We start from the raw sequence: 57,416 nt of genomic DNA on the forward strand, positions 1-57,416 counted from the left end.
TCTGTGGGTTCGGTACCGTGTTCTGTGGGCTCGGTGCTGTGTTCTGTGGGCTCGGTGCTGTGTTCTGTGGGTTCGGTACCGTGTTCTGTGGGCTCGGTGCTGTGTTCTGTGGGTTCGCTGACGGGTCCTTCCTGTGTTCAGGAGATGAGATGCAGCTTGCGGTTTAAGCTGCAGATATGGTGATATAATGTGGAGGAAATGTCCGGGTCGGGTCTGTTACTCTTCTCTTCAGGATCACGGGGAAGCTGTAATGTTGGGGCTACAAATGCTGCACAAGCTGCAGATGGATGTATGAGACAGTTCCCTATACACCTGCAGCAGTACGTTGCACTATATGACTCTACTATGTAGGTGATTATGGTGGTTTTATATTAGCTCTGTATGACACTACTATGGTGGTGTTTAGCCGTGTTATTTACACACCATGTGATGGTGATACACTCCATTCCATTGCACCCCATCCACCCCACATATTTTTCACGTAAGGCCACTTCCCTATGGACAGCAGTAGTGGCAGTGGCCCGGTAACTTGTACATTTTGTAAATTTCATCTCCAGCAATCAGACGTCTGCGAGAAATCACAATGATAGCTTAGAGAAGGATCTTCTCCTTCACCTGCACTACCACTGTCCACCACTTCTAATGACAATATTTTCCATAGACTGTAACACAACAGCGCCCCTTTCTATTGCTTGGCTTTTTCTATTTAAAATTTTGGACAGTTTTCACATTTGCCATTGTTTGACCTCACTAGCTATCCTCCATTCCAGATATTGGAGGTCACTGGGAAGGGGCATTATATACATGTACAACCAGAGCTTTGGACCCGCAAATGATAATTTATCATTTAATTATCCACCCGGTTCCCAAATAAGCGGCTTGCGGGCAGAGAGCGAGGTTAGCGGCAGCGCCATATGCCAGGGGCTGCAATCCTGCTTCTCTCTGTAACTGTAAGCTGCTTACTAGTCCTGTCCATGATCAAGAAGGGGTTAAATCTGCGACCGCTGAAATCAATTCTACCCATCCAGGGTCATGTCAGAATCACTGGAAAAGGAAAACCTGCAGCGTTCCCATTTATCTTGTATATCATTTATTAGCCATTTTAAATACATCTGCTTGCGGTCAGTGAATAGGAACAATCTTGTTTAAACCTTTTACTGACGGCTCGGGGATTGTTACACTGTGTCGCCGTGGAGCCCAGGAGCGTCCTATGATGTCACAGTGCGGCATTATGATGTCACAATACAGATTTATGTGAGGATGGAATTTCTATCTCAGGACACGAAGGCGGGACGTCATCTGAACATTGGTTATTCCATATCATCCCGAACCTCCCACCAAGAACATAATCACCCTGGGGAAATATCACAGGTAAATGACTCTGTGCTCAGTACAAGAGATATTAGAATGTGAAAGCGTACAGGATGGCCGACAGCAGTACTGACAGGTAGATACACTATATGGAGAAAAGTATGTGCCCCCACCACCTCCACGAGCTTTTCTAACCTCCCATTATACATCCATAAACATTAGTGTGTCTCATCCGCCAGATAGAGAAGTGTGATCCATCACTGCACAGAACACGTCTCCTCCAGAGTCCAGTGGTGGCGGCTTTACACCACTCCATCCGATGCTCAGCATTGTGCTTGGTGATGTACGGCTGCATGCAGCTGCTCGGGGCGCAGTGTTTGTTCTGATGTTATACCAGAGGAAGTCTGGACTCCGAAGTTATGGGGTCAGAGGCCATTCTGTCACGTTAGTAACGGCAGACGGCAAGGCAGGGGGTTATACACCGGGGGCGGATGTTATACTCGGGGGAAGGGCAATAGGGCCAAATGTTATACACCAAAGGCAATGGGATACAAGGCTAAAATGGAATTCAATGAATAAGACGTGCAGCCCGATACTTTTCTTCATATAGTGTGTATAAGATAAATAGATATGACATATTGGATAGTTTTTCCTTCTGTTTTATTCCCTCCCATCAGGTGACGTATTGTAGTTTTGGATGATGGGGGTTGCCTTACAATAACTATGTAGAATGTCACAGACTATCCTGTTTCAGTGCGGGGTGCGTGCCTAGTGCATGGGGCAGGTCTCAGTGCACCATACATTGTATTCCTACATGTCCCACAAACATCTGGGGCCGTGTGTTGTGATTACATTGGGTCAAAAATCACCAGAACTGGATATCCGGAGATGAATTAAGACAGCCAAGATATTTAATCGTTTCTATTCCAAGACAGAAATAATAACGTCAGGCCAAGTCCTTGTAGACTTATTTGTCACAAAGTCCAATGTCTCTATGTTCACCATAACGAGGACAACATCTGACAAGTACTCGACGAGAGCCAAAGTATCTCCACAAAGTTAAACTGCAGGAGGCCTATGACAAATCCGCCCAGGACATCACTGATATGGTGCCGGCCAATCATAATACGAGAAAGTCCAACGCTAAAGGCCCAGAGGACCAGGAGAATCCGCAAAGGGATGGCAAGAACTAGATGGTTAAGAAAGAACTTGGAGACCATAGTGGCTCGACTAGCGTGTCCAGCTGGGAAGGCGTAGACATCGAGAACAAGGTAATCCAAGATACCAGGCGTCACCTCATATGGACCCCGACGTTTCATTAACTTCTGTAGTCCAGCTACTGTGAGGATGTCAAGAAGAAGCGCTGCAAGAAAAAAAAGAGAATACAATTAATCTTGACCTCTATAGATCCGTATACAGTGTATATACATATATATATTTTATATATATATATATATAATAGTAATTTTATTTCTATAGCGTCAACATATTCCGCAGAACTTTACAATTAAGCAGGGACATGTACAAACAATAAAAATATCACAAAGTAACCCATAGTTCACCAGTTGCGGGCAGAGCCTAAAACATAAATTCACATGCACCTGCAGTAGGGCAAAACATAGTGCACAGTCGTGAGCCTCGATTTCTGTGCACAGGCGCAAGATTTCGCCCGGCAATGGGGATGACACGAGGCGTCATCCACGTCAACTACAGAAGGAGGACAGCGAGCAGCAGCCGGAGGGAGGGATGGACAGGCCTGAGACCACGCCCATCGGACCCGACCAACCCGTTTTCCATACAGCGCGGGAGAATTTAAAAAGGTTTTTGAAGGGTAAACAGGGGGAGTCATGGGGTTATATAAGCATTTATGGAATGAAACACAGGCGCTGCATAAGGTCATAGTTTTAGTTGTTATATGACAAAACTGGTGACAGGTTCCTTTTAAAGTTTGAGCTTTTACTAGGCCACTCCAAAACATTTACACGTTTCCCCTTAAACCACTCAAGTATTGCTATAGCAGTATGCTTTGAGTCATTGTCTTATTGGAAGGTGAACCTCCATGCCAGTTTCAGATCACTGACATAGTAGAAGAATATAGTCGGCACTCCGTTATTCCGAGGTGGTGCACGTGGAGGGATAGTATCCAAAGGAAGCAAAGAGATCCTGGCACTCACGTGCTGAAGATCAATTAATTTATTACACATATCAATGAACAACAAAGCATTTCAGCCCTTACAAAGCTTTTATCAATTGATAAAAGCCTTGGAGAGGCTGAAACATTTTGTTCATTGACATGTGAAATAAATTAATCGATCTTCAACACGTGAGTGCCAGGATCTCTTTGCTTCCTTCAAATCACTGACAGACTGAAACAGGTTTTGCTCAAGAATATCCTTGTATTTCCCACCATCCATCTTCCCCTCGACTCGGACCATTTTCCCTGTCCCTGGTGCTGAAAAACATCCCCACAGCATGATGCTGCCACCACCATGTTTCACTGTGGGGATGGTGTTTTTGGGGTGATGAGCTGTGTCGGTTTGGCACCAGATGTAGCGTTTCGCTTGGTGGCCAAAAAGTTAAATTTTGGTCTCATCTGACCACAGCACCTTCCTGCATACATTTGGGGAGTCTCCTACTTGTCATCTGGCAAACCTAAAAGCAAGCCTTACAATTTTTGTGTGTAAGTAAACCTATGGAGTGTATGGCTTATTGTGGTTGTATGTACAGATACTCCAGTCTCTGCTTGGGAACTGTGCAGCTCCTTCAGGGTTACCTTTGTTCTCTGTGCTGCCTCTCTGATTAATGCCCTCCTTGCCAAGGCTGAGAGTTTTGGTGGACAACCCTCTCTTGGCAGGTTTATTATGGTACCATGTTCTTTCCATTTGATGATAATGGATTTGATGGATGGATCTGGGGGGTCAGCAGAAATTGGAATATTTTTTTATAACCCAACCCTGACTTGTTCTTCTCAACAACTTTGTCCCTGACTTGTTTGGAGATCTCCTTGGTCTTCATGGTGCTGTTTGGTTAGTGGTGCCTCTTGCTTAATGATGTTGCAGCCTCTGTGACCTTTCAGAAAAGGTAAAGTGTATATACTGACAGACATGTGACATTAGATTGCACACAGGTGGACGTCCTGTCACTAAACATGTGACTTATGAACAGGGGTGGATTAAGAGTAGCAAGGGCCCCGGGCAGTTTAGACGGCGCGCCCCCCCCCCCCCCCCCACACACACACACCTGATGTATCACGTGACATGTCACATGATCCCCTGTGATAGATCATGTGATAGTTCACGTGAAATTAATTTGGCACAATATTAATTCTAATAATTTTTTTTAGGCTGTGTGCCCACTATGCGTTTTTTAAGCATTTCAGCAGCGGCAATTCCGCTGCAGAAACGCTTAAAAATGCTCGGTAGAAGGTCTGCCATGTTCCCCAATGATAATCCGCATGTGCTGTGCACATGCTGCGGAAATTTCCACTGCGGATTATCATTGCGGAAAAATACGCAGCACTACCAATTATTTTGAGGAATCACAGCGATTTCGCCGCCATAGACTTGCATTGGAACGCATGGAATCCGCATCACTGCATCTGTACATGCAGAATCCATGCGTTTCAATGTGCGGATGGTACCCGGGTGTGGAGGACAGGAGACTCTCCTCCGGACCCGGGTACCATAGAACCTGTAAAAAAAGAATAAAATAAAAAATAAATATTATACTTACCTTCTGATGGCCCCCGGTGTCTTTATCCGATGCGTTCTGGCTTGCCGGCAGCTCACGATGGTCTGAAAAGGACCTGCCTTGACGTCATTTAGTCATGTGACGGGTCACGCGACCGCTGACGTCGGCAGGCCATCAGAAAGTAATTATATATTTATTTTTTACCATTCTTTTACGGTCACACTATATAAATCCATGCCGGTTGCATGGATTTATATAGTGTGACCAAGTTGACAAGCACTTTCCAAGTGATGCTAAAATTGCTTGGAAAGAGCTTGTCAACCCGCATGCGGGAATGCAAGTGAAGAACGCTTCACTTCCGCATGTCCCTGGCAGGAAAAACGCATGTACAATCCGCATGCGTTTTTTCTGCCAGGGAGATGCAGAAACGCTCAAAAAAAATCCGGAGCATTTCTGCATCATGGGCACATAGCCTTACATTAATTGTATGACTCAATATTGAGCACACGTAGCCATCTATACACGGCGGGAGGCCGCACGTAGCCATCTATACACAGCGGGAGGCCGCACGTAGCCATCTATACACAGCAGGAGGCCGCATGTAGCCATCTCTACACAGCAGGAGGCCGCACGGCGCCACCTATACACAGCGGGAGGCCGCACGGCGCCATCTATACACAGCAGGAGGCCGCACGGCGCCATCTATACACAGCGGGAGGCCGCACGGCGCCACCTATACACAGCAGGAGGCCGCACGGCGCCATCTATACACAGAGGGAGGCTGCACGGCGCCATCTATACACAGCAGGGGGCCGCTCGGTGCCATCTATACACATCGGGAGGCCGCACGATGCCATATATGCACAGCAGGGGGCCGCACGATGCCATCTATACACAGCGGGAGGCCGCACGGCGCCATCTATACACAGCAGGAGGCCGCACGGTGCCATCTATACACAGCGGGAGGCTGCACGGTGCCATCTATACACAGCGGGAGGCCGCACGGCGTCCCCCCCCCCAGAGACAGCAGGAGGCTGCACAGCGCCATCTATACTCAGCAGGAGGCCACACGGAGTCACGCACACACACAAACATATACAGACATATACATACGCGCATAAACACATTTGAAACACAAAAATACATATAAACAGACATCACACAATGATATCTGCCTGCACACACACACACATACATACATACATACATACACACACACACACACTCACCATCCCCCGGCTCGGCTCCAGTGGTCCTGCTCCTTTCCGGTGCAACACTGCAGGCCGGGTGCACACTGCGTGACGTCACAGCTAGGAGACACGGCCTCGCACAGGGCCGTGTCTCCTAGCAGTGACGCGGCCGGGCCAGCACAGGGAAGTTAACTGCTGCAGTGCTGGCCCGGCCGAAGAAGAAGCAGCAGCCGTGCGCCGCTGCTGGGGGAGCGGCTGGGGGCCTCCCCCCGCCACTGTCTGCCGGACAATAATGAGGACAATCTGGCCATAGACACCCCAGAGCCCTGGGCCCCCTGGAGGTTCGGGGCCCCGGGCGGTAGCCCAGATCGTCCTCATTATAATCCGCCTATGCTTATGAAGGGAATTGCTTGAACCAGAAATTTTTAGGGGTTCATAGCAAAAGGGGTGAATATACAGTTATATGAAAAACTTTGGGCACCCCTATTAATCTTAAGCTTATTGTTTTATAACAATTGGTGTTTTTGCAACAGCTATTTCAGTTTGATATATGTAATAACTGTTGGACACAGTAATGTTTCTGCCTTGAAATGAGGTTTATTGTACTAACAGAAAATGTGCAATCTGCATTCAAACAAAATTTGACAGGTGCATAAGTATGGGCACCTCACCAGAAAAGTGACATTAATATTTAGTAGATCCTCCTTTTGCAAAAATAACAGCCTCTAGTCGCTTCCTGTAGCTTTTAATGAGTTCCTGGATCCTGGATGAAGGTATTTTTGACCATTCCTCTTTACAAAACAATTCCAGTTCAGTTAAGTTTGATGGTCGCCGAGCATGGACAGCCCTCTTCAAATGATCCCACAGATGTTCAATGATATTCAGGTCTGGGGACTGGGATGGCCATTCCAGAACATTGCAATTGGTCGTCTGCATGAATGCCTGAGTAGATTTGGAGCGGTGTTTTGGATCATTGTCTTGCTGAAAGATACATCCGCTGCGTAACTTCAACTTTATCACTGATTCTTGAACATTATTGTCAAGAATCTGCTGATACTGAGTGGAATCCATGCGTCCCTCAACTTTAACAAGATTCCCGGTGCCGGCATTGGCCACACAGCCCCAAAGCATGATGGAACCTCCACCAAATTTTACTGTGGGTAGCAAGTGTTTTTCTTGGAATGCTGTGTTTTTTTGCCGCCATGCATAACGCCTTTTTGTATAACCAAACAACTCAATCTTGGTTTCATCAGTCCACAGGACCTTCTTCCAAAAAGAAATTGGCTTCTCCAAATGTGCTTTTGCATACCTCAGCCGACTCTGTGGCGTGCTTGCAGAAACGGCTTCTTTCGCATCACTCTCCCATACAGCTTCTCCTTGTGCAAAGTGCGTTGGGTAGTTGATCGATGCACAGTGACACCATCTGCAGCAAGTTGATGCTGCAGCTCTCTGGAGGTGGTCTGAGGATTGTCCTTGACTGATCTCACCATTCTTCTTCTCTGCCTTTCTGATGTTTTTCTTGGCCTGCCATTTCTGGCCTTAACAAGAACTGTCCCTGTGTTCTTCCATTTCCTTAGTATGTTCCTCACAGTGGAAACTGACAGGTTAAATCTCTGAGACAGCTTTTTGTATCCTTCCCCTGAACAACTATGTTGAATAATCTTTGTTTTCAGATCATTTGACAGTTGTTTTGAGGAGCCCATGATGCCACTCTTCAGAGGAGATTCAAACAGGAGAACAACTTGCAAGTGGCCACTTTAAGTAGCTTTTCTCATGATTGCATACACCTGGCTATGAAGTTCAAAGCTCAATGAGGTTACAAAACCAAAAAAAGTGCTTTAGTAAGTCAGTAAAAAGTAGGTAGGAGTATTTAAAACAAGAAAATGATAAGGGTGCCCATACTTATGCACCTTTCAAATTTTGTTTGAATGCAGATTGCACATTTTCTGTTAGTACAATAAACCTCATTTCAAGGCAGAAACATTACTGTGTCCAACAGTTATTACATATATCAAACTGAAATAGCTGTTGCAAAAACATCAATTTTTATAAAACAATAAGCTTAAGATTAATAGGGGTGACCAAACTTTTTCATATAACTGTATATGCACATGCCAATTTTTAGTAATTGGATCCCATAAATTTAATTTATGTCTATATTTTTCTCACTTCACTTCACCAGCTTAGACTATTTAGTGCTGATGCATCACACAAATCGGATTACAAAAATATTTAAACACAGGTTGTAATGTAACAAAATGGGTAAAAAAACAAGGAGGGTGAGAATACTTTTGCAAGCCACTGTATGGGGATAATCTGCAGGTTAATAGCGTTACCAACCTGCCTAGCATCTGCATGTAGCCAAACGCTGTGGGCAGAAAATTAACTTTATTCTCCCTGGCAGTGTTTGGGTTTCAGTCACGGGGGCGACGCCAGAGCGGGTTCAGTCACCACTTTGAGTATAGAGAGCGGCAGCTGTAACTGCGCCCCCCGCTCTGACAGACACTCGCTCTGCATTGGGGTCCGCTGTCTGTAGTGGCCGGGAGTGTGGTTACAGCTAACTCAGAGCAGTGACTGAACCAGTGCTGGCGCCTCCCGGTGACTGAAACCGGAGGCTTATAAACAGAAAAAACTGACCAGCACATCTAAAGCAAGAAATAGGTGTGTACAGGTGCTTACTAGGAGCAGCTACCTCCATATATAACTAACAAATAAAGTAGCACTCTGCAATGCTAAGTATGCGAACATGAAATATATGAAATTGAATACCCAGTATAACGTGAAATTCCTCATTGTGGCTACCAGGTACACATGAATTGGTCAATTTATGCGCTAAGATTTCTCAGTTATTTCTATATTCTATAGCAGTAATGCTATTCAAATGTCATATATTTCATGTTCGCATACTTAGCGTTGCAGAGTGCTACTTTATTTGTCAGTTGAAACCTAATGCTGCCAGGGAGAATACAGATTATTTTCTCCCCGCAGAATTCGGCTACCTGCAGGTTAGTAAAGCTATTAACCTGCAGATTAACCCCATATTTGGAGGTTAATATTTTTTCTGGTGACAGGTTCCCTTTAGCATTTAGAAGGAGGGAACAAGGTAGAGTTAGGTTTGTGAGTTGAGGTGATAGGCCGGTCTAAAGAGATGTGTTTTCAAAGCATACGTAAAAACATGGGGGCTAAATATTAGTCGGATAGTTTGGAGTAGAGCATTCCAAAAAACTGGCACAGCTTGAGAGAAGTCTTGGAGACCAAGGTGTGAGGTTCGGATTATGGAGGATGTTAGTCTTAGATCAGTTGCAGAACGGAGAGCATGGTGATTGACAGAAATGAGGGATAAGATATAGGGCGGTGCAGAACTGTGAAAAGATTTTTGGGTGAGAGAGATAAATTTGTATTGTATTCTTTAGCAGATGGGGCAACTAGTGTAATGACTGGCACAGGGTGGAAGCATCGGTGAAGCGGCTGGACAGAAATATGACACTGGCTGCCGCATTCAAGATGGATTGGAAAGGAGAGTTTGGTTAGCGTGAAACCGATTAGTAAAGAGTTGCAGTAGTCCAGACGAGAGAGAATAAGAGCGACAGTTACTGTTTTTGAAGTTTCAAAAGTGAGAAAACGTTAATTCTGAAGATTTTTTTAAGATGCAAGTAACATTAGTGAGTAAAGTAACATTAGTGAGTGAGTGATTGGATATAGGGAATAAAGGAAACTTCTGTGTCAAATATGACCCCAACACAGCGAGCGTTCTGCTGGGGAGCTATGGTTGCACCACCCAAGGTAACTGCAATATTGGATATAGGTAGGTTAGTAGAGGGAGGAAACACGAGAAGTTCAGTTTTGGAGATATTCAGTTTCAAATAGAGGGAGGTCATGGTGTTAGGGACATCGGACAGACAATCCCTGGTATTCTGTATTAAGGTGGGGGTGATGTAAGGAGAAGAGGTGTATAATTGTGTGTCATCAGCATAGAGATGGTACTGGAAACCAAATCTGCTGCTGGTTTGTCCAATAGGAGCAGTGTATAGAGAGAAGAGGAGGGGGCCTAGGACTGAACCCTAAGGAACCCCGAGTAACCCAGTACAGGGAAGAGGCAGGGCTGTAATGACCGCGATCGCAGGGGACTTGGCCTGTGGGGATGACAGGCCTGCTGATGCCCGCACAAACTTCACCTGGATGTGCGTTCTTGGACGCACATTCAGCTGAAGTATATTGTGGAGCACAGACCCATCAGGTCTGTGAGCTGCAATACACGCTGCCGGCCAATCAGAGGCCAGCAGCTGACGTCGGCTTGCACGTGACTGGGGGCCCATGTTGGTGACTTCATGCGCTTACGTCTCTTGCACACTGAAGTCAAATGACGGCTTCAGGACAGGACGCCGGGAGCGGAGGGAAGGTAAGTGTAATGGTTTATTTTTTTCTATGCATCAAAGAACAGAGGCAGAACGGGGGACATACACCAGATTGGGGCCCAGGATAAGGGACATATATACCAGGATGGGGGATATATATACCAGGATGGGACCCAGGATAAGGGACATATATACCAGGATGGGGGATATATATACCAGGATGGGACCCAGGATAAGGGACAAATATACCAGGATGGGACCCAGGATAAGGGACATATATCCCACCTCATCCCTAACCTTACCACTATCCTCATCCCAACCCTAACCCACCTTTTCAACCTGTCACTAACAACTGGTGTCTTCCCCTCATGCTTCAAACATGCCTCGATCACACCCATCCCCAAAAAAGCCCTCCCTGGACCCATCCTCTCTGTCTAGCTATCGCCCCATATCACTTCTCCCCTACTGGAAAAACACGTCCATTCTAATGTGTCCTCCCACCTCTCCTTCTGCTCTATCTTTGACTGCCTATAATCTGGCTTCCGACTGCATCACTCAACTGAAACTGCCCTAACTAAAGTCACCAACGACCTACTAACCGCCAAATCCAGGCCACACTACTCTGTCCTCCTCCTCCTGGACCTGTCATCTGCCTTTGACACAGTCGACCATTCCCTCTTACTACAGACTCTCTCATCGGACTTGGCCCTATCTTGGTTCTTTTCATACCTAACAGACCGGACATTCAGTGTCTCCCACTCACACACCACCTCCTCATCTCACCACCTATTTGTCGGTGTCCCCCAAGGTTCAGTCCTAGGACCCCTGCTCTTCTCCATCTACACCTTTGGTCTGGGACAGCTCATAGAGTCTCATGGCTTTCATTATCACCTCTATGCTGATGACACACAGATCTACCTCTCTGGACCCGATATCTCCTCCCTACTAACCAAAATCCCACTATGTCTGTCCGCTATTTCATCCTTCTTCCCTGACAGATTTCTAAAACTTAACATGGACAAAATTGAATTCATCATCTTTCCACCGTCTCACTCAGCCCCCCCAACTGACCTATCCATCAAAGTCAATGGCTGCCCACTCTCCCCAGTCCCGCATGCCCGCTGCCTCAGGGTAACTCTGGACTCTGAACTCTCCTTTAAACCACATATCCAAGCCCTTTCCACTTCCTGCCGACTCAAACTCAAAAATATCTCCTGGATCCGCACATTCCTCAACCACGAATCTGCAAAAACACTAGTGCATGCCCTCATCATCTCCCGCCTCAACTACTGCAACCTCTTGCTCTGTATCCTCCCCTCTAACACTCTCGCACCCCTCCAATCTATCCTAAACTCTGCTGTCCAATTAATCCACCTGTCCCCCCGCTATTCCCCGGCCTCTCCTCACTGTCAATCCCTTCACTGGCTCCCCATTGCCCAGAGACTCAAGTTCAAAACCCTAACCATGGCATACAAAGCCATCCACAAACTGTCTCCCCCATACATCTGTGACCTAGTCTCCCGGTACATACCCGCACGCAACCTCCGATCCTCACAAGATCTCCTGCTTTACTCCCCTCTTATCTCCTCTTCCAACAATCGTATACAAGATTTCTCCCGTGCATCCCCCCTACTCTGGAACTCTCTACCCCAACACATCAGAGTCTCGCCTACCGTAGAAACCTTCATAAGGAACCTGAAGACCCACCTCTTCCGACAAGCCTACAATCTGCAGTAACCACCGCTCCACCATACCGCTGCACTGCTCTACCCCCACCTACTGTATCCTCACCCATCCCCTGTAGATTGTGAGCCCTCGCGGGCAGGATCCTCTCTCCTCCTGTACAAGTCGCCCATTTGTATTGTTCAAAATTTATTGTAATTGTTTGTGCTATGTATATCCCATTCACATATAAAGCGCCATGGAATGAATGACGCTATAATAATAAATAATAATAATAATAATATATACCAGGATGGGACCCAGGATAAGGGACATATATACCAGGATGGGATATATATATACCAGGATAGTATATATCCACTTATCCTGATAAGGGACATATATACCAGGATGGGGCCCGGATGAGAGACATATAACCAGGATGGTTTCTGTATTTTCATGATTTTGAAAATTGTACGTTCACACTGAAGGCATCAAAACTATGAATTAACACATGTGGAATTATATACTTAACAAAAAAGTGTGAAACAACTGAAAATATGTCTTATATTCTAGGTTCTTCAAAGTAGCCACCTTTTGCTTTGATGACTGCTTTGCACACTCTTGGCATTCTCTATGTACAAGAATATAACTACTATAATACTGCCCCCTATGTACAAGAATATAACTACTATAATACTGCCCCCTATGTGCAAGAATATGACTGCTATAATACTGCTCCTATGTACAACAATATAACTACTATAATACTGCCCCTATGTACTAGAATTTAACTATTATACTGCCCCTATGCACAAGAATATAACAACTGTAATACTGCTCCTATGTATAAGAATATAACTACTATATTACTGCCCCTATGTACTAGAATTTAACTACTATTATACTGCCTCCTATGTACAAGAATATAACTACTATAATACTGCCCCCTATGTGCATGAATATAACTGCTATAATACTGCCCCCTATGTACAAGAATACAACTACTATAATACTGCCCACTATGTACAAGAATATAACTACTATAATACTGCCCCCTATGTGCAAGAATATAACTGCTATAATACTGCTCCTATGTACAAGAATATAACTACTATAATACTGCCCCTATGTACTAGAATATAACTACTATAATACTGCCTCCTATGTACAAGAATATAACTACTATAATACTGCTCCTATGTACAAGAATATAACTACTATAATACTGCCTTCTATGTACAAGAATATAACTACTATAATACTGCCCCCTATGTGCAAGAATATAACTGCTATAATACTGCTCCTATGTACAAGAATAGAACTACTATAATACTGCCCCCTATGTACAAGAATATAACTACTATAATACTGCCCACTATGTACAAGAATATAACTACTATAATACTGCCCCCTATGTACAGGAATATAACTACTATAATACTGCCCCCCTAGGAGCAAGAATATAACTGCTATAATACTGCTCCTATGTACAAGAATATAACTACTATAATACTGCCCCCTATGTGCAAGAATATAACTGCTATAATACTGCCCCCTATGTACAAGAATACAACTACTATAATACTGCCCCCTATGTGCAAGAATATAACTGCTATAATACTGCTCCTATGTACAAGAATATAACTACTATAATACTGCCCCTATGTACTAGAATATAACTACTATACTACTGCCTCCTATGTACAAGAATATAACTACTATAATACTGCTCCTATGTACAAGAATATAACTACTATAATACTGCCTTCTATGTACAAGAATATAACTACTATAATACTGCCCCCTATGTGCAAGAATATAACTGCTATAATACTGCTCCTATGTACAAGAATAGAACTACTATAATACTGCCCCCTATGTACAAGAATATAACTACTATAATACTGCCCACTATGTACAAGAATATAGCTACTATAATACTGCCCCCTATGTACAAGAATATAACTACTATAATACTGCCCCCCTAGGAGCAAGAATATAACTGCTATAATACTGCTCCTATGTACAAGAATATAACTACTATAATACTGCCCCTATGTACTAGAATATAACTACTATAATACTGCTCCTGTGTACAAGAATATAACTACTATAATACTGTTCCCAAGTGCAAGAATATAACTGCTATAATACTGCTCCTATGTACAAGAATATAACTGCTATAATACTGCTCCTATGTACAAGAATATAACTACTATAATACTGTTCCTATGTACAAGAATATAACTACTATAATACTGCTCCTGTGTACAAGAATATAACTGCTATAACGCTGCTCCTATGTACAGGAATATAACTTCTATAATACTGCTCCTCTGTACAAGAATATAACCACTATAATACTGCCTCCTATGTACAAGAATATAACTATAATACTGCCCCTTATGTGCAAGAATATAACTGCTATAATATTGCTCCTATGTACAACAATATAACTACTATAATACTGCCCCTATGTACTAGAATTTAACTACTATTATACTGCCTCCTATGTACAAGAATATAACTACTATAATACTGCCCCTATGTACAAGAATATAACTGCTATAATACTGCTCCTATGTACAAGAATATAACAACTATAATACTGTTCCTGTGTACAAGAATATAACTACTATAATACTGGTCCTGTGTACAAGAATATAACTACTATAACACTGCTCCTATGTACAGGAATATAACTTCTAGAATACTGCTCCTCTGTACAAGAATATAACTACTATAATACTGTCCCCTATGTACAAGAATATAACTACTATAATACTGCCGCCTATGTACAAGAATATAACTATAATACTGCCCCCTATCTGCAAGAATATAACTACTATAATATTGCTCCCCATGTACAAGACTATAACTACTATAATACTGCTCCTATGTACAAGAATATAACTACAGTACTATAATACTGCTCAGATGTGTACAAGAATATAACTATAATACTGCTCCTATGTACAAGAATATAACTACTATAATACTGCCCCCTATGTACAAGAATATAACTACTATAATACTGCACCCTATGTACAGGAATATAACTACTATAATACTGCCCCCTGTACAAGAATAAACTTATCCTCAGAAGCAAAGGTGACTCTTGGTCTTCCTTTCCTGACGAGGTCCTCATGTGAGCCAGTTTCTTTGTAGCGCTTGATGGTTTTTGCAACTGCACTTGGGGACACTTTCAAAGTTTGCCCAATTTTTCGGACTGACTGACCTTCATTTCTTAAAGTAATGATGGCCACTCGTTTTTCTTTACTTAGCTGCTTTTTTCTTGCCATAATACAAATTCTAACAGTCTATTCAGTAGGACTATCAGCTGTGTATCCACCAGACTTCTGCACAACACAACTGATGGTCCCAACCCCATTTATAAGGCAAGAAATCCCACTTATTAAACCTGACAGGGCACACCTGTGAAGTGAAAACCATTTCCGGTGACTACCTCTTGAAGCTCATCAAGAGAATGCCAAGAGTGTGCAAAGCAGTCATCAAAGCAAAAGGTGGCTACTTTGAAGAACCTAGAATATAAGACATATTTTCAGTTGTTTCACACTTTTTTGTTAAGTATATAATTCCACATGTGTTAATTCATAGTTTTGATGTGTTCAGTGTGAATGTACAATTTTCATAGTCATGAAAATACAAAAAAAACTTTAAATGAGAAGGTGTGTCCAAACTTTTGGTCTGTACTGTATACTGTCCATATAACAGTGCCATATACTGTCCATATGACAGTGCCATATACTGTCCATATGACAGTGCCATAAATTGTCCATATAACAGTGCCATATACTGTCCATATGACAGTGCCATATATTGTCCACCTAACAGTGCCATATATTGTCCACCTAACAGTGCCATATATTGTCCACCTAATAGTGCCATATATTGTCCATATAACAGTGCCATATATAGTCCATATGCTAGTGCCATATATTGTCCACCTAACAGTGCCATATACTATCCACCTAACAGTACAATGTACTGTCCACCTAACAGTGCCAAATACTGTCCACCTAACGATGCCAAATAGTTTACACATAACAGTGCCATATATTGTCCATATAACAGTGCCATATACTGTCCATATGACAGTGCCATATACTGTCCATATAACAGTGCCATATACTGTCCATATGACAGTGCCATATATTGTCCATATAACAGTGCCATATACTGTCCATATAACAGTGCCATATACTATCCATATGACAGTGCCATATATTGTCCATATAACAGTGCCATATACTGTCCATATAACAGTGCCATATACTGTCCATATAACAGTGCCATATACTGTCCATATGACAGTGCCATATATTGTCCACCTAACAGTGCCACATACTGTCCACCTAACAGTGCCACATACTGTCCACCTAACAGTGCCATATATTGCCCACCTAACAGTGCCATATATTGTCCACCTAACAGTGCCATATAGTTTCCACATAACAGTGCCATATATTGTCCATATAACAGTGCCATATATTGTCCATATAACAGTGCCATGTACTGTCCACCTAACAGTGCCATATATTGTCCATATACCAGTGCCATATATTGTCAGTATAACACCGCCATATACTGTCCACCTAACAGTGCCATACACTGTCCACCTAACAGTGCCATATATTGTCCATATAACAGTGCCATATATTGTCCACCTAACAGTGCCATATATTGTTCACATACCAGTGCCATATTCTCCATATAACAGTGCCATATATTGTCCACCTAACAGTGCCATATATTGTCCATATAACAGTTCCATATATTAAGCTTCCTAACAGTGCCATATATTGTCCACCTAACAATGCCATATATTGTCCACCTAACAGTGCCAAATACTGTCCACCTAACAATGCCAAATAGTTTACACATAACAGTGCCATATATTGTCCATATAACAGTGCCATATACTGTCCATATGACAGTGCCATATACTGTCCATATAACAGTGCCATATACTGTCCATATGACAGTGCCGTATATTGTCCATATAACAGTGCCATATACTGTCCATATAACAGTGCCATATACTATCCATATGACAGTGCCATATATTGTCCATATAACAGTGCCATATACTGTCCATATAACAGTGCCATATACTGTCCATATGACAGTGCCATATATTGTCCACCTAACAGTGCCACATACTGTCCACCTAACAGTGCCATATATTGCCCACCTAAGAGTGCCATATATTGTCCACCTAACAGTGCCATATAGTTTCCACATAACAGTGCCATATACTGTCCACCTAACAGTGCCATATATTGTCCATATACCAGTGCCATATATTGTCAGTATAACACCGCCATATACTGTCCACCTAACAGTGCCATACACTGTCCACCTAACAGTGCCATATATTGTCCATATAACAGTGCCATATATTGTCCACCTAACAGTGCCATATATTGTTCACATACCAGTGCCATATTCTCCATATAACAGTGCCATATATTGTCCACCTAACAGTGCCATATATTGTCCATATAACAGTTCCATATATTAAGCTTCCTAACAGTGCCATATATTGTTCACCTAACAATGCCATATATTGTCCACCTAACAGTGCCATATATTGTCCACCTAACAGTGCCATATATTGTCCACCTAATAGTGCCATATATTGTCCATATAACAATGCCATATATTGTCCACCTAATAGTGCTATATATTGTCCATATAACAGTGCCATATATTGTCCGTATGATAGTGCCATATATTGTCCATCTAACAGTGCCATATACTATCCACCTAACAGTGCCATGTACTGTCCACCTAACAGTGCCAAATACTGTCCACCTAACAGTGCCAAATAGTTTACATATAACAGTGCCATATATTGTCCATATAACAGTGCCATATACTGTCCATATGACAGTGCCATATAGTGTCCATATAACAGTGCCATATACTGTCCATATGACAGTGCCATATATTGTCCATATAACAGTGCCATATATTGTCCATATAACAGTGCCATATACTGTCCACCTAACAGTGCCATATATTGTCCATATACCAGTGCCATATATTGTCAATATAACACCGCCATATACTGTCCACCTAACAGTGCCATATACTGTCCACCTAACAGTGCCATATATTGTCCACCTAACAATGCCATATATTGTCCATTTAACAGTGCCATATATTGTCCACCTAACAGTGCCATATATTGTCCACATACCAGTGCCATATTTTCCATATAACAGTACCAAATATTGTCCACCTAACAGTGTCATATATTGTCCATATAACAGTTCCATATATTGAGCTTCTTAACAGTGCCATATATTGTCTACCTAACAATGCCATATATTGTCCACCTAACAGTGCCATATATTGTCCATCTAATAGTGACATATTTTGTTCATATAATAGTGCCATATATTGTCCACCTAACAGTGCCACATACTATCCACCTAACAGTGCCAAATACTGTCCACCTAACAGTGCCAAATAGTTTACACATAACAGTGCCATATATTGTCCATATAACAGTGCCATTTATTGTCCACATAACAGTGCCATATATTGTCCACATAACAGTGCCATATACTGTCCCCCTAACAGTGCCATATATTGTCCACATAACAGTGCCATATATCGCCCACATAAAAGTGCCATATATTGTCCACATAACAGTGCCATATATTGTCCACATAACAGTGCCATATATTGTCCATATACCAGTGCCATATATTGTCCATATAACACCGCTATATACTGTCCACCTAACAGTGCCATATATTGTCCATATGACAGTACAATGCAATACCCACTAGACAAGCCTGTATAGTGTCTACAAAGCAGTGCATATTGCACACATACTGATGCCATGTAGTGGCCACATAACAGCGGCTTACAGTCTCTATATGCTTGTAACTCTATATAATAGCACCACATGATAACAGCCCAGCAAATCTCATGGGTGATTTTTAAAACCTTTCCATTTCTATGAAGTGGAGCAGCAGTAGAGACTGTGAGATTAGTAGGCTTCTCGGCAGTGACAACCATTGTTCCGCCATATTTCACAGTGGAGTATTACCTGGTACTGTGATGAGGTGGTTTGTGGCGTTACACCAGACTGCAGGTAACACCTATTGCATTATCTGTACTCACAACACACAGCAACCATCCCAGCCCTGCTACCTTCATGGTATTATACTCTACTGGGTCTGATATGGTTTAGTGAATCCTGCATTGAGCAGGGGGTTGGACACGGTGACCCTGGAGGTCCCTTCCAACTCTAACATTCTGTTATATAGAAGAGATGATGACAGGAGGTCGGTATATTGGGGTAAGGGCGATATGTAGAAGAGATGATGAAAGGAGGTTGGTGTATTGGGGTGAGAGCGGTATATAGGGGAGATGATGACAGGAGGTTGGTGTATTGGGGTGAGAGCGGTATATAGGGGAGATGATGACAGGAGGTCGGTGTATTGGGGTGAGAGCGGTATATAGAGGAGATGATGACAGTAGGTCGGTATATTTCGGGTGAGGACGGTATTATAGCGGAGATGATGACAGGAGGTCGGTGTATTGGGGTGACGGCAATATATAAAGGAGATGATGACAGGAGGTTGGTGTATTGGGGTGAGGGCGGTATATAGAGGAGATGATGACAGGAGGTCGGTATATTGGGGTGAGGGCGGTATATACAGGAGATGATGACAGAAGGTTGGTGTATTGGGGTGAGGGCGGTATATAGAGGAGATGATGACAGGAGGTCGGTATATTAGGGTGAGGGCAGTATATAGAGGAGATGATGACAGGAGGTCGGTATATTGGGGTGAGGGCGGTATATAGAGGAGATGATGACAGGAGGTCGGTATATTGGGGTGAGGGCGGTATATACAGGAGATGATGACAGAAGGTTGGTGTATTGGGGTGAGAGCGGTATATAGAGGAGATGATGACAGGAGGTCGGTATATTAGGGTGAGGGCAGTATATAGAGGAGATGATGACAGGAGGTCGGTATATTGGGGTGAGGGCGGTATATAGAGGAGATGATGACAGGAGGTCGGTATATTGGGGTGAGGGTGGTATATAGGGGAGATGATGACAGGAAGTCTGTGTATTGGGGTGAGGGCTATATATAGGGGAGATGATAGGAAGTCAGTGTATTGGGGTGAGGGCGGTATATAGAGGAGATGATGACAGGAGGTTGGTATATTGGGGTGAGAGCGGTATATGCAGGAGATAATGACAGAAGGTTGGTGTATTGGGGTGAGGGCAGTATATAGAGGAGATGATGACAGGAGGTCGGTATATTAGGGTGAGGGCAGTATATAGAGGAGATGATGAGAGGAGGTCGCTATATTGGGGTGAGGGCGGTATATAGAGGAGATGATGACAGGAGGTCGGTATATTGGGGTGAGGGTGGTATATAGGGGAGATGATGACAGGAAGTCTGTGTATTGGGGTGAGGGCTATATATAGGGGAGATGATAGGAAGTCAGTGTATTGGGGTGAGGGTGGTATATAGAGGAGATGATGACAGGAGGTCGGTATATTGGGGTGAGAGCGGTATATGCAGGAGATAATGACAGAAGGTTGGTGTATTGGGGTGAGGGCAGTATATAGAGGAGATGATGACAGGAGGTCGGTATATTAGGGTGAGGGCAGTATATAGAGGAGATGATGAGAGGAGGTCGCTATATTGGGGTGAGGGCGGTATATAGAGGAGATGATGACAGGAGGTCGGTATATTGGGGTGAGGGTGGTATATAGGGGAGATGATGACAGGAAGTCTGTGTATTGGGGTGAGGGCTATATATAGGGGAGATGATAGGAAGTCAGTGTATTGGGGTGAGGGTGGTATATAGAGGAGATGATGACAGGAGGTCGGTATATTGGGGTGAGAGCGGTATATGCAGGAGATAATGACAGAAGGTTGGTGTATTGGGGTGAGGGCGGTATATAGAGGAGATGATGACAGGAGGTCGGTATATTGGGGTGAGAGCAGTATATAGAGGAGATAATGACAGAAGGTTGGTGTATTGGGGTGAGGGCGGTATATAGAGGAGATGATGACAGGAGGTCGGTATATTGGGGTGAGGGCAGTATATAGAGGAGATGATGACAGGAGGTCGGTATATTGGGGTGAGGGCGGTATATAGAGGAGATGATGACAGGAGGTCGGTATATAGGGGTGAGGGCGGTATATAGGGGAGATGATGACAGGAAGTCGGTGTATTGGGGTGAGGGCTATATATAGGGGAGATGATAGGAAGTCAGTGTATTGGGGTGAGGGCGGTATATAGATGTCACGCAAGGTTTGGGAAAGAATAAGTGCAACATGAAAGGAAGAGGGGGAAAAAGCCCAAACACTAGGGAAAGGGGGAGTGGAGACCCCTAGGCAGATCTAATATCACACTACCTGTCCTAACGTTCCTATATAGGTTCCACACCTATTGCCGAGCAGGACCCTAAGCCCTGGATGTCCCTAGAGCTTGGCCCTAGATAGGGAGGGTGAGGGGTGAGCACTGGTCAGACCCCACTACAAACTAAAGACAACAAAGACAACAAGGTAGACAAAGGGGATAAACTTAGCTTGAGCAGACACCAAAGGAGTAACGCCAACTGTCCTCCAAGGGCACTAGAGAAGAAGCTAGCCGACTGCTATTGCTCCAAGCCTGCACAAAGGTAAATAGAAGTATCACGGGCGATTCCCTGGAGCAAACTGAGTGTTTTACTCTCAGGCAAGGGTGTGTCAATCAGCAGCAGGAGGGAGGTCCCTGCTGGGTCCTAAAGGAATAAGGATTAAGAAGGCGTCTGTAATGCCAAGCACAGTGACCTTCTACAGCCAGATCCACAGCGACTGTCTATTACACCTGACACACCCATGACAATAGAGGAGATGATGACAGAAGGTCAGTGTATTGGGGTGAGGGCAATATATAGAGGAGATGATGACAGGAGGTCGGTGTATTGGGGTGAGGACAGTATGAGATACAACACACAGCCCTGCTACCTTCATGGAATTATACACTACTGAGTCTGAGATGGTTTGGTGAATCCTGCATTGAGCAGGGGGTTGGACATGATGACCCTGGAGGTCCCTTCCAACTCTAACATTATAGGATTCTATGCATTTAGGAAAGGGCTTAGGGTGCGATGCTTGTCCTCTGCAGGGTCGTTCGATTGTAAGTAAAGCTTGATGCCTTTATAATGCAACTTTCTCCAACTTTCTAATATACTTTGGTCTAAATTATTCACTGAGATCATTCACGATCTCAGCTTGTGTCAATTAGTTAAGGCTTATCTGCAGTCAGAACACACTTCTTAACTATGTGATACATTGTAACAAGTCCCATACCTACATCAGCTAGATAAAACTATAAGCCACGTTCACACATTCATTATTTGGTCAGTATTTTACATCAGTATTTGTAAGCCAAAACCACGAATAGAACAATTAGATGAAAAGTATAATAGAAACACGTCACCACTTCCGCATTTATCACCCACTCCTGGTTTTGGCTTACAAATACTGAGGTAAAATACTGACCAAATACTGATAGTGTGAACGTGGCCTAAGTTTTCGTTTAAGCCTCTGGGTGTAAACAAGAATGTCTCCTTTCACTGACAACAAGCAGAAGTTTTGATAATGGAAAAGAATTTAAAACAAAAGTTTGTAAGCCTGAAGGATCCTTTACTGTTCTAGTGACAGGTGCCCCGTGGGTGGAGGGTCCCTGCGCAGCTGGGTCCTATGCACATACTTTTCGTTCCTTTCCCCTCGGCATCCCCCTTTTCAACAGCTCTTGTTTTCATGAACATTCCGTCCTGAGGCTGCGACATACCCCCTTGTGACAGTGAGCAGACTCATCGTCATGTCAGGGCGCCTCTGTTTATACCATCACATCCAGCAGTTCACGTTCACTGCACAAGTTCAGGCTGCGATGACGGCGAATCCCCCAACAACCTCCCCTGATCCTGGTTATTTGGGTCACAGCAGATCAGGAGTGGGATTAGGAGATCTGTGAGTGACTGCACCACTTGCATCTATTTCTGGGGGGTTGACCGCCTAAAGTGCTGACACCCTCAAAATTATCCGCTGCTGAATCACAGGACAAAGTGTCCACTAAGAGCGCACAGATTATGTCCTGTATGTGAGGCGGAGTGCACAGAAGAGGGGAAATCACCAGATACATACTACCTGCACTCATGATACATTGTAACCAGAACCCAGAGGTATACATAGAGATCATGGGGCCCCATAGCAGAAGTTCGAATGAGCCCCCCCCCCCAAAAAAAATAAAAAAATATTCAGCAGGGTCACAGAAGAGCATATCTCACAACTTTGCAGCCTTTATAAAGTAATTTTCCTCCCATTAAATCCCCCAGATTCCCCCATATAGTATGATGCCAAAAAATGCCCCGCAAACACAGTATGATACCCACACAGTGAATTCCTCCACATGCACGGTATGATGACCCTACTGTACCCCTCCCTAAACCCCTGCAAAGTATGGTGACCCCAACACAGTATGATCCCCCAACCATGACTCCTACACAGCCCTGCATACAGTATAATGGGCCTCCATACAGTATAATGGCCCCCCCATACCTCACCAAAGTATGATAGCCCCAACACAACCCTCCACACTGTATAATAGAGCCCACACAGCCCTCCAAACAGCATAGTGGCCCCACACAAACCTTCACACTGTATAATTTCTCGTATACAGTATAATGGCCCCCACATAGCCCTCCAAACAGTATAATGGCCCCCACATAGCCCTGAAAACAGTATAATGCCCCCCCCACATAGCCCTGCAAATAGTATAATAACCCTCCACATAGCCATGCAAACAGTATAGTGGTCTCCACATAGCCCTTAAAACAATATTATGGCCCCCCATATAGCCCTGCAAACAGTATAATGCCCCCCACATAGCCCTGCAAACAGTATAATGGCCCCCAAATAGCCCTCCATATAGTATAATGGGCCCCACATTGCCTTCCATACAGTATAATGAGTCCCACATAGTCCTCCATACAGTATAATGGGCCCCACATAGTCCTTTGTAACGGGTCTGGGAGGCGGAACCTCTGGGCTACTATACAAGGGAGCGGTCCTTGTAAGGGAGTGGGTGGCGACCAGGCAGGCAGTCACAGCAGGTGACCGGGACAGTCTCTGGGTGTACGGACAGGAGGTCACGGCAAGTGATCAGGGCAGTCTCTGGAAGAACGGGCTGGAGGTCACGGCAAGTGACCGGGGCAGTCTCTGGAAGAACGGGCTGGAGGTCACGGCAAGTGACCGGGGCAGTCTCTAGGTAAAGGGTAGGTACGACCTGTGATGGCTGAACCTCCAGGTAGGCTAGCAAGGCAGATGGAGGATGTGTGCTCCCAGGTGAGCAAGCGAGAGTCTCTGGAATAGCAGGTGGTCACAGCACGTGACAGCGGAACCCCCGGGCAGGCAAGCAGGCAGGTAGCGGAGAAGCGCTCCCAGGTGAGCGGACAAGAGTCTGGAATAGCTGGTGGTCACAGCACGTGACAGCGGAGCCTCCGGGCAGGCAAGCAGGCAGGTAGCGGAGAAGCGCTCCCAGGTGAGCGGGCAAGAGTCTGGAATAGCTGGTGGTCACAGCACGTGACAGCGGAGCCTCCAGGCAGGCAAGCAGGCAGGTAGCGGAGAAGCGCTCCCAGGTGAGCGGGCAAGCTGGTCCATAGACAGACTGACCAGAGTTGTAAGGCAGACCGTCGGACCTCAGGCAAGCAGGCAGGTAGCTGATGTGCGCTCCCAGGTGAGCGGGCAAGTTGGTCCTTAGACAGACTGACCGGAGTTGTAAGGCAGACCGTCGGACCTCAGGCATGCAGGCAGGTAACAGGAAATCAGGCAGGATTAGGACAGCAAGCTGGCAGGAATCTGGCAGGTAACTGGCAGGTAACTGGCAACGGGACCTGAGGGCTGAAGCAGAGTAGAACGGTGCAACAACATTGCTCGGGCACCTCCATTTTGGAGGAGGTGCTTATATATGGTAAAGTCCTCCGGCCATTGGCCGGGGACTCCTTAGGACGGCGCGCGCGGCCCCTTTAAGAGGGAGGGAGGGCGCGCGCGCGCGCCCTAAGCACAGTGGCCGGGATGGAGCGCGCGCTGCCAGCAGAGCGGGAGAGGGACGCCGGGCACGGAGCAGAGCGGTGAGGGGAACAGCGTCCCTGCCTAGCAGAGGGCAGGGACGCCGGCACTACAGTACCCCCCCCTTTAGGCCCCCCCTTTTTTAGGCCAGATAGAAATTTAGCTAGGATGAGAGGGGCATGGATGTTCTCCCGGGGCTCCCACGTTCTCTCCTCAGGACCAAACCCCTTCCAATCTACCAGAAAAAAGGTCTTTCCTCTTACCCTTTTGGTGGCAAGAATGTTCTCTACCTCAAACTCGTCCTCAGCAGAAACCGGAGCAGGAGGCGTACCTGTAGACTTGGAAAAAGAGTTAAGCACCACGGGTTTGAGGAGAGATACATGGAAGGAGTTAGGGATCCGTAAGTTGGCCGGGAGTTTCAATTTATAGGCCACCGGGTTGATCTGACTGATGACCTCCAGAGGACCGATGAACCGAGGCCCTAACTTGTAAGAAGGTATCTTGAGTCGAACATATTTAGATGAGAGCCAGACTTTATCTCCTGGACGAAATTGTGGAGGATCCAGACGTTTTTTGTCAGCGTGTCTTTTCATACGCTCGGATGACAGAAGGAGTGCGGACCGGGTATTCTCCCATATGGAGGAAAATTTGCTAACGAGAGATTCCGCAGCCGGGTTGTCCACAGAGGTGGAGACAGGAAAAGGAATCCGAGGATGCTGACCAAAGACTACAAAAAACGGGGATTTGGAGGAGGATTCGCTCTCGTGATTATTATAAGAGAACTCGGCCCATGGTAGGAGATCCACCCAGTCAGAATGGTGGGCATTAACGAAGTGCCGGAGGTAACTGGTCAGGTTCTGATTGATCCGCTCCACTTGACCATTGGACTGTGGGTGGTAAGCGGAAGAGAAGTCCAGGGTGACGTCTAGTAGTTTACAAGTGGCTCTCCAGAAACGTGAGGTGAACTGTACCCCACGATCCGACACGATGTGGAGGGGCAGGCCATGAAGACGGAAGATGTGGCGGATAAAGTCTTTAGCCAGCTCGGGTGCAGACGGAAGGCCTGGCAGGGGAATAAAGTGAGCCATCTTGGAAAAGCGGTCAGCGACCACCCAAATGACCGTACAACCGGCAGAGACGGGGAGATCAGTTATAAAGTCCATTGCTATATGCTGCCAGGGGGCAGCAGGTACAGGAAGCGGAAGGAGGCGTCCGGCTGGCAGATGTCTCGGGACTTTGTTGCGGGCGCAGGACACACAGGCAGAAACAAAGTCTATTATGTCCTTGTGCAGGGTAGGCCACCAATAGTGCCGGGCAATAAGCTGGAGGGTCTTTTTCTGACCGGCGTGGCCAGCTAGTTTAGACGAATGGCCCCAGTGTAGGATCTTCTCCCGATCAGGTACTGAAACAAACGTCTTACCGGGAGGGAGACGATTTAGACTCACGGGAGCCACCTGCATTACTCTGGCGGGATCGATGATATGTTTAGGTTCTTCCTCGAGATCGGACACCAGAAAGGATCGGGACAAGGCGTCTGCTTTGACGTTTTTGTCAGCCGGGCGAAAATGAAGAACAAAATCAAAGCGAGCAAAAAACAAGGACCACCGGGCTTGGCGCGGGTTAAGTCTCTGGGCATGCTGGAGGTAAGCCAAGTTCTTGTGGTCAGTGTAAATTATTACCGGATGAAGAGCCCCCTCGAGTAGGTAACGCCACTCCTCCAACGCCAGCTTGATGGCCAATAACTCTCGGTCTCCTATGGAATAGTTGCGCTCAGAAGAGGAGAAGAGTTTGGAGAAGAAGCCACAAGTTACCATTCTCCCGGAAGATGATTTTTGAGTAAGTACCGCTCCGGCTCAAGAGGAGGAGGCGTCAACTTCCAGGAAGAACTGCTTGTTGCCGTCCGGGCGATGCAGCACCGGGGCGGAAGAGAAGGCCTGTTTTAGGGAAAGAAAGGCCTCCTCTGCTTCGGGCGGCCACTCTTTGGGATTAGTATCCTTACGGGTGAGCGCGGAAATTGGGGCAGTCCGGGAAGAGAAGTGCGGGATGAAGAGGCGGTAATAGTTGGCGAAGCCCAGGAACCGTTGAATAGCCTTCAACCCCTCTGGTCGGGGCCATTTCTCGATGGCAGACAGTTTCTCAGGATCCATTTGTAGGCCGGTCTGAGAGATAATGTAGCCCAGAAACGGAAGCGAGGTCTGCTCAAAGAGGCACTTCTCATATTTAGCGTAGAGATGGTTCTGCCTGAGCCTGAGCAGGACCTGACGAACATCCCTCCGGTGAGTCTGGAGATCCGGAGAGAAGACCAAGATGTCGTCCAGGTACACCACTACGCAGGAGTAGAGAAGGTCCCGGAAGATGTCATTGACCAACTCTTGAAAGACGGCAGGAGCGTTACAGAGGCCAAAGGGCATTACCAGATATTCATAGTGGCCGTCCCGGGTGTTGAATGCCGTCTTCCATTCATCCCCCTGACGGATACGAACCAGGTTGTACGCCCCACGGAGGTCCAGTTTGGTGAAGATTCTAGCCCCCCTCAGACGATCAAATAACTCCGGAATGAGCGGAAGGGGGTACTTATTCTTCACCGTGATCTGGTTAAGGCCTCTATAGTCTATACAGGGACGGAGAGAGCCGTCCTTCTTTTTGACGAAAAAGAAGCCTGCACCCGCCGGGGAGGTAGATTTCCGGATGAATCCCCTGGCCAGATTCTCCTCAATATATTCGGACATCGACCGGGTCTCAGCAGCGGATAATGGATAAATACGCCCACGGGGAGGAGAAGTACCAGGTAACAGGTCGATAGGGCAGTCGTATGGTCTATGACGGGGTAGTGTCTCTGCCTCCTTTTTATTAAAGACATCAGCATAAGACCAATAAGGAATCGGAAGTCCAGGTAGATTAGCTGGGGTAGGAGAAGGACGGACGGGATGAACGGGAACCAGACAGGTCTTATGGCAGCCCTGTCCCCAGCGAAGGACTTCTCCGGTCTGCCAGTCAAGAACGGGTGCATGTTTCTGGAGCCAAGGTAGGCCTGTAGGCCTAGCAAGAGGGCGTGAGAGAGTCCAGGCAGAACATGGAAAGAGATACTTTCAGAATGCAGCATTCCCACCTGCAGAGTAATGGATTCGGTGATGAGTTGGATGGGGCGTGGTAAGAGCCCCCCATCCACGGCAGCAACAGACAAGGGTACAGCCAGAGGTTTGGTGGGGATGCGGTATTTCTCTACCAGGGACTGTGAAATAAGATTCCCGGCTGCTCCAGAGTCCAGTTGGGCTAGTTCGAAATAACGGTTCTCCCCGTAGACGATTTAAACTGACAACAGCAGGGATGGAGAGGATTTATTCTTGTCTAGGTGGACCTCTCTGAGCGAACCTAGACACAGGCGTTTCCCGACCTCTCCGGGCAGGCACGGATCCGGTGCTCCTTACTGCCACAGTAGAAGCAGGTCCCCTCGGCACGGCGTAAGTCCTGACGGGTCTTGACCATCTTGGTCTGGTCGACCTGCATAGGCTCAGGAGGGTGTACCTGGTTAGAGACAGAAGGAGTGACGGGTTTCTGAAAAGTAGGAGCTAGACGTGGTAACCTCCTCTCACGGGTGACCTCTCTGGCACGCTCCTGGAACCGTAGGTCAATCCGGGTGGCAAGAGTTATTAAGTCATCGAGAGTGGTAGGAATGTCCCGACCGGCAAGTTCATCTTTAATACGGCCGGACAGACCCTCCCAGAAGACGGAAACCAGAGCGTCGTTATCCCAGGCCAGCTCCGAGGCAAGGGTACGGAACCGTATGGCATATTGGCCCACGGTGAGACTTCCCTGACGGAGGCGTAGCAACGATGATGCGGATGAGGTCTTCCGTCCGGGTTCGTCGAAGACTTTCCGGAAAGCCGTGAGAAAAGCAGGCAAGTTGGACACCAGGGGGTCTCCTCTCTCCCATAGAGGATTTAGCCAGGCCAGGGCCTCCCCGGTGAGATGGGACATGATGAATGCAATTTTGGCTCGGTCGGAGTTAAACTGGTGGGACAATAGTTCAAAGTGCAGGGTGCACTGATTTATGAAACCCCGAGCCTGGGCTGAGTCGCCTCCGAAGCGAGGAGGTGCAGAAAGCCGAGTTCCGGGGTAGGATATCATGGTGTTAGTGGACAGCGGAGCTGCCGGATTGCGAGACATGGCACTGGCGGAGGTTGTTGGTGGAACAGTCAGAGTGTCCAGGCGAGTATTGACATTCCGCAGGTGACCCAGGATGGACTCCTGTTGGGACCTTTGACGGGACAGTTCATGACACAGGTCCGAGAGCGAGGGAGCTTGGGTGCCACCGGGTTCCATGGCCCGAGCAAACTGTAACGGGTCTGGGAGGCGGAACCTCTGGGCTACTATACAAGGGAGCGGTCCTTGTAAGGGAGCGGGTGGCGACCAGGCAGGCAGTCACAGCAGGTGACTGGGACAGTCTCTGGGTGTACGGGCAGGAGGTCACGGCAAGTGATCAGGGCAGTCTCTGGAAGAACGGGCTGGAGGTCACGGCAAGTGACCGGGGCAGTCTCTGGAAGAACGGGCTGGAGGTCACGGCAAGTGACCGGGGCAGTCTCTAGGTAAAGGGTAGGTACGACCTGTGATGGCTGAACCTCCAGGTAGGCTAGCAAGGCAGATGGAGGATGTGTGCTCCCAGGTGAGCAAGCGAGAGTCTCTGGAATAGCAGGTGGTCCCAGCACGTGACAGCGGAACCCCCGGGCAGGCAAGCAGGCAGGTAGCGGAGAAGCGCTCCCAGGTGAGCGGGCAAGAGTCTGGAATAGCTGGTGGTCACAGCACGTGACAGCGGAGCCTCCGGGCAGGCAAGCAGGCAGGTAGCGGAGAAGCGCTCCCAGGTGAGCGGGCAAGAGTCTGGAATAGCTGGTGGTCACAGCACGTGACAGCGGAGCCTCCGGGCAGGCAAGCAGGCAGGTAGCGGAGAAGCGCTCCCAGGTGAGTGGGCAAGCTGGTCCATAGACAGACTGACCAGAGTTGTAAGGCAGACCGTCGGACCTCAGGCAAGCAGGCAGGTAGCTGATGTGCGCTCCCAGGTGAGCGGGCAAGTTGGTCCTTAGACAGACTGACCGGAGTTGTAAGGCAGACCGTCGGACCTCAGGCAGGCAGGCAGGTAACAGGAAATCAGGCAGGATTAGGACAGCAAGCTGGCAGGAATCTGGCAGGTAACTGGCAACGGGACCTGAGGGCTGAAGCAGAGTAGAACGGTGCAACAACATTGCTCGGGCACCTCCATTTTGGAGGAGGTGCCTTATATATGGTAAAGTCCTCCGGCCATTGGCCGGGGACTCCTTAGGACGGCGCGCGCGGCCCCTTTAAGAGGGAGGGAGGGCGCGCGCGCGCGCCCTAAGCACAGTGGCCGGGAAGGAGCGCGCGCTGCCAGCAGAGCGGGAGAGGGACGCCGGGCACGGAGCAGAGCGGTGAGGGGAACAGCGTCCCTGCCTAGCAGAGGGCAGGGACGCCGGCACTACATCCTCCATACAGTATAATGGCCCCACATTGCCTTTCATACAGTATAATGGGTCCCACATAGTCCTCCATACAGTATAATGGCCTCACATAGTCCTACATACAGTATAATGGCCTCACATAGCCCTCCATACAGTATAATGGGCCCCACATTGCCTTCCATACAGTATAATGAGTCCCACATAGTCCTCCATACAGTATAATGGGCCCCACATAGTCCTCCATACAGTATAATGGCCCCACATTGTCCTCCATACAGTATAATGGCCCCACATTGCCTTTCATACAGTATAATGGCCCCACATAGTGCTCCATACAGTATAATGGGCCCCACATAGTGCTCCATACTGTATAATGGGCTCCACATGGCCTTCCATACAATATGACGGGCCCCACAATGTTCTAATTTATTAATAAATAAATTAATGCTCACCTCTCCTCATTCCCCCGCTGCTCCGGTCTCTGTAGCGTGTGTTCTGAAGCTCTTCACTGCTCGGTACAGTGGGCACGAAGTAATCACACCATTGTGCCCACTGCGCTGAGATGTCAGAACTCAGATGCAGAGGGAGAATGATGGAGGAGGGAGCGGATGGCTCGCTCTTCCATCATAGTTTTCAATTGTATCGACATCCAGGATGCTGATACAATTGAAAGTGTGATGCTGAGCAAGGGGGTTCCGGTGCCGGCGCTGTCATCTGGTCCCCCAGACTTACTGGCCCCATATCGGACGCGAGGTCTGTTGTCATTGACATAAGGAAAGAGGAACAAAATCACTGAGATGATATCATACAGGGCACCAAGGAACAAGGAACTTCTTTCAATGCCCCACCTGGTTACATGTACACTATGTACAGTAGAGTATGTGCTTGCCCCCACAGCCTCCTCCAGGGGCTTCTCAGACTTTTCATCCCACATCCATACACATAATATGGAGTCGCTACTCTGCAGATATAACGGCTCCGCTCTTTTGGGAAAGATTTCTACAAGATTTTAGAGGCGTCTATGGGGATTTTTGCCCCTTCATGCAGGAGAACATTTGTGAAGTCAGACCCTGATGTTGGGGGGAGGCCGGGCTCACAATCCCTGTTCTTGGATGGGCTGAGGTCCGGGCTCTGTGTGGCCGCTCATTTTCTTCCTCCTCCATGTCTGTATGGAGCTTGTGCACTTGTGTGCAGTCATGGGGAACAGAAAATGGCCTTCCCCAAACTGTTCCCAGACAGCTAAAACTATAATTGTCCTCAATGTTTTGTGCTGAAGATTAAGATTCCCCATAATTGGAATTTAGAGGCCGAGACCTGATAACAGCCCATAGCATTATCCCCCACCATCTGCACAGCTGGCACAATGCAGTCAGGGGGTAACGTCCTCCTGGCATTCACCAAACGCAGACTATTCCATCAGACGCCAGATAGAGAAGTGTGATCCGTCACTGCCCAGAACATGTCTCCTCCAGAGTAGTGATATTCTTATACATAGGAGCAGTATTATAGTAGTTATATTCTTGTACATAGGGGGCAGTATTATAGTAGTTATATTCTTGTACATAGGGAGCAGTATTATAGTAGTTATATTCTTGTACATAGGGGGCAGTATTATAGTAGTTATATTCTTGTGCATAGGGAGCAGTATTATAGTAGTTATATTCTTGCACATAGGGGGCAGTATTATAGTAGTTATATTCTTGTACATAGGGGGCAGTATTATAGTAGTTATATTCTTGTACATAGGGAGCAGTATTATAGTAGTTGTATTCTTGTACATAGGAGCAGTATTATAGTAGTTATATTCTTGTACATAGGGGCAGTATTATAGTACTTATATTCTTGTACATAGGAGCAGTATTATAGTAGTTATATTCTTGTACATAGGGGGCAGTATTATAGTAGTTATATTCTTGTACATAGGGAGCAGTATTATAGTAGTTATATTCTTGTACATAGGGGGCAGTATTATAGTAGTTATATTCTTGTACATAGGAGCAGTATTATAGTAGTTATATTCTTGTACATAGGGAGCAGTATTATAGTAGTTATATTCTTGTACATAGGGGGCAGTATTATAGTAGTTGTATTCTTGTACATAGGAGCAGTATTATAGTAGTTATATTCTTGTACATAGGGGGGCAGTATTATAGTAGTTATATTCTTGTACATAGGAGGCAGTATTATAGTAGCTATATTCTTGTACATAGGGGGCAGTATTATAGTAGTTATATTCTTGTACACAGGAGCAGTATTATAGTAGTTATATTCTTGTACATAGGGGCAGTATTATAGTAGTTCTATTCTTGTACATAGGGGGCAGTATTATAGTAGTTATATTCTTGTACATAGGGGGCAGTATTATAATAGTTATATTCTAGTACATAGGGGCAGTATTATAGTAGTTATATTCTTGTACATAGGGGGCAGTATTATAGTAGTTATATTCTTGTACATAGGGGGCAGTATTATAGTAGTTATATTCTTGTACACAGGAGCAGTATTATAGTAGTTCTATTCTTGTACATAGGGGGCAGTATTATAGTAGTTATATTCTAGTACATAGGAGCAGTATTATAGGAGTTATATTCTTGTACACAGGAGCAGTATTATAGTAGTTCTATTCTTGTACATAGGAGCAGTATTATAGGAGTTATATTCTTGTACACAGGAGCAGTATTATAGTAGTTATATTCTTGTACATAGGGGGCAGTATTATAGTAGTTATATTCCTGTACATAGGGTGCAGTATTATAGTAGTTATATTCTTGTACACAGGAGCAGTATTATAGGAGTTATATTCTTGTACACAGGAGCAGTATTATAGGAGTTATATTCTTGTACACAGGAGCAGTATTATAGTAGTTCTATTCTTGTACATAGGAGCAGTATTATAGGAGTTCTATTCTTGGACACAGGAGCAGTATTATAGTAGTTATATTCTTGTACATAGGGGGCAGTATTATAGTAGATATATTCTTGTACATAGGAGCAATATTATAGTAGTTATAATCTTGTACATAGGAGCAGTATTATAGGAGTTATATTCTTGTACACAGGAGCAGTATTATAGTAATTCTATTCTTGTACATAGGGGGGCAGTATTATAGTAGTTCTATTCTTGTACATTGGAGCAGTATTATAGTAGTTATATTCTTGTACATAGGAGCAGTATTATAGTAGTTATATTCTAGTACATAGGGGCAGTATTATAGTAGTTATATTCCTGTACATAGGGTGCAGTATTATAGTAGTTATATTCTTGTACATAGGAGCAGTATTATAGTACTGTAGTTATATTCTTGTACATAGGAGCAGCATTATAGTAGTTATAGTCTTGTACATAGGGAGCAATATTATAGTATTTATATTCTTGCACATAGGGGGCAGTATTATAGTTATATTCTTGTACATAGGAGGCAGTATTATAGTAGTTATATTCTTGTACAGAGGAGCAGTATTATAGAAGTTATATTCCTGTACATAGGAGCAGTGTTATAGTAGTTATATTCTTGTACACAGGAGCAGTATTATAGTAGTTATATTCTTGTACATAGGAGCAGTTATATTCTTGTACACAGGAGCAGTATTATAGTAGTTATATTCTTGTACATAGGAGCAGAATTATAGTAGTTATATTCTTATACATAGGAGCAGTATTATAGCAGTTATATTCTTGCACATAGAAGTATTATATTAGTTATATTCTTGTACACAGGAGCAGTATTATAGTAGTTATAATCTAGTACATAGGGGCAGTATTATATTAGTTATATTCTTGTACATAGGAGCAGTATTATAGCAGTTATATTCTTGCACATAAGGGGCAGTATTATAGTAGTTATATTCTTGTACATAGGGGGTAGTATTATAGTAGTTATATTCTTGTACATAGTGGGCAGTATTATAGTAGTTATATTCTTGTACATAGGGGCAGTATTATAGTAGTTCTATTCTTGTACATAGGAGCAGTATTATAGCAGTTATATTCTTGCACATAGGGGGCAGTATTATAGTAGTTATATTCTAGCACATAGGAGGCTGTATTATAGTAGTTATATTCTTGTACATAGGAGCAGTATTATAGTAGTTATATTCTTGTACATAGGAGGCAGTATAATAGTAGTTAAATTCTAGTACATAGGGGCAGTATTATAGTAGTTATATTCTTGTACATAGGAGCAGTATTATAGCAGTTATATTCTTGCACATAGGGGGCAGTATTATAGTAGTTATATTCTTGTACATAGGGGGCAGTATTATAGTAGTTATATTCTTGTACATAGGGGGCAGTATTATAGTAGTTATATTCTTGTACATAGGAGCAGTATTATAGAAGTTATATTCTTGCACATAGGGGGCTGTATTATAGTAGCTATATTCTTGTACATAGGAGGCAGTATAATAGTAGTTAAATTCTAGCACATAGGGGCAGTATTAAAGTAGTTATATTCTTGTACATAGGAGTAGTATTATAGTAGTTATATTCTTGTACATAGGGGGCAGTATTATAGTAGTTATATTCTTGTACATAGGGGCAGTATTATAGTTGTTATATTCTTGTACATAGGGGGCAGTATAATAGTAGTTAAATTCTAGTACATAGGGGCAGTATTATAGTAGTTATATTCTTGTACATAGGAGCAGTATTATAGTTGTTATATTCTTGTACATAGGGGGCAGTATAATAGTAGTTAAATTCTAGTACATAGGGGCAGTATTATAGTAGTTATATTGTTGTACATAGGAGCAGTATTATAGCAGTCATATTCTTGCACATAGGGGGCAGTATTATAGTTATATTCTTGTACAGTACAGACCAAAAGCAGTCATCAAAGCAAAAGGTGGCTACTTTGAAGAACCTAGAATATAAGACATATTTTCAGTTGTTTCACACTTTTTTGTTAAGTATATAATTCCACATGTGTTAATTCATAGTTTTGATGCCTTCAGTGTGAATGTACAATTTTCATAGACATGAAAATACAGAAAAATCTTTAAATGAGAAGGTGTGTCCAAACTTTTGGTCTGTACTGTATGTCATTGCTAGGTGGACAGTATATGGCACTGTTAGGTGGACAATATATGGCACTGTCATATGGACAATATATCGCACTGTTATATGGACAATATACAGTTAGGTCCATATATATTTGGACAGAGACAAAATTTTTATAATTTTGGTTCTAGACATTACCACAATGAATTTTAAACAAAACAATTCAGATGCAGTTGAAGTTCAGACTTTCAGCTTTCATTTGAGGGTATCCACATTAAAATTGGATGAAGGGTTTAGGAGTTTCAGCTCCTTAACATGTGCCACCCTGCTTTTCAAGGGACCTTCAGGGGATTGAGGAGGCCACACATACCAGGAATGAGGGATTGAGGAGGCCACACATACCAGGATTGGGGGATTGAGGAGACCACACATACCAAGATTTGGGGATTGAGGAGGCCACACATACCAGGATTGAGGGGTTGAGGAGACCACACATACCAGGATTGGGGGATTGAGGAGGCCACACATACCAGGAATGGGGGATTGAGGAGGCCACACATACCAGGAATGGGGGATTGAGGAGGCCACACATACCAGGATTGGGGGGTTGAGGAGGCCACACATATCAGGATTTGGGGATTGAGGAGGCCACACATACCAGGATTTGGGGATTGAAAAGGCCACACATATCAGGATTGGGGGGTTGAGGAGGCCACACATACCAGGATTGGGGGATTGAGGAGGCGACACATACCAGGATTGGGGGTTGAGGAGGCCACACATACCAGGATTGAGGGGTTGAGGAGGCCACAAATACCAGGATTGGGGGATTGAGGAGGCCACACATACCAGGATTGAGGGGTTGAGGAGGCCACACATACCAGGATTGGGGGATTGAGGAGGCCACACATACCAGGATTGGGGGATTGAGGAGGCCACACATACCAGGATTGGGGGATTGAGGAGGCCACACATACAAGGATTTGGGGATTGAGGAGGCCACACATACCAGGATTGAGGGGTTGAGGAGGCCACACATACCAGGATTGAGGGGTTGAGGAGGCCACACATACCAGGATTGGGGGATTGAGGAGGCCACACATACCAGGATTGGGGGATTGAGGAGGCCACACATACCAGGATTTGGGGATTGAGGAGGCCACACATACCAGGAATGGGGGATTGAGGAGGCCACACATACCAGGAATGGGGGATTGAGGAGGCCACACATACCAGGATTGGGGGGTTGAGGAGGCCACACATACCAGGATTTGGGGATTGAAAAGGCCACACATACCAGGATTGGGGGGTTGAGGAGTCCACACATACCAGGATTGGGGGATTGAGGAGGCCACACATACCAGGATTAGGGGATTGAGGAGGCCACACATACCAGGATTGAGGGGTTGAGGAGGCCACACATACCAGGATTGAGGGGTTGAGGAGGCCACACATACCAGGATTGAGGGGTTGAGGAGGCCACACATACCAGGATTGGGGGATTGAAGAGGCCACACATACCAGGATTTGGGGATTGAGGAGGCCACACATACCAGGATTTGGGGAATGAGGAGGCCACACATACCAGGATTTGGGGATTGAGGAGGCCACACATACCAGGATTGAGGGGTTGAGGAGGCCACACATACCAGGATTGGAGGATTGAGGAGGCCACACATACCAGGATTGGGGGATTGAGGAGACCACAAATACCAGGATTGGGGGATTGAGGAGGCCACACATACCAGGATTGGGGGATTGAGGAGGCCACACATACCAGGATTTGGGGATTGAGGAGGCCACACTTACCAGGATTTGGGGATTGAGGAGGCCACACATACCAGGGATTGTGGGATTGAGGGGGGCACACATACCAGGGATTGTGGGATTGAGGGGGCCACACATACCAGGGATTGTGGGGGCCACACATACCAGGGATTGTGGGATTGAGGGGGCAACACATACGAGGATGGGGAAATTTACCAGTAGCTGCTGCATTTCCCATCCTAGGCTTATACTCAAGTCAATAGGTTTTCCCATTTTCATGTGGTAAAATTAGGGGCCTCGGCTTATTTAAAATATACAGTATTTTAAAATCAGTGAGTACGTGGTGCCCATAATACTGCAGGACTGTGGCGTGCATTATACTATATGGGGGCTGCATTTTACCCTATGGGGTGTGTAATATACTGTATGGAGGACTATGGGGAGTGCATTGTATTCTATGGAGGACCATGGAAAGTTCATTATACTATATGGAGGATTATGGGGGGCGCATTATACTATATGGAGGTTTATGGGGGGAGCATTATACTATATGGAAGATTATTGGTGGTGCATTATACTATATGGAAGGCTATGTGGGGCCATTATAATATTTTGAGGGCTATGTGGGGGGCCATTATACTGTATGAAAGCAATTATACAGTGTGAAGGTTTGTGTGGGGTCATTATACTGTTTGGAGGGCTGTGTGGGGGCCATTATACTCTTTGGAGGGCTGTGTGGGGGCAATGAGAGTGTATGGAGGGCTCTGTGGGGTTCACAGTTGGGGGATTATACTGTGTTAGGGTCACCATACTTTGCCGTGGGAGTTGAAGTGGGGTACAATAGGGTCATTATACTGTGCATGTGGAGGAATGCACCATAGGGGTATCATACTGTTTGGGGGGCACTTTTGTTGGCATCATACTTTATGGGGGCAATGAAGGAGGAATTTACGACTTCAGAAGGAGGTAAATTACTATGTAAAGGCTGGAAAGTTATGAGATCTGCTCTTCTGTGACACAGACAAATATTTATTTTTTGTAGGGTGGGGTGCCCAATTAGAGCTTCTGCTATGGGGCCCCATGACTTCTATGTACGCCCCTGATTGTGGTAATGTCTAGAACCAAAATTAGAAAAATGTTGTCTCTGTCCAAATATATATGGACCTAACTGTATGGCACTGTTATATGGACAATATATGGCACTGTTAGGTGGACAGTATGTGGCACTGTTGGGTGGACAATATATGGCACTGTTAGGTGGACAATATATGGCACTGTCATATGGACAATATATGGCACTGTTATAAGGATAATATATGGCTCTGTTATATGGACAATATATGGCACTGTTAGGTGGACAGTATATGGCACTGTCATATGGACAATATATGGCACTGTTAGGTGGACAATATATGGCACTGTCATATGGACAATATATGGCACTGTTATAAGGATAATATATGGCTCTGTTATATGGACAATATATGGCACTGTTAGGTGGACAGTATATGGCACTGTTAGGTGGACAGTATATGGCGGTGTTATATGGACAATATATGGCACTGGTATATGGACAATATATGGCACTGTTAGGTGGACAGTATATGGCACTGTTATATGGACAATATATGGCACTGTTAGGTGGACAATATATGGCACTGTTATGTGGAAACTATATGGCACTGTTAGGTGGACAATATATGGCACTGTTAGGTGGGCAATATATGGCACTGTTAGGTGGACAGTATGTGGCACTGTTAGGTGGACAGTATATGGCACTGTTAGGTGGACAATATATGGCACTGTCATATGGACAATACATGGCACTGTTATATGGACAGTATATGGCACTGTTATATGGACAATATATGGCACTGTCATATGGACAGTATATGGCATTGTTATATGGACAGTATATAGCACTGTCATATGGACAGTATATGGCATTGTTAGGTGGACAGAATGTGGCACTGTTAGGTGGACAATATATGGCACTGTCATATGGACAATATATGGCACTGTTATATGGACAAAATATGGCACTGTTAGGTGGACAGTATATGGCACTGTTAGGTGGACAGTATATGGCACTGTTAGGTGGACAGTATATGGCACTGTTAGGTGGACAGTACATGGCACTGTTAGGTGGATAGTATATGGCACTGTTATGTGGACAATATATGGCACTATTATATGGACAATATATGGCACTGTTATATGGACAATATATGGCACTATTAGGTAGACAGTATATGGCACTGTTATATGGACAATATATGGCACTGTTATATGGACAATATATGGCACTATTAGGTTGACAGTATATGGCATTGTTATATGGACAATATTTGGCACTGTTAGGTGGACAATATATGCCACTGTTATGGACAATATATGGCACTGTTATATGGACAATATATGGCACTGTTAGGTGGACAATATATGGCACTGTTATAAGGATAATATATGGCTGTTATATGGACAATATATGGCACCGTTATATGGACAATATATGGCACTGTTAGGTGGACAATATATGGCACTGTTATAAGGATAATATATGGCTCTGTTATATGGACAATATATGGCACTGTTATATGGACAATATATGGCACTGTTAGGTGGACAATATATGCCACTGTTATGGACAATATATGGCACTGTTATATGGACAATATAAGGCACTGTTAGGTGGACAATATATGGCACTGTTAGGTGGACAATATATGGCACTGTTATAAGGATAATATATGGCTCTGTTATATGGACAATATATGACACTGTTATGTGGACAATATATGGCACTGTTAGGTGGACAATATATGGCACTGTTAGGAAGCTCAATATATGGGACTGTTATATGGACAATATATGGCACCGTTAGGTGGACAATATATGGCACTGTTATATGGACAATATGGCACTGTTATGTGGACAATATATGGCACTGAGGTGGACAATATATGGCACTGTTATATGGACAATATATGGTTTTGTTATATGGACAATATATGGCACTGTAATATGGACAATATAATGCACTGTTATATAGACAATATATGGCACTGTTAGTTGGACAGTATATGGCACTGTTATATGGACAATATATGGAAAAACTGCAATGTATATAAAAACTATAAGGCAGTTTTGTGGGTATTGTATGATACTGTTATGTTGGACTTTAATATAAAACTGGTATTTGAGTACTATGTTGCACTATTATGTGAAGCAGTATGCACTTTTATGTGGCTACTATGTGACACTGTTAGGCATTACAAAATATGGATCTGTTATATGAGTACTATATAGGACTGTTATGTGAGCACTTTATGGCACTGCTATATAGACAATGTATAGAAATGTTATGAGAGTACTCTATGGCACTGTTATGTGGGCGCTATATGGTTCTAGTATGTAGACATTATATAGCACTTTTATTTGAGTACTGTATGTGAGTATGCACTTTTATGTGGCCACTATATGGTGATGTTATGTAAGTATTGTATAATATGGTGCTGTTATGTGAGTACTATGTGGCACTGCCATGTGGGGAGCAGTATGCACTTTTATTTGGCCACTATATGTTACTATATAATATGGTGCTGTTACGTGGACACTATGTATGGGCAGAAGGCACTGTTGTATGACCAATGTAAGGGTTTCTCAGGCAGTTGGATGGCACTGCTTGGATTTGGCCACTTCACCCTATTACGCAGGCTCTTGTTCTTCTAGTGCAGATCTTTTGGGTGCAGTTTGCAGTTGCACGAAGTCCTGAGAGTGAACAAAGAAAACCTGGGGAAGGGTCTTGTTCTGTGCCTACGTGGTAGACTCACAGGTAGCGTAGCAATGATTGTTGTGCCGCTCTGCTGTGATGTCACAGGCACCTGGATGATGTCATTGCTGGATGTTGACTTAAAGGGGCAGAGTGGATTTAGAGGTTACTGTGTGATCAGTCAGCTCTAGGCCTCACTAGGATGGACACAGATATTAGATATCAGCCTGAGGCTTCTGCTTCTCCTGGAGATAATCGGAGGCGGAGGTGTGTGGCTGACGCTTATCATCTCTGCCCCATGAATATAACATACAAGGTGGAGAGATGCCCTGTGTCCATGATCAGAGGGATGTCACAGATCACAACTCTACTTTGTGGATACTCCTCTCTATTCACATCTAGAGCTGTCCCCGTAGTGTAACTGTAGTCTGACCTCTCACAATGCACTGCTGTAAATGCAGCTTGGGATGTGACTAGAGAATAAAGCATTCTGATGTCACTTACTGTATGTGCGAGTCCATTACTTGACCAGCAGCTGGTCCGGTCCCAAGGCTGTCGGGTAAAGGCTGCCAGGCTCTGTAGATGTCATGGCAGCCATAATGGTTGTTACCCAACTTTTTCCAAATCACAAGAGGGCCACGCTTGAATTACTGAAAAATCTAAAATTCTGTAACTTTCTGTTTCAATTCCTCATTATTCTTTAGATCTTTGCTTGCTGTCAGTGAATAGGAACATTCTAGTTTACAGTCAGAGGCTAAAAACGTGTACAGACCTAAGGCCACGGCCCCACTATCAGTATTTGGTCAGTGTTCAGTCAGGAGTGGGAGCCAAAACCAGGAGTGGGTGATAAATGTAGAATTGGTGACTTGTTTCTATTCTACCTTTTCTCTGATTGTTCCTCACCTGGTTTTGGCTCCCACTCCTGAGAAAAAATGCTGACTGAATACTGATAGTGGGGCCGTGGCCTTATACTTCTCACATCTGAGGGTTTGTTCCAGTGGTATCCAGTGTACACAATCCTCTGTGGAATCCAGACTGATACATTGTAACAAACTGTCGCAGGAGAGAGATTTGTGCTGCTGATGTGTTTAGAGGGTTATATAGACTGGATATATTGTAACAAACCCTCAGCTGAGAGCAGGACTAGTTCAGTATGTAAATGAACAACGTTCACTGCCAGCAAGCAGAGGTAGATCTGGAAGCAGGTCCATAGCTAGAGCTTTTTCACCAGGGGCAAAGGACAAGTTCATTGCCCTGTATCTAAATATCCCGGCCGAGGCAAGGTGGCTGGCACCGATTATCCAGAGCACATGCCCAGTGCCAACCATGCCCACTTTTCAGAGGTTGGATGCCATGTCTTACCCAGCAGCAGGTTCACCAGGACCTCTTGACCGGCCAACGTATTGCTGTTCCACAGGCAGATCACCGTTCCCAGGATCCAGGGGAAGCCATGGCTAGTTATCCCGATGAGTTTGACCATAGAGCGGGCGCTGCCCCATGATGACGTGCTGTGGGCACAGACACCCAGCCTTTTAGACATGGCTATATCAATGGCCATGAGTGAGTTCCAGGCGATGCCTTTGAAGGACGGGTTGAGCTGCATGCAGTCTTCCTCTGGTAGCTGCTGGCTCTGCCGCCTCTCGCGGGCACCCTCAGTGGCGTTACCACCATACTGCCCACTTTGCTTCCTGTTAAAGCCTCTGCCCTCCTGGGGTGAAGTTGTCGGCTGGTTCAGAGACATGAACTCCGGTCTGGCCAGCACGTTGTTTCGGTCCCGGGCTCGAGGCCGTCTCTGGGGGGCTGGCATCTTCACAGAACCCCCCAAAGCTGTGGGCATAAAGAGGCGGCGGGCACTGGAGAAGCTTTGTTGTACGAGCAGGGCGGTCTGACTGCTCCTACCACATGTCCCGGGTTATATTTAGTGAAGGCAGAGTGCCCTGTGTGTTTATCCACAGTCCTGACGGCCCCTGACACGTCTACCTATCACAGGGGCCCCGGCGGCTGAGCCGTCCAATGGGGAGTGAGACACTTGGAAAGTAACCTGAGGCCGGACATGGCCCCCTGGGTTATTTAAACCATCGGCACAAGGATTCTGGGATTTGTAGTCACTGGTTGGTGCCAGCTCTGTAGCTCATATGACGTGCTGATGAACAGAGGCAGCTGCCCGGCTCAGCGAGGGTCGTGTTAGTTCAGGGTTTATCTATATCTTATTTTGGGGAAAGCTGGGTGACAACCAATATGGCCGCCAGGATGACTTCTTATGGCGCGATTGCCCAGGGAGCTCTCATAGCTCCTGAAGGACAAATTTGCATTTTGGTTGTCACCCAGCTTTCCCAGAAGCTGATAGAACTAAAAGGATGACTTTATAGGACAGGAGACATTAGAGGTGAGGGCGGCCAGCAACTGTACAATGCAGCCCCAAAAAACTACACCCAAACTGGACAATTAAAGGGCTAAACCATAAAACATGAAGGCTTCAATGCAGCTTAAGCGCTAAAATCTCTCAGCATGCCCTGCTTGTTCAGTGTCTCCTCAGAGCTTGCCCTTGTGATTTTGATTTTAGGTAAAGTCCAATTGTCCACAAGCTTGCTGACGGTTTCTAATAGTAACCAGCAGAATAGTGAATGCAGTTCAGGAGTATAATACAGGATGTAACTCAGGATCAGTAATGTAATGTATGTACACAGTGACTGCACCAGCAGAATAGTGAGTGCAGCTCTGGAGTATAATACAGGATGTAACTCAGGATCAGTACAGGATCAGTAATGTAATGTATGTACACAGTGATTGCACCAGCAGATTAGTGAATGCAGCTCAGGAGTATAATACAGGATGTAACTCAGGATCAGTACAGGACCAGTAATGTAATGTATGTACACAGTGACTGCACCAGCAGAATAGTGAGTGAAGCTCTGGAGTATAATACAGGATGTAACTCAGGATCAGTACAGGATAAGTAATGTAATGTATGTACACAGTGACTGCACCAGCAGAATAGTGAGTGCAGCTCCGGAGTATAATACAGGATGTAACTCAGGATCAGTAGAGGATAAGTAATGTAATGTATGTACACAGTGACTGCAGCAGCAGAATAGTGAGTGAAGCTCTGGGGTATAATACAGGATGTAACTCAGGATCAGTACAGGATAAGTAATGTAATGTATGTACACAGTGACTGCAGCAGCAGAATAGGGAGTGCGGCTCTGGAGTATAATACAGGATATAACTCAGGATCAGTAATGTAAAGTATGTACACAGTGACTGCACCAGCAGAATAGTGAGTGCAGCTCTGGAGTATAATACAGGATGTAACTCAGGATCAGTACAGGATCAGTAATGTAAGTACACAGTGACTGCACAAGCAGAATAGTGAGTGCAGCTCTGGAGTATAATACAGGATCTAACTCACGACCAGTACAGGAGAAGTAATGTAATATATGTACACAGTGACTGCACCAGCAGAATAGTGAGTGCAGCTCTGGAGTATAATACAGGGTGTAAATCAGGATCAGTACAGGACATGTAATGTATGTACATGGTGACTGCACCAACAGAATAGTAAGTGCAGCTCTGGAGTATAATACAGGATGTAACTCAGGATCAGTACAGGATCAGTAATGTAATGTATGTACACAGTGACTGCACCAGCAGAATAGTGAGTGCAGCTCTGGAGTATAATACAGGATGTAACTCAGTGTTAGTACAGGATCAGTAATGTAATGTATGTACACAGTGACTGCACCAGCCGAATAGTGAGTGAAGCTCTGGGGTATAATACAGGATGTAACTCAGGATCAGTACAGGATAAGTAATGTAATGTATGTACACAGTGACTGCACTAGCAGAATAGTGAGTGCAGCTCTGGGGTATAATACAGGATATAACTCAGGATCAGTAATGTAATGTATGTACACAGTGACTGCACCAGTAGAATAGTAAGTGCAGCTCTGGAGTATAATACAGGATGTAACTCAGGATCAGTACAGGATCAGTAATGTAATGTATGTACACAGTGACTGCACCAGCAGAATAGTGAGTGCAGCTCTGGAGTATAATACAGGGTGTAACTCAGGATCAATAATATGTATGGACACAGTGACTACACCAGCAGAATAGTAAGTGCAGCTCTGGAGTATAATACAGGATGTAACTCAGGATCAGTACAGGATCAGTAATGTAATGTATGTACACAGTGACTGCACCAGCAGAATAGTGAGTGCAGCTCTGGAGTATAATACAGGATGTAACTCAGGATCAGTACAGGATCAGTAATGTAATGTATGTACACAGTGACTACACCAGCAGAATAGTGAGTGCAGCTCTGGAGTATAATACAGGATGTAACTCAGGATCAGTACAGGATCAGTAATGTAATGTATGGACACAGTGACTGCACCAGCAGAATAGTGAGTGCAGCTCTGGAGTATAATACAGGATGTAACTCAGGATCAGTACAGGATAAGTGATGTAATGTATGTACATGGTGACTGCACCAGCAGAATAGTGAGTGCAGCTCTAGAGGTTTTCCTCCTGAGTTTGCCTCTTGCAGTCCATCTGATCCTGGCAGAGATTTTACCACAGCTCAGCATCTTCTCCCCTCATTTTAATCACATTGCCATAATCCACTGGTGATTAAATTCTGAATGTTTTGATAATGCTGTATTCTGGGATTTACAATTCGCTGCACACGGGGCTGCAATGACTGTTATCTATTATTGCAGTGGGCACAGTTCAGGTATCGATTATAAGAGGCAGCGACTTAAAGTACTCAGTTATTTGTAGGTTTGTGTAATCTTTTGCTTGCTGTCAGTGAATGAGAACATTTGTGTCTGAATGTAGAGGCTGTAACCCCTGAAGTACACAGCATATTACCTAGCTGGGACTGGCTGATAACAGAGAGCAATGTACATAATCCCAATATATCTTGTCAGTGATGATCTGATTAGTCCCTGTTCCTCCAGGTATTTGATTACATTGAGGAACTCCAGGGATCTCCGGACATTATATAATTATACAGCAGCTGACTTATTATAATGGTGTGTAACTGCATTAGCCGCCATTATCTGACCGGCCATCGTTCGCTGTAATCAGCGGTGAATTCGCTTATAGGTGAATACTGTGAGATCCAGCTTCTAATGTAGAAAAGCAAATGGGAGCAGACTGGAAACTCTGTGGGTTCCTCATCTCCACTTCGTACGGAAACATTATGAGTGGGGGGGATCCACACTATCTATACTGGCATGAGAGATAGATCACAGATCACTCGTCCGGTCACACCCAGGAAGCTTCAGAGCTGCACTTCATACTCCTTCAGCCATTTCTCTAGCTATGCAGTTAGTCTTCTGGTCATTCTGGTTTTCTCTGAGTATCTATAGTACAATTATGCGCCTATGTGCTACCACTTGTGTGGCCACTTGGGTTAGTAAAGAAGATCAACCCCTTTCTGACATGTGCCGTACTATTACGACACATGTCGGGTCCCTCCCTTTGGTGTGGGCTCCGGCGCTGAGCCTGCACCTTTCCGGCACATGACAGCGGATCTGTACAGCGGTCATGTGCCCCTAACAGCCGCGGGTGGAATCGCGATCCACTCACAGTTGTTAACTAGTTAAATACCGCTGTCAATCTCTGACAGCGGCATTTAACGCGTGCTTACCAGAAGTGCGTCATTAATCCTGCCCATCGGCGACGCCGTCATAAGGTCGCCGATGGGTTGGCATGACAACCCGGGGTCTGTAGGAGACCCCTGCAGTTGTCATTGCCAGGGAGCAATTCTGCTACACACAGGCGATCAGACTATCGCAGCTTCTAGTTTCCCATTGAGACTATTGAAGCATACAAAAAGTAAAAAAAAAATGTTTTTAAAAATATAAAAAAAATAACAATATATAAAAGTTTAAATCACCCCCCTTTCGCCCCATTCAAAATAAAACAATGAAAAAAATCAAGTATACACATATTTGATATCTCCGCATTCACAATCGCCCAATCTATTAATATATAAAAATAATTAATCCAATCGGTAAACAGCGTAACGAGAAAAAAATTCAAAACACCAGAATTATGTTTTTTTGGTTGCCACTAAATTGCAATAAAATGCAATAACAGGCGATCAAAACATCATATGTACCCCAAAATGGTATCAATAAAAACGTAACCTCGGCGCGCAAAAAATAAGCCCTCACTCGGCCCCAGATCCCGAAAAACGGAGACACTACGGTTCTCGGAAAATGGCGCCATTTTTTTTTTTTTTTTAAAAGAAACTTTGGATTTTTGTTTCACCACTTAAATAAAAAAGAACCTATACATGTTGTCTACGAATTCGTAATAACCTGGAGAATAATAATGACAGGTCAGTTTTAGAAATGAGTGAACATGGTAAAAAAAAAAACTGTGGAATTGCACTTATTTTGCAATTTCATCGCACTTGGAATTTTTTTCCTGTTTTCCAGTACACTATATGGTAAAACCAGTGATGTCATTCAAAAGTACAATAAAAAAGTTCTGGTTCTGGGAAGAAGGGGAGCAAAAAACGGAAACACAAAAATGGAAAAAAATGGCCAGGTCATGAAGGGGTTAAAGGCCACATAACAGTGGTCTTCCAGGTGTAAAATAGTCCTCCATACAGTTTAATGGCCCCACATAGTGCTCCATACAGTATAATGGCCCCACATAGTCCTCCATACAGTATAATGGGCCCACATAGTCCTCCATACAGAATAATGGGCCCACATAGTGCTCCATACAGTATAATGGGCCCCACATAGTCCTCCATGCAGTATAATGGCCATATAGTGCTCCAAACAGTATAATGGCCACATATAGTGCTCCATACAGTATAATGGTCCCACATAGTCCTCCATACAGTATAATGGGCTCCACATAGTCCTCCATACAGAATAATGTGCTCCACATAGTCCTCCATACAGTATAATGGGCCCCACATAGTATTCAATACAGAATAATGGGCCCCACATAGTCCTCCATACAGAATAATGGGCCCACATAGTGCTCCATACAGTATAATGGGCCCACATAGTCCTCCATACAGTATAATGGGCCCCACATAGCCCTCCATACAGAATAATGGGCCCCACATAGTCCTCCATACAGTATAATGGGCCCCACATCGTCCTCCATACAGTATAATGGGCCCCACATAGTCCTCCATACAGAATAATGGGCCCCACATAATCCTCCATACAGAATAATGGGCCCCACATAGTCCTCCATACAGAATAATGGGCCCACATAGTGCTCCATACAGTATAATGGGCCCCACATAGCCCTCCATACAGTATAATGGGCCCCACATAGTCCTCTATACAGTATAATGGGCCCCACATAGCCCTCCATACAGCATAATGGGCCCCACATAGTCCTCGATACAGAATAATGGGCCCCACATAGTCCTCCATACAGTATAATGGGCCCCACATAGTCCTCCATACAGTATAATGGGCCCACATAGTCCCCCATACAGTATAATGGGCCCCACATAGTCCTCCATACAGAATAATGGGCCCCACATAGTCCTCCATACAGTATAATGGGCCCCACATAGTCCTCCTTACAGTATAATGGGCCCACATAGTCCCCCATACAGTATCATGGGCCCCACATAGTCCTCCATACAGTATAATGGGCCCCACATAGTCCTCCATACAGTATAATGGGCCCCACATAGTCCTCCATACAGTATAATGGCCCCACATAGTCCTCCATACAGTATAATGGGCCCCACATAGTCCTCCATACAGTATAATGGGCCCCACATAGTGCTCCATACAGTATAATGGCCCCACATAGTCCTCCATACAGTATAATGGGCCCACATAGTCCTCCATACAGAATAATGGGCCCACATAGTGCTCCATACAGTATAATGGGCCCCACATAGTCCTCCATGCAGTATAATGGCCATATAGTGCTCCAAACAGTATAATGGCCACATATAGTGCTCCATACAGTATAATGGTCCCACATAGTCCTCCATACAGTATAATGGGCTCCACATAGTCCTCCATACAGAATAATGTGCTCCACATAGTCCTCCATACAGTATAATGGGCCCCACAGAGTATTCAATACAGAATAATGGGCCCCACATAGTCCTCCATACAGAATAATGGGCCCACATAGTGCTCCATACAGTATAATGGGCCCACATAGTCCTCCATACAGTATAATGGGCCCCACATAGCCCTCCATACAGAATAATGGGCCCCACATAGTCCTCCATACAGTATAATGGGCCCCACATAGTCCTCCATACAGTATAATGGGCCCCACATAGTCCTCCATACAGAATAATGGGCCCCACTGTCACGGGTGTGTCGCCAAGAAGATCGTCACAATTACACAGCCTGACTTCTCGCAGCTGACTTTTTGGTGCTTTGTGTTTTTCGGCAGTGAGGGAGTTAATTCTCTCTCTCTCTGTGCTAGACAAGGTCCAGCCTCACCCAGCTGCAATCAATGCTGCTGTAGTGAGACTCCTTCAAATGCCTGCTGGTCTGTTAGGGAAGTGTCGGTGAAAGCATTTCATGCAGACTAACAGAGCGGATCGTGGTATTTGGAGTTTCAGAGATAAGTGTATTTGAAGTGTTTTTTCCCTTCCTCGCTTTATCATTTATCTCCTTTCCCGTTGGTGTTCCCTCTGTTGTAGTTGTGTAGTTTTTGTATGCAAGGTGGTTTTGGTTTTTCCCTTGTACTGTCTCGTTCGTCTAAGTACTGTGTGTGGGCATATTATTATTTGTCCCCTTTTGTTGTGATCGGGGTCCTTCTCAGGACTAGATTACTTAGGTGCAGGGATCCTCAGGAGGTAGGGGTTACGCTAGCGGCCTGGACCTCTGTACCTTTAACAGTACCTCCAGGTTGAGGGATTAGTCAGGGCCCCAGCTTAGGGTCAGCTTAGGCCCCCTACCTCCAGTATACAGAGACAGCGTGACATTTTCACCGACCCACTTAGTTTTTCTCCAGCTACCATGGATCCAGTAGCCGGTCTAGCTCGGCAGTTGCAGAGTTTGTCCATGGAGCTGGCGGACGTTAGGTCCAAGGTTTTGTATCCTCGGGAGCAAGCCAGACCAGAACCTAAAGTAGCTCTCCCTGACAGGTTCACTGGGGGGCGGGACAAGTTTTTTGTTTTTCGGGAGGCATGCAAGTTGTACTTTCGGCTGCGGCCTCGGTCATCGGGGAGTGAAGAACAAAGGGTGGGAATTGTCATCTCGCTCCTACAAGGGGACCCACAATCTTGGGCGTTCTCTCTTCCCCCGGGCTCCCCTGCTCTCCAGTCAGTGGATAGGTTTTTCGCTGCTCTGGGACTCGTATATGATGACCCAGATCGGATCTCCCTTGCTGAGTCTAAGTTACGTAGGATCCAGCAGGGAGATCGTCCGGCAGAGGAATTCTGTTCGGAGTTCCGTAGGTGGGCCACGGACACCCAGTGGAATGACCCGGCTTTTAGGAGCCAGTTTTGTCAAGGTTTATCCGACAAATTACAGGATGTGTTGGCACAGTATGACTCTCTCGCGTCACTGGAAGCCGCTATGGCCCTTGCTATTCGCGTTGACAGACGGCTTCGGGAGAGGTGCGGGATAACTCTACCCCCTGTGATGACTCCACCTCCTACAAGGTCCCCTCATATGGTGGTTCCCCTGGTCAGTCCAGAGGAGCCTATGCAATTAGGAGGGACATCATTTCGGGGGAGGGGACCGGTGGTGCGCCATAAGACAGGAAGGTGTTTCTTCTGCGGGAGAAAGGGACATTTTATTGGGGGGTGTCCATTCCGTCCCTTGCAGAGTGAAGAGTCGTCGGAAAACTGTTGATCCCAGGTTGTGTGGTGGACGGCAATCTGGGAGTAGGTATTTCGTCCCTAGGTTCGTCTCAGTTTCTCGTACCGGCGGAGGTGGTGGTGGGTACGAGAACTGAGAGGATATCTGTTCTTCTTGATAGTGGGGCCGGGGCTAATCTGGTTGATGCTCGGTTTGCCCGGGTTCAAGGTATGCGATTGAGTGAGTTGGCTAAACCCATCCCCATATTCTCGATCGATGCCAGGCCTCTCGGTCAGGGAAGTTTTTTGCAAGCTGTGCATGACGTAAAACTTCAAGTGGGGGCGATACATAAAGAACTGTTGTCTTGCTACGTGTTGGAGGGTCTTCCCACTCCTATAGTGTTGGGCCTTCCTTGGTTAACTAAGCATAACCCGGTTATTAATTGGCAAACCAGAGAGATAAGCCAATGGAGTAAATTCTGTAATAAAAACTGCATGAACACGGTCATCGGTGCAGTTACTCCTTGGGTCTTACCTCCATTTCTGGCGGACTTTGAGGATGTATTCTCGGAGAAAGGGTGTCAGGAACTACCTCCTCATCGCGAGTATGACTGTTCTGTAAAACTGCTCCCTGAGGCCAAGTTACCTAAAGCTAGGTTGTATAACCTTTCTGGTCCTGAGAGGCAGGCCATGAAGGATTATATTTCAGAAAGTCTGGCTAAGGGGCATATTAGACCTTCATCTTCACCGGTGGCTGCGGGGTTCTTCTTTGTTAAGAAGAAAGATGGAGGCCTACGCCCTTGCCTGGATTTCCGTGAACTTAATCGGATTACGGTCCGAGATCCGTATCCGCTCCCACTTATTCCCGATCTCTTTAATCAGATCGTGGGCGCCAAATGGTTCTCTAAGTTGGATCTCAGGGGGGCGTACAATCTGATTAGGATGAAGGAGGGGGATGAGTGGAAGACGGCGTTTAACACTCCGGAGGGGCATTATGAGAACCTTGTCATGCCATTCGGTCTGACTAATGCCCCGGCGGTGTTCCAACACTTTGTTAATGACATTTTTCGCCGCCTGGTGGGACAGTTTGTTGTCATATATCTGGATGATATCTTAATTTACTTGCCGGATCTGGTGTCTCATCAGGAGCACGTTAGGCAGGTGTTACAGATCTTGCGGGATAATAAACTGTATGCCAAATGGGAAAAGTGTGTGTTCGCCGTACAGGAACTCCAGTTTTTAGGCTTCCTGGTTTCAGCGTCCGGTTTTCGTATGGACCCTGGGAAAGTGCGGGCAGTTCTTGAGTGGGATTGGCCAGAGAATCTTAAGGCACTACAACGTTTCCTGGGGTTTGCTAATTATTACCGGAAGTTCATTCGTAATTTCTCGTCCATGGTTAAGCCTCTCACAGACATGACTAAAAAGGGGACGGATTTTTCTAGGTGGTCTGACAAGGCTTGTCAAGCATTCTCCTCCTTGAAAAAATGTTTTGCCTCGGCACCCATACTCATTCAACCTGATGCGTCACAGCCATTCATTGTAGAGGTAGACGCTTCCGAGGTAGGGGTGGGAGCAGTATTGTCACAAGGTTGGTCCCCTGGTAAGTGGCATCCGTGCGCCTTTTTCTCTAAAAAATTGTCGTCCGCTGAGAGGAATTACGATGTCGGCAATAGGGAACTCTTGGCCATTAAGTTAGCTTTTGAGGAGTGGCGCCATTTTTTGGAGGGGGCAGTCCATCCGGTCACCGTCATCACCGATCACAAGAACCTGCTATATCTGGAGTCCGCGAAACGTCTGAATCCCAGACAAGCTAGGTGGTCATTGTTTTTTACCAGGTTTAATTTTGTCGTTACATATCGTCCTGGGTCAAAAAATGTAAAGGCGGATGCTTTATCTCGTAGTTTCCCTGGGGCCGGGAATACGGACGACCCGATTCCTATCCTTCAGGAGGGGGTGGTGTTTCGGCAGTATGCTCTGAGCTGGAGGAGGAGGTATTGGAGGCTCAGGGGGACGCCCCTGTTGGACCTCCGGGGAGACTGTTTGTTCCAGATCAGTTGCGACAAAAGGTGATCGAGGCACACCATAACTCAGTTTTTGCAGGACACCCGGGGAGTAAAGCAACTGTGGATCTCCTCTCGCGTCGGTTTTGGTGGCCTAACTTACATAAGGAGGTGGTAACTTTTGTCGCGTCCTGTGGGGTTTGTGCGCGCTCTAAGACCTCACATACCCGTCCGTCTGGGGCCCTCTTACCTTTGAAGATCCCGGAGCGTCCTTGGACTCATCTGTCTATGGACTTTATTACGGACCTCCCTCCGTCTTCGGGTAAAACGGTCATACTCGTTGTAGTGGACAGGTTCAGCAAGATGGCACATTTTATCGCTCTTCCGGCTCTCCCTAATGCTAAAACTCTTGCGCAGGTGTTCATTGGGGAGATTGTGAGGCTTCACGGGGTACCCTCCGAGGTGGTGTCTGATCGGGGGTCTCAGTTTGTGTCCAAGTTCTGGAAGGCGTTTTGTGCACGGCGGGGGATGCATTTGTCGTTCTCATCGGCTTTTCATCCTCAGACCAATGGTCAGACGGAACGTATGAACCAGAGATTGGAGACATATCTCCGGTGTTTTGTGTCAGAGAACCAGGAGGACTGGGCTTCTTTCTTACCTCTGGCAGAGTTTGCTCTTAATAATAGGCGGAGCGAGTCCACTGGTAAGTCCCCGTTTTTTGGGGCATATGGTTTTCACCCCCAGTTTTGTACTTTCAGTAGGGGGGGCTCTTCGGGGGTTCCTGAGGAGGAACGATTTTCCTCATCACTCGCTTCAGTATGGAGAGGGGTGCTGAAGAATCTGAATACTATGGGGAACCGATACAAACGTATGGCTGATAGGAGGAGAGTGTCTGGTCCGGACCTGAGTGTGAACGATCGGGTATGGTTGTCTACCAGGAATATAAAACTTAAGGTTCCCTCCTGGAAACTGGGTCCCAGGTTCATCGGGCCGTACAGAATCAGTTCTATTATTAATCCGGTGGCATTCCGTCTTGACCTCCCCCCTACGTTTAAAATTCACAACGTGTTCCACAGATCGTTGCTTAAGAGGTATGTGGCGCCGGTGGTACCGTCACCTTTACCTCCCCCTCCAGTGGTGGTCAAGGGTAACTTGGAGTTCCAGGTATCGAGGGTCATCGATTCACGCTTTAATCGCCGGTCCCTTCAGTACCTGGTTCATTGGAAAGGGTATGGTCCTGAGGAGAGGATGTGGGTTCCTGCGTCGGATATTAACGCAGACCGATTAGTTCGGGCCTTCCACACGACTCACCCGGATAAACCTGGCACTGAGGGTCCGGAGGCCCCTCGTAGAAGGGGGGGTACTGTCACGGGTGTGTCGCCACGAAGATCGTCACGATTACAGAGCCTGACTTCTCGCAGCTGACTTTTTGGTGCTTTGTGTTTTTCGGCAGTGAGGGAGTTAATTCTCTCTCTCTCTGTGCTAGACAAGGTCCAGCCTCACCCAGCTGCAATCAATGCTGCTGTAGTGAGACTCCTTCAAATGCCTGCTGGTCTGTTAGGGAAGTGTCGGTGAAAGCATTTCATACAGACTAACAGAGCGGATCGTGGTATTTGGAGTTTCAGAGATAAATGTATTTGAAGTGTTTTTTCCCTTCCTCGCTTTATCATTTATCTCCTTTCCCGTTGGTGTTCCCTCTGTTGTAGTTGTGTAGTTTTTGTATGCAAGGTGGTTTTGGTTTTTCCCTTGTACTGTCTCGTTCGTCTAAGTACTGTGTGTGGGCATATTATTATTTGTCCCCTTTTGTTGTGATCGGGGTCCTTCTCAGGACTAGATTACTTAGGTGCAGGGATCCTCAGGAGGTAGGGGTTACGCTGGCGGCCTGGACCTCTGTACCTTTAACAGTACCTCCAGGTTGAGGGATTAGTCAGGGCCCCAGCTTAGGGTCAGCTTAGGCCCCCTACCTCCAGTATACAGAGACAGCGTGACACCCACATAGTCATCCATACAGAATAATGGGCCCCACATAGCCCTCCATACAGTATAATGGGCCCACATAGTCCCCCATACAGTATAATGGGCCCCACATAGTCCTCCATACAGTATAATGGGCCCCACATAGTCCTCCTTACAGTATAATGGGCCCACATAGTCCCCCATACAGTATAATGGGCCCCACATAGTCCTCCATACAGAATAATGGGCCCCACATAGTCCTCCATACAGTATAATGGGCCCCACATAGTCCTCCTTACAGTATAATGGGCCCACATAGTCCCCCATACAGTATAATGGGCCCTACATAGTCCTCCATACAGTATAATGGGCCCCACATAGTCCTCCATACAGTATAATGGGCCCCACATAATCCTCCATACAGTATAATGGGCCCCACATAGTCCTCCATACAGTATAATAGGCCCCACATTAAAAAAATAAAATACCTTTGCCTGTTCCCCCGCTGCTCCAGTCTCTTCATCTAGGATGCAGATATAGTTGAAAGTGTGATGATGGCGGGGTAGTAGCCTGGCATCGCAGACCAAATATACTCACCCTGTGGCCAAATTTGTGTGCAAGAGTTTGACATATGGGGTCTACCAGGGACGGACTGGGACTGAAATTCAGCCCTGGCATTTGAAATCACAAAGGCCCACGCTGTCCCCGCCCCTGGGCACAAAATGGGAATATATTACTAATATTACCCTGCCTGGAAGAAATCAACATTTACTACAAGACCAATATTTCTAATAATACCAATAATATTGCTGTATAAGATTAAATAATTACCGTATTTTTCGGATTATAAGATGCACTTTTTTCTGCAAAATACAGTATAATATCAAAATAATAATATTGCAATATTACAGACAAACAGACAAATGCCAACAAACCATAACCAAATATTACAATCATATACAATATTGATAATACCACCATAACTGATCATTAAAGGAGTTGAGGTTAAAGTCTATGTATCCTCATAGCGCACACTGAAGAGTCTCCAGTGCCGGCATTGGGAGAGGGAGTCATGTGACCACAATTATGGGATTTTCACACCTCCGGCCACATTCCAACTAAATGTACTCGGTTTTGCTAATTTCACAAGTATTGAGTGAGGCCAATACTTGCAGTCACATGATCAGGGGTGTAACTACAGTAGGTGATGGGGTTGCAATGGCACCCGGGCCCTGGAGCCTAGGGGGCCCCAAAAGTCCCCTTTGGCTTATATGAAAAGACCAATGCTATTAAAGACTTGCAATAATTGGGGGCCCCATTACAGCTTTTGCTTCAGGGTCAATGCTGATCAAATTACGCCACAGCACATGATCACCAACTCCCAGCGCTGGCGCTGGAGAATCCTCACAGCGTGCGAGCTCTGTGAGGATTATGAAGTCTGCAATCACATAGACTCAATGCAGACTGTAACTTCAAGCTTGGAAAACTACTTTAACCAAAAATACTGTACCAAGACTAATATTGCCACCATACAGTGACCATATAATGGTGATATCAATGTTACACCAGTGCTCTGCAGACCATATATGAGCATATTGTGCAGCTTCTCACCAGTGCCGTTCTCACTGATTGTTTTCATTCGGTCCAGACCACCATGACCTCTTCTTCCATCCATAACTCGTCCATGCAAAATGCAACACACTGGCATTTTGACTTTACTGATTTTCCAGGACCCTCCTTACATTACACCACCTCTACACAAACCACAACTTGTGATACCTTATAAAAATTCCCCTTGACCTCTTATAATAATAACCCTGTACCTCCTTATAATAAAAATATACCCTGTGCTTTCTTATATTAATAATAATGTCTACATGATTCCCCTAAAATGATAACGATCCTCCCCATTGTGCCTTCTTATAATAATCACCCTCAGTGCCTCTTTATTGTAATAAGGCTCCTGAGCAGGGGAGTACATCGAAATAACAGGCGGCCCATAGAAAAAGTCCTGTCATGTCACATTCAAAGAAGGGCATATCTCCCAACTTTTTAAGAAACAGAGAAGGAAATGTATTCCAGCACTTAGTTATTTTGCCCTTACGAAGCCCCTAAGTGATCTCACTCACTATGATACCCCTTTCATGACCCAAATAGATTATTATGTCTCCACAAAGTATGATTACCCCACAAACCCTACACAAAGTATGATGCCCGCAGCACCCCACAAAGTAAGATTGTCACCACAGCCTCCCATACAGTATGGTGGTATCCACCACAGCCCCCAATATACAGTATGAGAGGCACCACATGGGGCAGCACTGTGGCTCAGTGGTTAGCATTGCAGCCTTGC

General features: G+C 45.5%; 1 protein-coding gene across 1 annotated transcript; it reads right to left on the reverse strand.

Annotated features, from left to right (window-relative positions):
- Positions 1 to 1,067: 1,067 nt before the first annotated feature.
- On the reverse strand, positions 1,068 to 43,252 carry PLPP7 (phospholipid phosphatase 7 (inactive)). The gene is made up of 2 exons (XM_073640703.1): positions 42,701 to 43,252; positions 1,068 to 2,674 (listed from the first exon to the last, which is right to left on the reverse strand). Exons 1-2 carry the CDS (start codon positions 43,173 to 43,175, stop codon positions 2,310 to 2,312), a joined length of 840 nt encoding a protein of 279 aa, XP_073496804.1. The 5' UTR covers positions 43,176 to 43,252; the 3' UTR covers positions 1,068 to 2,309.
- Positions 43,253 to 57,416: the final 14,164 nt, after the last annotated feature.

The sequence above is a fragment of the Phyllobates terribilis genome, unplaced genomic scaffold (assembly GCF_046119375.1).
Source record: "Phyllobates terribilis strain yellow unplaced genomic scaffold, ASM4611937v1 Scaffold_7__3_contigs__length_470593459, whole genome shotgun sequence".
In the NCBI taxonomy this organism is placed as follows: domain Eukaryota; kingdom Metazoa; phylum Chordata; class Amphibia; order Anura; family Dendrobatidae; genus Phyllobates; species Phyllobates terribilis.

What these genes read in the sequence shown, in the direction of transcription:
- PLPP7 (XM_073640703.1), bottom strand. Translation starts at nt 43,175, where the DNA reads ATGCCCACAGCTTTGGGGGGTTCTGTGAAGATGCCAGCCCCCCAGAGA. An exon ending in CCTGGTGAACCTGCTGCTGG is followed by an intron (nt 2,675 to 42,700) that starts GTAAGACATGGC and finishes TTTTTCTTGCAG; the next exon opens with CGCTTCTTCTTGACATCCTC.